The 68,941-nt window shown below is 55.6% G+C and overlaps 3 protein-coding genes across 3 annotated transcripts; 2 read left to right on the forward strand and 1 right to left on the reverse strand.

The window, feature by feature from the left end:
- Window positions 1-2,866: 2,866 nt before the first annotated feature.
- CHI3L1 (chitinase 3 like 1) lies at window positions 2,867-9,762 on the forward strand. Its single transcript, XM_021686587.1, has 10 exons — window positions 2,867-2,900; window positions 3,118-3,147; window positions 4,074-4,275; window positions 4,790-4,846; window positions 5,619-5,769; window positions 6,609-6,733; window positions 7,841-7,964; window positions 8,442-8,624; window positions 9,202-9,318; window positions 9,550-9,762. The coding sequence occupies exons 1-10, from the start codon at window positions 2,876-2,878 to the stop codon at window positions 9,688-9,690; spliced, it is 1,155 nt and encodes a 384-aa protein (XP_021542262.1). The 5' UTR covers window positions 2,867-2,875; the 3' UTR covers window positions 9,691-9,762.
- A 3,140-nt stretch (window positions 9,763-12,902) lies between these two features.
- Window positions 12,903-20,776, forward strand: MYBPH (myosin binding protein H). Its single transcript, XM_021686572.1, has 11 exons — window positions 12,903-12,968; window positions 13,202-13,417; window positions 13,501-13,635; window positions 14,392-14,559; window positions 16,982-17,070; window positions 17,441-17,636; window positions 17,819-17,958; window positions 18,527-18,686; window positions 19,960-20,096; window positions 20,228-20,420; window positions 20,700-20,776. Exons 2-11 carry the CDS (start codon window positions 13,213-13,215, stop codon window positions 20,774-20,776), a joined length of 1,500 nt encoding a protein of 499 aa, XP_021542247.1. The 5' UTR covers window positions 12,903-12,968; window positions 13,202-13,212.
- Window positions 20,777-22,410: 1,634 nt separating this feature from the next.
- ADORA1 (adenosine A1 receptor) lies at window positions 22,411-53,936 on the reverse strand. Its single transcript, XM_021686586.1, has 2 exons — window positions 53,509-53,936; window positions 22,411-23,791 (listed from the first exon to the last, which is right to left on the reverse strand). Exons 1-2 carry the CDS (start codon window positions 53,847-53,849, stop codon window positions 23,152-23,154), a joined length of 981 nt encoding a protein of 326 aa, XP_021542261.1. The 5' UTR covers window positions 53,850-53,936; the 3' UTR covers window positions 22,411-23,151.
- Window positions 53,937-68,941: the final 15,005 nt, after the last annotated feature.

The raw sequence follows: 68,941 nt of genomic DNA on the forward strand, positions 1-68,941 counted from the left end.
TGCATTTCTGCACATCCTAGGAGCAGAGGAACAGGCTGTCTTTGTTCCAGGCCACCTTTTTGATGATGTTTGTATAACAAACAGCCTTGGAAGATAGAAGCAGTGTCTTCCCATGGAGCAAAAGGCAGCTTCGTTGACTGTCCAGTGTAATAAAGATAATGTCTCCCTGCAGGTCCAAGGAGAGGCAGGCTTACTGTGCATTGTAAAAGATTTGGGTTTCTTAAACTCAGAGGTCCTCTGCTGTGGTGCAAGACGTTGAATGCACAGCATCCACCTGGGCTGCTCCAACGTCACCCTCCCTGGAACGTGGGGCCAAGGGAAGTGTGATGGGGGCCCGCAGCTGGTGTGTTAAATGAAGAAAATGCAGATTATGACCTGCTGAATGAAGAGGCACAAGCCATCCACATGGCGTCGGCCGGTGGCGCCTTCAGCATCAGAGCTCCCATTTGGGGGAAGTGAAAACCCTGGGGTCATTTTGACTGAAGGCATGGTTTCAATACAGTCACACAAGGGAAGTCAAGTCACAAGACTTTTTACTTACAAATCCCAGAAACGAGGATAAACGGCCATCATAGGGAGAAGGGCAGTCCTTTGTCCCAGGTCAGGAGCAGGCAGGAGATAGAGAACAAGCACCTATTACTTATAAGGTGGTTGGGGTGGAGGTCACTAACTTTCACGGGCTCAACTCTAAGTGGTTATTTTAAGAGGTATATCAGGACAAGCCAAGCAAGAACTTGTGGCAGGAATCCTAAGCTCGGGTCCTTACCTAAATGTCCAGACTCTTGAGTGTGAGCAGGGTCGTCATACTAGAAAATGTCCAGACAGCAATTCAAAATGGCTGCTTTCTCATCACTGAAAATGACACAAACATGAAATTCACACTTCTTGCTGTGCCATGAATAATAAGTCCTTTGTCTCTGACCTAGGATTCTCGTGTCTTCTGTCAGAATCCATGAAACTGTGGCTGTCTCATTAGTTTGCAAACAGCATAAAGCTTCAGGCCCTTCAGTTATTGATAGGCACGTCGATGGCATATGCAAAGACCCTATGGTGGGCAAGGGTAGAGCAAACATAAGGATACGAAAGAAGGCATGCATGGGGGGAGTGTAGGGAAGAGGAGGATATGAGATGAGCCTGGGAGGGGCTGAGTCATGGGACCCTCAGCCATTGCTGCTGAGGCAGGCCCAGGGGTATCTTGGTCATTTGTTGTGACAATGCCACTTTCCTATAGAACTTGTAGAATTAATAAACGGGTTTGGTGAGGGACATGGGACAACAAGGTTTGTGCCGATCTGAGCCTATAAGATCATTTTTAACAAAGGAAGAGTGAAAATTGGAAGTGTGTTCTTAACATACTTCACCCTGTAATGAAAATGTTTTTATTGCACACTACTTTGTAATACTTCTTTTAAAGATTAGAGGATGTCCACTTCTCAGCACACAATGAATGAGGAAAAGTTATCACTGACTGGCATTGCTGTCTACCCTGTGGAGTCCAAAAGGAGGCAGTTGCCTTAAAAGGGAGAAGCAGGGACCCTTTAGTACGTACAGAGTGACTCTTGGACCAAGCACTTTTTATCCACTCCTTGACCAATAAAGAGGGGTCGTTCCAGTTTTATAGGGAGAGAAGAGGGAGAAGGGGAGAGACCTCACTCACCAAGAGAGGGCTGTGAAACCGCGGTGGCTAATGTCAGATTATTACCTAATGTTAGAGTACAAATAAAAGGACTTTGTTAAGAAGCCCTCTGACCCACTCTGGCTCTTAGAATTTGGAACATTTCACTCGCCGCCTATTCATTAATTTGCAGCCTGCAAAGAATGGAGAGGTCTTGGATCTTTGGCCAAAGAAAGTATCCCCAAGCAGAGGGCAAAGCCAGCACAGCCTCCTTAAGAAGTTTTGTTCTTACCCTGACAGTGATAAGGAATCATTCAAGGACTTGGGGAGGGGGTGACATCGTGAGGTCTGGGTGTCAGAAGCATCACTGAAAGAGATTATGGAGGTTCTCGGTCTTCTAGGATTATCTGCTCCTGGGGGAAATCTGGGGCTGTGGGAATTGACTCCTTGATCCCTCACTGCAGCCCCAGGCTTGCAGCAGAACCCCCATCGCTCCCTGGAACTGGAATTTCAAAAAGGAAGCAAACCAGCATGGGCCTCAGAGCAGCCGGGGGTGGGGTGGGGGTGGGTTTCAATTCCTCCCCAGATTTCCCTTAAATTATCAGTACAGCAACTGCTCCCAGGCTGTCAGACCCTCACCTGACTCTCGGGCCAGGCTGTGGGAACCAGGCTTGGAGAGAGAAAGTCTGAGGGGGGAGCAGGTCAGGCAGGATGCTGTGAGCCTGGAAAGAAAGTAAATAACAGCCTTGTTTGGGGCGCTGCGGGCTTCAGAACTCAACTGCGCCCGGTTTCCACCTGGCCGAGGGCCTGGGCCGAGGGCTGGTGACGCCAGCCGAGAGGCTGCCAGAAAAGCCCAGAAACTGCAGGCAGAAAAGTGGGGTGTGTGTGGGGGGGGGTGCAGAAGGCAATGAGAAAGGTGGCTGGGAATGAGGCTGGGTCACTCACCCGGGAGCCACCAGATAGTCACCCCCGTGGGTGGCAGTTGCCTCCCAGAGACCTGGCCCAAATTTTCAAAACTCTCCAAGCTTTCTCAATCTTCCTCTGGTGGCCCACAGTGCTCCTCCCTGGCCCCTTCCCTGCTGGTAATTCCTTCCTTGACACAGCTCAGTTCCCATAAATGGGATGTTTGGGGGCTCGTGGGAGTAGAAGGGGATATAAAAAGGAAGCGTGAAGCCCAGGGAAGAGGCCCTGTCTAAGCGGCTAGACAGAGCTGAGGGCACAGGACGCGGCCACAGCCCGGCCTGCTCTGCTGCAGCGAGGATGGAGCTGAGGGTGGCTCAGACAGGTGTCCGGGCTGGTCAAGGCTGGCTTGGTTGTGGGTTTTCAGGCTGAGAGGCCCAGATGGCCCAGGAAGCCACTGCACCAAGGGGCTGGCCTCCTACCTGCTGGGGGAAGGGGGTGGGGGGGAGGGGAAACAGGGGCAGGACAACTGGTGTTAACCCCTTGATTCCCTGGGTGGGGGGATAACCTCGCATGGGGTCTGACTCCGGATTTCCCTTCAGGCTTCGTGGTCCTGGTGCTGCTCCAGAACTGTAAGTAACCCCTCTTTCAAGTCACGGGAGACGGGGGTGTGCTAAGGGTGACGTGGAGGAGATCTTGGCAGAGGCGAGCACTTTCCAGTTTCTTCTGTGATTCACATGGCTCAGAAATATTAACATATGTCAAACCAAGGCGATTTGCATATGGATGTTTATTATACTATCCTCTATTTTTCTGTGTATTTGAAATTATTCAAAATAAAAACCCTTCAAAGGTTCTGGTCTGCTGAAGGCCCGGACTTGTGGTCTGGTGGGCACCGCAGCTGGGCCCAGGGGCAGCATGGGCGGGTGATGCCCACTGTTCTTCCTCTGTAACTGGAAAAGGCTCACTCTGCAGGAGGAGGACTTGGAATGAGGAGGGGAAGGACTTTCTGGTCCACTATGATCGTGCCCCAGCTTGGGGGACGGGCTGAGGGGGGCTGGGGACTGCCCCTCTGGGTGGGTTACAAGTTAGGGACACTCCTGCAGGAAGGCAGAGAAGAAACAGAGCCTCCCAGATCGACGACCCCCTGCAGGTTCCACAAGGCTCCACTCTGAAGGCCAGGGTCTTCTGACACTGGCTGTTTTGGGCTCGGTCCCTCCTCTCCTTCCTAGCCACTGCCTCCAGGAAGCCTTCTTTACTTGCACCGAGTCCCATTTTACCTTTATTCACCAGCCCCCATGCTCACCACACACAGTGCCCTGTCCTTAGTCTGCAGGATATTCATCTACTGCATTTAATCTGTTCAAAGCCTTTTCAGAATAGGCCTTATTGTCATCAGAGGCAGAGAGAACTGAGCCAGCCCCTTGTGTTGAGAATGCTAACTTGGCTCACATCTGGGCCCCGGCCCCCAGTACTCCATCGGTGCTCAGTGCAGGGCTCAGCCAGAGGCCCCTTGGCTCTGTCCTGGTTCAGGCACCACCCCAGACTTCTTCTCCAGATTCTGCGTACAAACTGGTCTGCTACTACACCAGCTGGTCCCAGTACCGGGACAGTTTTGGGAGCTGCTACCCAGATGCCATCGACCCCTTCCTCTGCACCCACGTCATCTACAGCTTCGCCAACATAAGCAACAACGAGATAGACACCTGGGAGTGGAATGATGTCACCCTCTATAACACACTGAACATGCTCAAGAACAGGTTGGGCCCCAGGCTGCCAGGACAGGAGGCAGATGGAGGGCTAGACTGGCTGGTCCCAGGGCAGGGCGCCTCTGCTCGGGAGGCTGCGGGACGGCCCCTGGGGACCCTGGCTGGGGAAGTGGAGGGCCTGGGCTTTGGTGGGAGCAGATGATGAGGGTACATGCTAGGCCATGCCTGGTGGTGACAGAGGCAGGCTGTAGAACAAGGCCGGCTGAGCTCCCCTGGGGAAGGGGAGTCCTCTCCCCCACTGGGGGTGCCTCTCCAGGGACCGTGGAAAATACTCATGACCCTATTTTGCCATTTCCTGGCTTCCCCACTCAGGAGAAACAAAAATGGGCAGCATACCTCAGAGTAACTGCCGCAAAGTCTATGCCTCCCAGAACCCTGAATTTCAGGGTTGGAAGCACCTCCCACCCAATGCTGGCACCCTGCAGTAGCCTCCCACACATGGGGCCGGCCCATGTTACAACAGCTTCACTCCACCCCGGCCCTCCTGCCTCTCTGTGCCCCACAGGAACCCCAACCTGAAGACCCTCCTCTCTGTTGGAGGATGGAACTTTGGTTCTCACAGGTAGGGACGCACTCCCCAGAGGATGATGGAGTGAGGGGGGAGGCATAGGTCTCCCTTACCCACTGTAGAGGGCCACAGGGGCTGCAGACAGGTTAGGCACGGGGGACTAAACGGTTGTTGGGGGCCCACTCCGTGTACAGCGAAGAAACCAGAGCCCAGAGAGGGAGAGGGCCTTGCCAAGAGTCACACAGTACGTTGTCAGTGGATCTTCTGACCCCCGGCCGGTGTTCCATCTACTGCCTCTCAGACCTGAAACCACACGACTTCTGGGAGATACTGCCCCTAGGGCTGGAAGGAGAGAGATGGAAGGAATCGAAAACTGGGGAGGAGTGTAGAGAGCCTGGAGGGACTCCCTGGAGCGGGTAGGGTTGGAGCAGGGCTGAAAAGGGGGGCAAGACATGGCCCTAACAGCTCCCGCTTACTGAGTGATGGCTCAGCTTCAGGTCCCCGTCGAGCCACAATCACAGGGGATCCCCACCACAGCACCGTGAGACACGGCCATTATCCCCACTTCACTGACAAGGAAACTGAGATGTAGGTGATGACCTTTCCAAGGCGGCTTGGCTAGTAGGTGTTAGAGCGGGGCCTGGAACCTGGACTGGCCGCTCCAGAGCCTGTCTGAGATGCCTGGAGGTGGGTCCCGTCCCAGCCATGCCCTTCCAGAGCTCGGGGGTTCAGGCCCCCGCATCCCAGGCCTCAGAAACCCCTGGAGATGCCCGAGGCCACCAGCATGTCAGTGCTGAGCACTCCACTGGGGTGACTGGGGCCCTAGATTTTCCAAAATAGCCTCCAAGACCCGGAGTAGCAGGACTTTCATCAAGTCGGTGCTACCGTTTCTGCGAACCCACGGCTTCGACGGGCTCGACTTGGCCTGGCTCTACCCCGACCGGAGAGACAAGCGCTACTTCACCAGGCTGGTCAAGGTGCTGGCCGGTTGGGGAGAGCGGGGGCAAGGTGCGCTGGCACCAGGGGGCGGCCCCCTGAGGGCAGGCTGAGAGGGGTCTGAGGCCGCCTGGCCACAGGGTCCGGGGACCTGGACTGGGGAAAGACAAACTGGCTTGTGCCCTGAGATCTGACACAACAAGGAAGACATCTTGTGACCACGGTGGGAGGTGCGGTGGGGTCCTCAGAAGCAGAAGGTCACTAAGCAGAACGCCCACGTAGTGGGGGAGCATCATTACCCACTGTTAGCTCCCAAATCGATGCTGCCACTCCCCAGCATGCACTGCCTTGGGGACACTTGGCCACATCTGATGAGGGCAGCCCAAGTATCTCCAGGGCCCCAGGGGCAGAGTGATTATCCAAACAAATTGTCCACAGTACCCATATCATTTTAATTTTAAAGACCACTAAATGTAAATTTAAAGACCACTTCAATTTTTGTAGTCTCATGTACTGGCATGAACAAAACACAGACTGAAAAACAAACTTCTTCCAACCCAATCTGTGGGCCAACGAGGACCACTGTCTGTCCTCATGGTCCCTCTCGGACAGGGAGCAATGGAGCGTTGATGGGTGTGTGTGGGGTGTGGGGATGGGATGGGTCCAAACAGTGTTTTAGGAGAAGGGTGGGTGAGCCCCAGGTGGGACCACCAATGGGCCACTCTAGCATTCGCCCTGAAGCGCAGTCAGGCTGGGGTCCCAGCAGATGGGGAAGGTCAATACATGCTCGGAGACCTCGGCCTCTCTCACAAGGCTCCCTCGCACACAGCCCCTGGGGTTGTGCGGGCCCCTGTCACTCACCTGCCTCTCTCCCAACCAGAAAATGAAGGCTGAGTTTGCGAGGGAAGCCCAGGAGGGAAGAAGACAGCAACTGCTTCTCAGCGCAGCAGTGTCCGCAGGGAAGGTGACCATCGACAGTGGCTACGACATTGCCCAGATATCCCAGTGAGTCCCCAGCCCTGCCCGGCCCCAGCGCTCCGCGTGGAGTCAGAAGACTGGATTTCTAGTCCCCGTTCTTCCAAAAACTTGATGTGTGGCCTTGAGCAAGTCACTTCTGCTCTCCATGCCTCAGTCTCCCCATCTGTCAAAAGGGGCACCGTAATCCCTGTCCTTCCGTTTTCACGCGGGGTATTGTGCTAAGCAGTTGAGAGAGTTTCTATGAATGCATTTGTGGAAAAGGAGGTAGGAGACGATACACAAACCGGCCGGCCACTGCGGGGTGTCTTCACCAGAGCACTAGTCACCGCAGACACAGCTCAGTAGCAGTAACACTTTGCATTGCTAGATGCCTCGAGGTGTCTTCACACACACAGGGGACCCCAGCCCTGTCCACCCCTCCTCCTCACCCTGCCCCCTTCTGCACGTGAGGATGAGAAGTTCACAGCCCCGCGGGCTGATGTCAGTGGAATCTGAAGACATGGATCTTAGGAAACACAGGAGTAAAGAACAAAGGCTCTTCACTATGACTTTTCAGAATCTTCTTTATGATCTCAGGGAGGCATAGACTCTGTTTAAATTGATCATTTAGGAGGTGGGAACTAGGTCACTCTCAACCATTTGCCCCAAATATCCAAAGCTCATATTCATGCAATCCACATGTGGTCCCTCTCACCCGGGTTATGTGTGTGTATGTGTGTGTAAACCTTCCTCCCCACTCCAGTGGATCACAGGTTCAGGGCCATCCTTTGGCCCAGCTCTTTGCCCACCAGGCTGTCTGTTGATGCTACTCTTTAATCTGCTTTCACTAAGATGAACGTGGCAGGTGGCAGGCGTGGAGGGTGGAAGGCAAGACAGAGGCCAGCTCCCGATCGTGTGCTGGGGACATAATAAAAGAACTCCATTCTTGCCTTAAATGCACCTGTAGGGCTCTGAGCCCACTCCTGGGTGCGGCAGAGGGCAAGTGGCCAGGCAGCTTGGACAGTGGATCACAGGGCTCTACGGGGCCTGCCTCAGGGTTGCCTGCCTGCCCTGCTCCCACTGTGCTGGGGTGATGGATGCGAGGCCAAGAACCTTTCTAATTTCCTGCCTCGCCCTCTGACCTCTCTTTCCCAGACACCTGGACTTCATCAGCCTCATGAGCTATGACTTTCACGGAGCCTGGCGTCAGACCACAGGACATCACAGCCCCCTGTTCCGAGGCCAGGAGGATGCGAGTTCTGACAGATTCAACAACGCCGTGAGTGCCTGGAAGGAGGGTGGCTGGCGAGGCAGGGGGCCCCAGAGACCTGCCACCTGCCAGTGCTCACACACCAACGCTGTGCCCCTGGGGAATCCTGCAAGGGAGGGCTTATGGGACCCACACCACAGATGAGAAAACTGAAGCCCAAAGTCTGTGAGTGCTCCATGCCTGCAGAAGGGAGGAGGCAGGAGTCTGGTCTAGACCAGCCTTGCACTTGCGTGTAACCTGAGCTGATCACCGGATTGGTTGCCAACAGTCATAATCCCTTCCTTTACCTAAGACCATTCTTTGGAGAATGCAACTACAAAATGCATTTTAGATTGCGATTATCAGCTCCCAGGAGGAAGCGTGTCCCAGATGCCGGGTGCGCCTGGAACTCCACCTGTCAAGGCGGCAGTGGGAGTAGAGTCTTGCCCATCCTGCACCCCAGCACTGCTAACAGCTCCTCCCCTCCCCCCCCCCCCCCCCCCCCAGGACTATGCCGTGAGCTATATGTTGAGGCTGGGAGCCCCAGCTGATAAACTGGTGATGGGCATCCCTGCCTTTGGGAGGAGCTTCACTCTGGCCTCCTCCAAGACCGGTGTGGGAGCCCCGATCTCAGGGCCCGGATTACCAGGCCGGTTCACCAAGGAGGAAGGGGTCCTGGCCTACTATGAGGTATGAGCTAGGGAGAAGGTAAGATCCCCACACACCCAGAGGCCCTGAGGAAGGTGAGCCTCCCACCCCCCATTTCCTCTTTTGGGAATAAAAACCTGAGGAGGAGGAAGGGGGGAGGTCAGGCCTCCCGCTACTAAGTCTCCTTCGGGCACACCGGGTCTGCCCCACCAAGCTCCCAGACACCCCTCTGGCCCTAGTTGAGGTTTTCCTGCCAGCCCAGAGAAGAGCAATGGCCCAAAGGCGGGTTCTTTTTGGACCCTGCCCCTGCTACTTTGTATCGCCTTGGGCCAGTCCTTACGTCAACCCATCATTTCCCACATCCCTGTTTAAGATGCCGGAAGCAAACCAGAGTCCCCTTCATGCCCTCAGGCTACAGCACCCCCAGAACCCTGGGATGTTTGCATCTGGTTTACATACATCAGCATGAGGACTGCAGTCTGGGGGCTGGGGGCTGGGGGCAGATATCCTGAGCGGGATGAAGCAAGGGGCTGAAATAGATGTGGGGAGGGGCATCTCCCTGGTGACCTGCACCATCTCACCCAGCTCGCCATGCCACCCGGCCCTGTTCTCTGCTCAGATCTGTGACTTCCTCCACTTCGCCATGGTCCATAGACTCACTGGCCAGCAGGTCCCCTATGCCACCAAGGGCAACCAGTGGGTGGGGTACGACGACAAGGAGAGCGTCAAAAACAAGGTAGGTTCTCAAGGCCACGCCCCAGGATGAAGAGGGAGAGGGAGCCCGGCTCCAGGCAGCCAGATTCAGGTCCCCTGCACTGAGGGCGGTGCTGGGTCGTCGGGGCGGAGTGGTTCAGGTCTTGGGTGCCCGCTGTTCCCTTCCCTAGGCAGGGGCCCAGGCAGCACGTCCGCCCCGTGCACACTCCAGCCCGGGAACCCAGTTCTGCCCCCCCCGGCTCTTCCCTGCCAGGTGCAGTACCTGAAAAACAAGCAGCTGGCCGGCGCCATGGTGTGGGCTCTGGACTTGGATGACTTCCAGGGTGCCTTCTGCAGCGGGGGTGTGCGCTTCCCTTTCACCACTGCCATCAAGGAGGCGCTCGGTGCGGCTTAGCCCCTGTCCTGCACACGGTGGGGCGAGGGGCATCCCTGCTGGCCCGGAGCCTCATCGCCCACCTTGCTGAGTCCCCGCCTGAGCCTCAGTCTCCCTCCCTTGGACCCCACGCGGAGGGCCACAGGGGAGCCGTCTGAGCTCAGCTCCAGTGGACCAGCAGGTAGAGGTAGGGCCGTGGGCAGCTAAGTCCTGGGGGCCAGCACGGTGGAAGCCCCGGGGTTAGCACACCGCTGCTGATTTGTGAAAATGCTCAATGGCCCCAGCCCCACACAGGGAGATTTCTTGGACTCCCTTACCCCCAGGCCTCCTTGCTGAAGGGCACCATTTGGCCCGTGCAAGCAACACATCTCTCACGAAGCAGAGCCACACTAATTACCCCTTCTGCAAGCCCAGCTTGAAAGCTGCACTCAGGAACATGATCAGGTCTCCCCTCCCACTTCCCTTCCCTAATTCTGCAGCTGCTGCTCAATAAAGCGCCAGAGCTTCATGTGTGTTGGCACTTGCTTCGGTCTCTTTGGGCTCCCCTTGGTCGTGTCTTCTGGATTCCTCTTTCAGGCTCGGGGGCTTGGAGCTTGTAGAAGGTGCAGAGGTGAGGCTACCCTGGCCTCTGCTGGGCCCCGGGGAGTCCCAAAAGGAGGCCGGCCTCCTAAGATCCATCCGCTGTGGACTTAACTCAGGAGGGCTGATGGCCTTCCAGATAATAAAGTAGTCCAGACCTCTTGACATAGTTCCTTGTTGAAAGAAGACTTTTCTGTTTCCTGCAGGTTGGCAGGTACTAGGAAGGAAGCTACATTCCAAACCTTCATCTCCTCTGAGCCCCTGGGAGGGGGTAGGGAGCCAACCCAGGGCCAGGTTAGAGAACCCTGACCCTGGCCATTCAGGGCTAGAAAGAGACCCCGACGTCCTCCTGCACCCTCCCTCTGGCCCAGGCCTGGAGTTTCTGCAGGGTGCTTGAGACATGGCTGTCCAGCCTCTGAGACTCCCAGAGACGGGTAGGTGGCTCATGACCTTAAAAAGCCCCTTCCATTGCTGGGCGGAAATTTGTCAGATGTCCTAAGGCTGCCGCTCAGCCCTCTGTCTCCCTTGTCTCTCCTCTTGGGACACACTCGGCCCTCAACCCAAGCAGAGACAAGGCTGCTCTGCTCAGGCTGTGGCCGCGGACATGTGGTGGCAGGCAGGTGGGATGGGAATACAGGGGAGTTGGGTCAGAAGACCCGCTGGCGTTGCAGCCTTTATGAGGTAGAAATGCTCTCGTCAGGTTTCTGTGGAACTCCCAGGGCCCCAGGCATGCCTTGTATCTGGAGTCCAGAGGCACACTCCAAAATCAAAGAGAATTTGTGTGTGGATTCCCTCATGTTCCGATTATCCGTGCCTTGGTTTGTGACACTGGTTTGAGGTGTAGGGAAGGAAGTACTTATTGGCCACCCTGAAATCTGAACCAGCTGGAGCTGAGCAGATGCAACTGATCCCAAGGTCACAGCCCTGCTCAAGGCAAGGAAAGTGAGAGCTTGGCCAGGGCCTCGGGAGGGTACCTGGCATTTCATCACGGGCCAGTGGGGCCAGGAATTCCCCAGTCGCCGCCCCTTGCCCACCCCACAACACAAGCGTCTTCCAAACCCCCCAGGGCTGTGAGCCCTCCAGGGCAGCCAACCGCCCTCCTCCTCCCTGGAGCCACCCTTCCCCCAGCCTGGGACAAGCTCCGCAGGGCTGACTCAGGGTCCTGCAGAGTTAGTCACATTCACTTATAGCTGCGGAGTCAGAGGCCAGGGATGGGGATCGGGTCTCCGGGGCCCGCCTCCTGCCTGGCAGGACACTGAGTCACCTGGCAGAGGGCGCGGGCACCCAGGCAGGGCCGGACCCTGAGGCTCCCCAGGCCCTCCGCTACAACGAGGACAACGAGCAGTGAAAGGCAGCCACACTCCTGTGTATTTATTTTTAAATGTTGGGATATAGCATACATGCTAAAGAGTGCATAGAATGGATTTGTTTCATTTAAAGAATTACTAACTCATGAAAACCTGTATAACCCCCCCACCCCACACCGGAAGGGAAATGAAACCTCAGTAGTGCCCCCCGAGACCCCACCAGCACAGACACCCTGTCCCTCCACCTGGAGGCACCGCTCCTGACTTCCCCCTGCCTCCCCCTGGGGTCTCACCACCTACAGAAGCCCCTGGAAGAAGAGAGCGTGGGATTGTCTGCCTTTGAATTTAACATGAGTGGGATCCCACTGTTCTTGAGCCTTCCTCCCTTTGTTCACCATGAAACTGTTAGATCTGTTAGGTCGCCCCCGCGGCTGCAGTTGGCTCGTCCCGTCCCGTATTTTGGATTATAGGTGCACACGTGCTCCGCAGTGAGCTGTGGAGGGACAGGGGCCTTCCCCAGGTTTGGGCTATTACAAATAATACTGCTGTGCGAATTGGCATGCATGTCTCCTGGGCACGTGTGACAGTGTCTAGGGCTGTCACTGCTGGGTCGCAGACATGCCCATTTTCCCTTTTTACCAGATGCCGTCTCCCTTTTTCCAAAGGGATGTCTTCGACCGCCACTCCCACCGGCAATGACTGTCCCCGTGGCCTCCCCTCCTCCCTGACTCGTGGTATTTTCAGGCTTGTTAAATGATTGCCAGTCTGAACGTTTTATTGGGTGAATGAATCCGTGACTAGACGTTTGGTTGTACCTGCCTCGTAACCCTCCCTGCTTCAAAGAGTCTAGAAGTTTCAGAGTGCCGTCCTCCTCTGGGGTCTCTTCCAGCTCTGCCTCATGACTTTATCTCACTGCCAAGGGCTGGGGGATTGTCGCAGGGACTGGGGAGGCTGGGTCCTCTCCAGCAAAAGCAGTAACCAGGGACCTTAGGCCCCCTTCCTGGGGCCCCATTGCTGGAAGACCTTCCTCCCACCAGCCCCACCTTGGGCATCCCAATCCCCTTCCTCTCTGGAACCTTCAGCCCCACACAGCACATGTGAGAATGCCCAGGGAGCGTGAGGCCAAGGGGAGTGTGGGATCCGAGAAGCAAAGCTGGGAGTGCTCCCCAGGGAAGGCTGTTTCAGGCAGTCTGGGTCCCAGCACCTGGCTGAGAAGCCCTGGGTACAAGTGGCCCCGCAGAGGCCGAACACAAAGCGTGATCTGGGTTCCTGCTCCAGATGGAAGCTCTTGTTCCCGTTGGCCTGACTCCTGGCACCAGCTCTCGGCAATGCCCCATCTCACCCGTCTGTGCCCTCCTCCCCTCCGGGCACCAACTCCCTGGCTGCTGAGATCCAGCCGGAGTGACGGACGAGGTAGTGCGCTCCTCAAGGGACCCTGCAGTTCTTCCCCCTGAGCTATTCCTGGCCCAGGCATCTCCCTGCCCCCCAGTCCCCTGCCTGACCTGACCCCACAGCTGGGAATCATCCTTTGGCTGGGGGTGGGGCAGCCCCTGACTATATAAGCCTGGACCTAGGTGTCCCAGGCACCCTGGAGGCCCAGACCCTCTCCTGCTGACCCCTGCACACTCCGGCCTGACCACCCCCAGCCAGCCCCGCAATGACAGGGAAAGCCGCCTCGGAGGCCCCCGCCTGTGGTCCGGAGGAGACCGCCTCTGAGCCGGCCAAGGCGCCCACCACCGAGCCCTCTGGAGAAGTGGCAGCATTGGCGTCCACCGGGGAAGAGCGGGCTCCCACGCCACAGGAGCCTGCCCCCACAGCCCCTGCGGCCCCCGCAGCCACTAAACCTGCCCCTGCAAGTGAAGGTGACAAGAGGTGGGGCAGGGAGTGCGGGCGGGGGAGAGTTCTCCACCACAGACCTCTTCATCTCCCCCTACTTCTCCCCCAGATGTGCCCAGTGCCCCACTGCAGCTGGCCTTGGAGGATGTGAGCGACAGCTCGGTGACCGTGAGCTGGGAGCCACCGGAGAGGCTAGGGAGGCTGGGGCTCCAGGGCTATGTGCTGGAGCTCTGCAGAGAAGGAGGTGAGCTCTGGGCTAAGCCCTGCGTACCCCCAGGGGAGGTGGGCTTGGGAGTCGCAGCAACAAGCCCCCAGACCCTGCAGCTGGGCCAGTCTCGGGGGAGATACAGAAGAAGAAAGTGCAAGTGGTCCCCTCGACCCACTCACCTAACACTTCTTGCTCACCCCATGGACCTCTGAGGCAGGGGGATGTCCAAATAACCTCAGGAGACACCCCCCCACCCCATCCTCCAGCTCCAGGGAGCCTCTGAGTAACGGGGAGAGAGGGGTCGGGGCCGCTGGGGTGCTTGTCTGATAGGAAGTGAAGGAGATGCTGAGTCTCAGAGGAGCCTGCTTGGCGAGGGCAAGCAGGAGGGGGGACAGAGAAGCTGGGAGCAGGGGCACTTAAGAATAGGAGACAGTGAAGAGAAACAGGGGACCAGGGCAATGGCCCAATTCCTGTTGCCTCTGTCCTGTTCACCTCCATGGTGGCCAAGTTCAGCCTGGCCTCTGCCTTTGTCCTTACCTTGCTGCATGACTTGGCAGATGTGTCCAGCCCTCTCCGGGCTTTAGTGATACCTTCTCTGACCACCATTTCAGGGCTCTAACACCGGGTGTCTTTGATGCCATTTGACAAGAAGTTGGGGAAGGAGGGCAAGGGGAAAATAAGGCCCGGGGTGGGAGGTCCATTGCCCCAGATCCCCAGGGAGGAGGAAAGCCCCACTGAGAAGGATGCCCATGGCCGTGAAGCCGGGGCCTTGCATGCTGTCCATTTCCCCAGGCTCGGAGTGGGTGCCCGTGAACGCCCGGCCCCTGATGGTGACCCAGCTGACCATGCGGAACCTGGCTCTGGAGGACAAGTTCTTCCTGCGTGTGGCTGCAGTGAGCTCTGCGGGGGCTGGCCCACCAGCTGTGCTACAACAGCCTGTCCACATCCAGAAGATCATCGGTAAAGCCCATCCTTTTATCTCCTGCTCCCAGCCCTTCCCAGGCCCCTTATGTGATAGGTAGGGAAACTTGAGGCTGATGGGCAGAGGAAACAAGACAATCATCTTCCCCCATCCCACCCTCACATGCACAAGCCACATGCTATCACCATCTTGCCTTAAGAAAGTTCCAGGTTCCTCAGCAGCAAGCCTCTGGAGGTCAAAGAGGCCATTTCCCTGAGTGGCCCAGCCCCCAAGCATTGGGGGAGGGTGTCCCTGACTCCCAGAAATGAAAGCTCAAGCTCCCCAGGTCACCTGCCTCAGCGTCCCAATGCTAAAAGCCATTTTGTTCTTCCTCCTATCTAATCTGAATCCCTCCAGCGGCCAGGGAAGTTCATTTTCTGCCCATTTTCTGCTCGTGTCACATGGCCTGGGTTCCAGATCCTCCCAAAGGTTTTTGAACAGAAAGAAGTCTTTGCTTGCCTCTTATCCCACCACGTCCCTAGTGGGAGAAACAGACGAGAGCCTGCAGGCCTGTGAAGTTTTGTCCATCCCCAGAGGGCAGCGGTATGCTGGGGACCTTGGAGGCCAGCTGCTGTCCCTTTGTAAGACTTCTATTTGCAGGGTGCATTAGCCTCAAGCCTACCCTTGCTCCCTTGCCAGAGCCGATCGGGTTTCAGTCTGTTAATGGCAGTGAGTCATTTGATCTGATCTGAGGTCTCTGGGGACAGCCCAGGGCCTGGGGTGAAGAGAGACACAGGCCAGCAGGTGGCCTGAGGCTTTCTCTACCTTCCTTCTTATTCCCCTGCACCCACAGGAGGCCTCCAAAAAGAGTGGGCTTCAGAGCCACAGGAGAGGTCAAGTTTGGATTCAAGGAAATACTTCTCAACTGCAAGGCCCAAGAGATGTGGGAACCACGGGGCTAGGGAGATTAGAATCAAGGGCTATGACAGCTGGTCCATCGAAGCCAAGCAGGTCCCCAGGGGCCCCAGGACTCCCTCGCAGTCACTCAGCCTATTAGCAGCAATCCCAGAACCTGCCTCCCATACAGGACCATTCCTGTGCCACCAAGCGTCTGGGAGTCCGGGAGTCTTCTCTGGGACCCTCCCATCCTTTGAGTCTGGGGCAGACATGACCCCACCTGGCAGCCACAGTATGGACATGTCGACTCTAGCCTGGAGGCGCCAGGAAGCCCTCCTGGTTGGGAAGGTCCTGGACCTGCCCCAGGAGGTCAGACTCTGAGAGGGTACAGAGGCCAAGGCTCTCTACTCCAAGGCCCAACATTGAAGGAGCCAGCCAGACTCTGCACCCACGACTCCATTACAATTCCTCTGGCAGGAGAGAAGGGGATTTCCTGGAGAGAAAAGGGGGAGGAGGCCACGAACAAACAGGGACCAGCCAGGCCCTCCTCATGGGCAGGGCAGGGTGGGGACCTTGTCCAGAATCCTCAGCTGCTCAGCTGTCCCTTCTTAGCCACCTGGAGCTGCCAAACATTCCTGGCCCCCTGCAGCTGCCCCTAGATCGTTCCACTCCTTATGCTCCCAGAGCCAAGGGCCTGCACAGCTAATCCTCGGAGACACAGTGTTCCTTCTCACCATCTCCTTCCCTCCGGCCTGTGTGCCACCGACCAATTGCTGCCCCCTGTTTGCTGCCGAGGAGCCTCAGCTCCACCACTCCTGCCCCCGCCCGGGGCGGGGAGCGGGGGGATGGCAGGGGCTGCGGCAGCCTCCCTTAGAATGCACAGCAGCTTTGGTGGCCGCACCTGATTAGGTGATGGTCAGGAAGCTGGCTCCCCACCCCCCCTGGTAGCATGGGACTGAAGTGAGATTTCAGGAAGGACTTCCCAACTGTGAGACTGAAAGGTAGTGGGAGGGGTGACAGAAAGAAGGGGTATAGCTGCTCTGCCCTCATTTAAGAAGGGAAAGATCCTAAACCTCCCATATGGCCTCCGACAGAGAAATGGGCAAATGGGTCTCACAGGGGCTTCTCTGGGCTGCTGCGGAATGGAGGGTGCTGGATGAGGAGGAAGAAGGCATGGCCACCTTTCCTGGGAATGCAGGCCGACAGGTGCAGCACCTGCTCCCCACTAGGGGGAGCCAAGGAGCCCGCCAGGACCCATCTGGAGCCCTGGCGTGCCTGGGCTGCAGGGTAAATCCCAGCCTGGCAGGGTCAGGGCGCCCAGGGAGTGCCCGGGATGCTTACCAGTTCACACCATGGAGGCCCTGCCCTCCTGGAACCTCCCAGCTCTCAACTCCCCAAGGCCCTTGAGGGATTTGGGCCCCTGGATCTCCACTAGCCTTTCCCACAAGCGGGCAGCCCCAGAGCACAACTAGGAGCCCTCCTGCCCAGCCAGCAACCCTCACCGGTTGTTTCCTACGGCTACCACAGTAGCCTCCAATCAGCAACGCCATGCTGTGCTAAGCCTAGCCTCTCCCTTTGATGCAGAGGCCCCCAAGATCCGAGTCCCCCGCCACCTTCGTCAGACCTACATCCGCCAGGTGGGAGAGCCAGTCAACCTGCAAATCCCCTTCCAGGTAGGTATGGCCCCTGCCCTCGATAACAGCCTGGATGGAAATCAGGGCCCCTACTTGAGGTGCGCCGCAGGAACCCTGGAAATGTCAGGATCCTCATGAGGGTCGGCCCTCATGAGACCCACCAAGAGAGCTTCACCCTCCCTCTGTTGTACACATGACTCAGCTGTGATTCTCCAGCCTGTGGTCGGGATGGGTGGTCCCAGGGTTGGCTGGACACCTGGAGAAGGAGGCTGTGAGCAGCACCTGCGTCTCTCCTGGAAGGGCTGTTGGGGCCAGCTCCCCTGAGCACAGCTCCAGAGATCCCCGGAATTGAGTGGGTATGGGGGTGCTGGCATCTCCTGCACCTACCCTGAGAGCTCCTCCTTCGCAGGGGAGTCCCAAGCCTCAGGCCTCTTGGACCCATAATGGCCACGCCCTGGACAGCCAGCGGGTGAACGTGCGCACCGGGGACCAGGACTCCATCCTCTTCATCCGCTCGGCCCTGCGCTCCGACTCAGGCTGCTATGAGCTCACTGTGCGTCTGGAAGGCTTGGAGGCCAAGGCAGCCATCGACATCCTGGTGATTGGTACGGGGCCAGGGGAGGCGGGGCTGCCTTGCTGGGGACCCAGAGACCCCACCTCCTACCCCAGAGCTGACCGCTGACGGGATTAGGCCAGGGAGTGTGTGACGGGAGCCAGATCTTGGGTGTGGGGATTTTGCAGCAAGCCCAGCCTTCCTCCTCACCCCCCTCACACTCTGGCCCTGCAGAGAAACCTGGACCCCCCAGCAGCATCCGGCTACTGGACGTCTGGGGCTGCAACGCTGCTCTTGAGTGGACACCGCCCCAGGACACAGGCAACACAGAGCTCCTGGGCTACACAGTGCAGAAGGCAGACAAAAAGACAGGGGTGAGGCCCGCTGGAGCAGCGTGCGGCGGGGGGAAGGGGCCAAGGTGGCCAGGAAAGCCCGGCCCTCTAAGAGTCCAGGGAGCACGCTCTAGTCTAACTACCACTAACCTGATCCTCATGTGGCTTTTTAGCAAGATCCCTTTCCTCTCTGGGCCTCAGCTGCCTCCTGAAGACTGCAAGGGGGGCTCTCTGCGGCCCTTCAAGGTCTAGAGCAGTGCTTCTGGAAATGTAATGTGCCTATGAATCACCTGGGAATCTTGCTAAAATGCCAGTCTTAACTCGTTAGGTCTGGGGCTGGGGCTGAGATCCTGCACTTCCCAGAAGTTCCCAGGTGATTCTGAGTTTGCAGGTCCTCAGGCCACACTTTGAGCCGTAAGAATCTAGAATTCTCTGAGGACCCTAGCGAGGTCATCTGAGTCTCCAGGGACCCCGTCTCCCAAAGCTGGATGGTTCAGCTCCCTCGGGATAAGGCCTGGAATGAGCCCCTCTGAGGAAGGGGCCGCAGGGTGAGCCAGGAGGGCAAGGGCAAGGGTCAGAGGAGAGGATGACTGGGCCGGGGTCCCCGCAGCAATGGTTCACGGTCCTGGAGCGCTACCACCCGACCACGTGCACCATCTCTGACCTCATCGTGGGAAACACCTACTCCTTTCGGGTCTTCTCGGAGAACCAGTGTGGGCTCAGTGCCTCGGCCGCGACCACCAAGGAGCTAGCCCGCATCCAGAAGGCAGGTGGGTCTGGTCCTGGGGCCCTCCTTCCCTCCAACCCCCCGCCCAGCCAGGCTCGGCCTGTCCTGGGGCATCAGCACCCCTCCCTGTGGGCTCCTGGTGGGTGCTGCTCGCCAGAGCATCTGCTGCCCTCCCCACGCCCACTCCACAGCTACGCACACGCTCACGCGTTCACACGAGGGACTGTAAAGAAATGGATGTGGTTGATTGATTTTAACAAACACATCAGAGCAAACCCGTGCAAAGGAGATGCGCCCCTTGGGAGGCTGTGCGCTTATTCCGAAGTCGCTGGTGGCTGCCAGCATGGTAGCGATCCCGGGGGCTCATGCGCGGTGTCCCAGGGGCACTACTCTGAGAGGCAGCGTGCGTGGGTAGGTAGAGTCCGGTGAGTTGGCTCAAACACAAGCCTCCTGACCCTCATATAACAGCACACAGATGGACAGGAGAGATACGGGTATTTACTGTCTCCACACAGCCACGTGACATGCTTGCGTCAAATATGAAATGCCAAGCCCTTGCTCCCTGTCACCCTGTGATCTCCAGCAACGCCCCCCCCCCCCCCCGCCGCCCCAGCACGGAGTCTGTGTAGGCTTGGGAAGGCACACGCAAATTTTTAACACCAGCCTGTGCTGCACAGAACGAGGAAGACATTTTTGTTTAAAAAAGGAAAACCAGTCAGGTCTCCAAAGACAAACAGAAATGAAATGCGGATCTCTGGGTTGCAAGTCCCCAGCCTTGGCCAAGAGCAACTCATCTATCTAGTTTTCCCGCCCGTTGCCCTCTCTGTCCTCTCTCTGACCCACCCAGGCACGGTCCTGACATTCCTCTGCTTCTTTGAGATCTTCTGTCTCTAAGTTCCCACATATTGGCCATGCCTGGCTTCCCGAAGATCCCAGGAGCCTGGGGTCCTGCCACGGAGCTCCTTCATCCCACAGCAGCAATGAAATGGCTTGTCTCCTGCCCTCGTTGATGCTAAGATCCTCCTCCAGACCACCAGCTCTCTGCCCAGAGAACCATGGTCATGATGTGATTGTCTACCCTTTAAGCCCCAAACTCACTAAGTGATATTGGGCAAGTCACTCATCCATGAAGGGCCTTAGTTTCCCGTCTGTCAAATAGTAATAACAAACTCACTCTTGCAGAAGGATGCTAAGTAGATTAAATAAGACACCTAAGCGTAAGCTATAGTGATTATTTTAGGAAAATGGATGAATTCAGTTCTAACAGGTCTACTTTTGTAACCTTAAATTTGCACCCCTTTCTCTCCTGAACCCAGATATTGTTGCCAAACCTAAAGGGTTTGTGGAGCGAGACTTCTCAGAAGCCCCCTCATTTACCCAGCCCCTGGCTGACCACACCTCCACTCCTGGCTATAGCACTCAGCTCTTCTGCAGTGTCCGAGCATCGCCCAAGGTAAGGGGTGAAGCCCCCCTGTGCCCTGGGTGGGTGGGGGCAGTGGGGCTGGGGAATCTTCCCAGACAGCTCCTTCAAAGCCCATCCCAGCCCACAATCTCCTCAGCTCTCTTCTGACCATGTTCCCTTAGCCCAAGATCATCTGGATGAAAAACAAGATGAACATCCAGGGTGACCCCAAATACCGTGCCCTCTCTGAGCAAGGCATCTGCACCCTGGAGATCCGGAAGCCCAGCCCCTTTGATTCTGGGGTCTACACCTGCAAGGCTGTCAATGTGTTAGGGGAGGCATCCGTGGACTGCCGGCTGGAGATCAAAGGGAAAGGTACGAGGAACGTCCTTCTCCAGGGACCGTCCTTTAATAGAAACCACCTCTTCTCCTGCCCGACTAGATGAGGCTGGGTGCTGGAAATCAAGGCGAGACAGAGGGTTAGTAAAGACGAAGAGATCTGGCTAGTGGAAGGATTTTCCAAATGGGAGGACAGCCCAATGTTGGGAACGGAGGTAGTAGAGTCTGCCACCCAGACTGATTGATTACCTGGGGTGAGGGCCTGTAGCCTTGAGCCCCTCTCGTCCCACTATCCCCAACTCGGGTCCCCTGCAGACTCGCCCCTCCCCCACTCTGACTGTGGCATCTCTTCCAGCATCAGCCACACACTGAAGAGCGACAGGAGGCTGTGATGAGGAGAACGGTAAATGGCTGGACCCGCGGCCTCTGGGGGCAGAGGCCAGAGCAGGGGGTGGGGGTGGGGCGGGGACAGGGGAAGGTGGCATTCAGCTCTGGGGACAAATCTGCAGTCCCGGGCAATGTGCGCATAGGACAGGGGTCTAGTTCAGGGCATTCCCTTGGGCCTGTTTCCTTGTCAGCAAAGAGGGGACAACAACCTGTGTCCCACCTTCCCTCCCAGGTGGTTCTGAGGCTCCGGACATGGATCCCAGAGCTGCAGGGGCAGAGCTAAGTGCTGGGCATTGGGCCCTTGGGGTGGGAGGCCTGGGAAGAAAAGAGGGGCGTTGTGTCCCTCTGCCCTGTCTCACTTCTTCAGCAGGGCAGGTAGAGCCCAGCTCTGTCTAACCCCAGGGCTCATGAAGCGTGTTCTCTGCCAGGTGCTGCAGACCTGGAGAATCAGGGCCACCAGACTCAGAATCAAGCTCCACGAATGTCCCAGAGCCCTGTTCACATGGTGATGGCTGATGGCTCTCCTCCCTGGTACCTGCCTCGCCTCCCTCCCCTAGAGACTGGAGCCCAGGAGCCAGGGGTAGGCCTGGCAGGCCCCAGGCCAGGCTTCCTGGGCACGAAGGGGCCTGGGAGGTGCAAAGACTGGATGCCCCTGCAGAGAGGTGCACTCTGGGTGAGAACCGCTCAAATAAAGGTGTGTGGTGTGTTTTGGTGCGGGGGCCTCTGTGCCAGTGAGCGTCGTTGTGATGGGGGAGGCGCTGTGTCACAGCGAGGGGGCTGGAATGCGTCACCGCGAGGGGGTCTCCACGTGTGACATCAGGAGGAAGATGTCAGTGGGAGGGGACTCAGGATCTAAGGGGGGTTTCCAGACATGAGATTTTTAAGATCTTGCTTTCACATTCAGGGTATTCTATGCCAAGAGCATAACTATAGGAACAGACACACTCTTCTCTGGAACCCTCCTTGCTCTGAACGCCTCCATACCCCCCTCCCTGCTTCCCCCCCCCCGCCCCCCCCACTCTCTTCTGCTGAGGTTGTCTGCTGCCCTCAGATGGCGGTGAGGGTGGGGAGCCAGGGGCATGCTCTCCATCAAGGTTCACAGTCTTTATTAGTCAGGTGGCCCTCCCTAGGAGCCAGGGCACATCCTACCTCCGAGAAAGGAAAGGGCCTGGAATCACACACAGAACCCCGCACCCCCACCCCTCTGTACAAGGGCCCGCAGAGCCTGGCAGAGGGTGGAAACTTCCCTGGATGCTCTGAAGCTTACACTGTGCCACAGAGCCCCAAAGCCCCTGAAAACTAGTGCCAGGGATACTGGGGGCATTTAAATGCCAGCAAGACCTCCCTGCCCCACTCTCAGGGGTGTGGTCTCCCCTGCCCTCTTCCAGCCCGTCACAAGTCATCCCATGAGTACCCACAGTCAGCACTTTCCCTTGTCCACACCCCCCCCCCAGGCAGGCAGAATGCTCCCTCATGTTGGCATGTCTGGGGCTCTCCTCTCCATCTGGCCCAGAAACAGCAGAGATGGGTGTCACTTAGAGAGTCCAGGCCATCATCAGGGGCTAGTGGAGCTGGTAGCCCAGATGACAGGTAGTTATAGCCCAGGCTCCTCCTTGGGCCGCGCAGGGCCGGAGCAAGGGCTCAGTGCTGCCACCCGGTGGCTGTGTGCGGCCTGCCCTTCAACTCCACATGAGCTCCAGCGGGCTTGGAGCCCCCATTCTGGGTCCCAGGGCTGGTGGAGAATAAAGCAAAAGTTGGGAATGATTTCTGGACCCGCTCTTTCTGCCTCTTCCAAGTATAAACCTGGGCTCCCCGGGGCAGGGAGAGCAGGCACCCTGGCACCCGGCATGGCTAGCCGCTCAGGGTCCGGGGAGGCAGGGACTGAGGCTCCATGATTCCTGCCCCTCAGTGGCTCTGCCACCTTCTACAGAAAGGAGAGAAAGCAAGACCATGATGTGCAGTTTCTCTCCCTCCCTCCATCTTGGAGGGGACCCTCTCCTCTCCTTAGGCTTGGTCCCAGGGTTGCACATCCACCACAAGAGACAAGCAGGCTCCCCTGACTGCCATGGAGCCCAAGCTTGCCCTCCCAGCCCACATGGCCCCTTTGCAGCCTCAGTCTCCCCAGGTCCGTCCAGCCCAAAGCACTGGGTTGCCCGTAGGATGGTCACACAGCTGGGGAGGCTCAAGCCACTTTCCTCCTCTCCTCAGGTTACCTGGTTCCTTCCTCATGGACCGCCCTCCCAAACCTCCTCCAGGACCCGAGGTGCAGGTCACCCACACCCCACAGCCCAGCCAGGAAGGCTCAGGAGTGAGACCAGTGGGGACGTGGGACTGGGCTGAGATGCCCCCGATGTGGGCAGGCAGGATCGGAAGGTGGAGTCTAGTCGTGGGGCCCCTCTTCAGGGGGGTCCTCGTCAACGGGGGGTGTGGGCTGGCAGCGGAAATGGTCATTCCAAATCTTAAGGAAGGTGACCCGGAACTTCTGGATGCGGAAGGCATAGACGATGGGGTTCATGGCCGAGTTGCCATGGGTGAGGAAGATGGCGATATAGATGAGGATGCTGGGCTTCTGGCAGGAAGGGCAGAAGAGGGTGATGCAGTTAAGGATGTGCAGGGGCAGCCAGCTGAGGGCGAAGAGGAAGAGGATGAGGGCCAGCGACTTGGCAATCTTCAGCTCCTTCCCATAGTACTTCTGCGGGTCACCAGAGGAGGCCGACACCTTCTTGTTGAGCTGCTTGCGGATCAGGTAGAAGACCTCCAGGTAGATGAGGACCATGAGCAGCAGCGGGGGTAGCACCCAGACAAAGAAGTTGAAGTAGACCATGTACTCCATGCTGATAACCTTCTCAAACTCGCACTCAATCACGGGCTCGCCCTTGGTGCCGTTGGCTGCCCAGGCCCGTTCCACCTCCCCGAGCCTGTTCCAGCCGAACATGGGCGTCAGACCCACCACGAAGGAGAGAATCCAGCAGCCGGCGATGGCCACTGCCGCCCTCCGGGGAGTCACCACCGTCTTGTACCTGGGGGAGGGGAGAATAGAGTGTAAGTCCCCCCCCGCTAGGCTCCACCGGCCCTCAGGGGTCTCTAAGAGGAGGCCCCCTCCCCAGCCAGGGCCCAGCAAGTGGGGAGCTGCGGGTCTTTGGCTAGAGGTCCGAGTCTTCAGGATCTAAGATTTGGGCCACAGCTTTGCAACGCACTGGCTCATCTCGCCCGCAGAGGGTGGGAACCCTGGGTCATGTAAAAATCACGACGAACTAAAAATCAAGGTAAAAATCATAACAGAAAATAACAAAGGACCTCCCGGAGGAGTTTTAATAAAATCACCAAAGTAAAAACCATGTGTGCCCGGCACATCGCCATTGGTCACCTCATCGTTGCTGCGTGGCGGTCCTGGTAAGGTAGGAAAGCCTTGACAGATGAGGAAACTGAGTTCAAAGCGATCACATGGCAACACTTTCCTGTGCTACGCTGACCCAAAACAGCCAGATCATCAGTGAGCCGCTCTTCCCCTTAGGCCAGCTGACACAAGTGTCCAAAAAAGCCTTGCACACCTCCCTCCTTCCGGCTCTGCCCCATACCCCCCTACCAGTGGCCCCACCTCCCCTTCCAAGCTTACCTCCCCTTCCCCCTTCCAATCACCGCACAGTGCTTATCTCCTGAGGGCTTGTGCTCAAGCACCAGCTCTGCACCCCCAAGCTAACGGGGGAATCATTCTCAGGAAAGACAACTCATGTTCACGGAGCATTTGCTACAAGCGAGGCACTTGCGTGCATGCATGCATGGGGGTGCATTTGCTCAGCCAAGTGCCAAACATGCGTGCTTTCTGTGCCAGTAAGAAAGGATCTCTGCAGCTCACATTTTGGGTGAAGAGGCAGACAACACAATGTCCTGGGAGCTCCCCACTTTCCTTTAAACCAGTGCAGCCTGCAGCCAGCGCGTCCTCTGCCCACACGCCACCCTGGAGAGAGTGCCAGGGGCTGGGGCCCACCCGGCTTGGTGCTGGGGAGCCAGCTCAGTGCAGCTGGGCTCAGCTTGCCCAGTTTATTTTCCAGTGTGGCTTCTGAGATGGATGGAGTGCCCCCCTGAGCCTGTAAGCAGCTACTGATACCCATGGGGGTGAAGGCGGAGGCCTCCCTCCGACTTTGGTTTCTTCTGTCGTGTGCTGTAGGATCGGTGGCTTTCTTCTTCACAGTGATGATACTTATGGCCCCTCTCACCCTGGACACCGTTCCACGCACCACAGCCCACTGATCCAGGAAGGCTTTACGGGGAGGGGGAAGGGAATGACTCGGGCGGTGGGGGTGGGAGAAACCAGATCCCCCCATCCCATCAAGGAAGCAAGCACTAGAAGGGATCATGGAAGCTCTTTTCCAATCTCCTCATCGTTCCAATGGGAAAGGGAGGAACCTAGATGATTCCAACACGTCAGTGTGGTGTCCCCTCCCCTACTCTGTGATCACAGGGCCCTTGTTTCCCCAAAGCACCAAGGTGCCTTGAAGGCCCCCAGTTCACTTGTGCCTCCTTAAGTTTTCTTACACATAATCCTTGCTATCTGGCAACTGAAGCCCATTCCCGCCTCTTGGGTCCCCAGCAGGAGGGCCAGCCTGGTGCACACACTAGAAGTCAATCTGCAACCTACTAGATCAACTCCTTCTTAGTAAAATGAGACAGTGGACCCACTTCAGAGACTAAGGACCAGATGAGACAACATAAGTGAAATAGTCTGTAAACACTCCACCAATATTCCTGTGCCCGAGCCCCTCCCGTCCAAGCCCCTAGTAACACTCACGCTTGGAAAACCTCCCGTATCTCTAGATGCTCAGCCAACAGGGCCTAACAGCTCTGCAAATACCTGGCTCAGGGCTTGTTAGTGATGATCTCAAAGGGCTCCCCACACACCCTATGGTGAAAGAAGCTCTGGGTGAATCCACAGAGCAAGACCGAAGGAGCAGAGATCATTCTGCCGAGACAGAAGGCTGAGGGACACTGCCATGGCTGTCATGAGGTTGGGGTGGGGGGGCAGGTTTCCAGGGTGAGCCTCAGCAGGACCTAATCAGGCTGCAGCGGCAGGAGGAAGGATGGAGGCCAGGCACCTGCCCTTCCCTGCCCCCCCCCCCCGGGGTCACGGCCCGTCGCACGTATGATTTATATCATGTTTATCGTTTACAAAGCCCTTTACATTCATGTCTCAGGTCATCCCCGTAACCACCCTGTGACGCGGGACATAATGGGATTACCATTTCACAGATTAGGAAACCCAGGCCCAGAAATGGCCCAATAACTTACCCAGGTCTCCAGACTCCAAGACTAGCTCTCCTCCTGGGCACCAGGCTCACTGTGGGTCACTTAGATATGGGATGATTGGCAGATTGCGAATGTCCCCTTCCTAAGAGCTTTAGAATGGGAACATCTGGACCCTATTCAAGGAGGGTATGCCCAGAGATAGGGGGGTGGACAAGGTGACCTTGTGCTGCCGTCCAGCCTGGGGATTGGGGGTGGGGGGAGGCTGCCCAGGACCCACATCTGAGCAATGATGACCACTGAGAGAAGAGGTGGGTCCCGACACTGACCCAAGTGCGAGAAGGGGAGGAAGCAGCTTCTCACTAGGGAGGCGCCCACTCCCCTCCTCCCCTGGCCCTTCTTGCCTGGAGCCCCAGGGTTAAAGCTTTCCTGGGGCTCCTCCAGGGCCAGGTCCCAGCAGACCTGCAGCTTAGGGTATCAGTTCTCATCTGTTTTTCTTGCTATTTTCTCCATGGTGGGAAAGGGCTGGACCCAGGACCTTGGCTGAGGTGAGGCAGGCTCCCACAGGAAGGACTGCGCCCCAGGGCCAGGGAGAAACTCACCTCTCCCCACACGTGGGAAAGAGAAGCAGAAGCTGCAAGTCCTGGGGCACACATGGCGTAGGGCGTGTTGAATGTGCCTCCAAAGCTTGGGCTATCCCTCCCAAGTTGGGGTCTGCGGCCTCATCCCACCCCCGGGGCTGTGCTGGGGACTAGCCAGAGAGACGGCTGTCCTCAGGAGCATGCAGTGTCCCACAGACACAGGCGGGGGAGCAACAGAATGGACACACTGAAACACCAGTGGGGCCTTGTCCACAGGCAAGCAGGGCGGGCAGCTCCTTACAGAACCAGCCCCATCACCTCCAGCGTCTCCCTCACGGTGCTTAAAATCCCACCATGGGTGAGCCGTTCCTTTGGGTTAAGAATTGGCCCCTCTGTGTGTTATTTTTAAAAGCCAAGACAGTACTAATTCCAGAGTGTGAGTTAGTCTACCAGCCAGACCTTCCTGATGATGGTGATAACATGCAGACTGTGTACCTGGAGCGGTGGGAGGGAGAGGGAGGGCTTCAGGAAAGAGGTGGAAGGGGGTTCCCAGGCTGGCTGAGTGGGGAGATATCTCCCATCACAGATGCCACCAGAGTAAGTGTGGTTCAGAGGTGGACAAGGTGGGGTGGGGGGGGCTACCAATCCCACACCCAACAGGGCAGGGCAGAGGACACCTCTGCCACACCCCTGCACTCTGGCAGGGCTGCCACATAGAAGAGGGAGGTTCTGAAGGCTAAGGCGGGGGAGGGGCATTGAAAAATAACAGCTAACTGGGGCGTCTGGGTGGCTCAGTTGGTTGAGCGTCTGACTCTTGGTTTCGGCTCAGGTCATGATCTGAGGGTCGTGAGATCAAGCCCTGGGTCAGGCTCCGCACTCAGCGGGGGGTCTGCTTGAGATTCTCTCCCTCTCCCTCCGCCCCTCCCCTCCCACTCATGTGCACGCTCTCTCTCTCTTTCTCTCTCTCTCAAACAAATAAATAAATCTTTAAACAAAAAGAAAAATAACAGCTAACTGATCAGTAATAATGACAACAATAATGCTAATAAGTTAACATTTATTGATACTTCCTGTGGGCCCGGCACTGACTAAAGATAGCCCCATGAGTTAGGTATTATTATGATTATTATTTTCATTTTCTAATTACAGTAACTGAGACTCAGATTATGAGACCTGCCCAAGGTCCCTTAGCGAGAAAGACGTAGAGACAGAATTGCTAAGATTCAGATCTTTCCAAGTCCAAAGCCTGGCTGGACCCAGCGCTGGCACTCCCATGGGATGGGGTGAAGGGGGCTTGGAGGGTGGAGCCTCAGAGTGGCAGGGAGCCATGGTGAGTTCCTTGGACTGAGCAGTTCTGAGGATGCTATTAGACCTGCCTGGGAGCCCCCCGACTTCCCTCCAGGTCGGGCCTCTTCATAGACCTCAGGCTGGTCTGTTGATGAGCTGCCTAGCTGTTTAGTGGTGGGTGTTGGGGTGACGAAGCAAACAAGGTACCTCCCTTTGAGTCATTAAACAGATATTCCATGAACACCTTTAGGTGCCAGGTACCAAGTGGTAAAGGTAGGGTTCAGAAATATTGAGGAGAACAGGCTCTCGTGAAAGTAACCTTCTAGAGGCAGGGGAACAGGAAATAGATGTATAAACAAATAAACGGATCATTTCAGAGAGTGAAATCAATAGGACACCCGAGAGACTGAGTAGCTGGTGGGCAGAGGGGCCTCTCTGCGGAGGATGTGCTGAGCTGATCGCTAAATGATCACCAAGAGCCACCCAGGCAAAGATCAGGGTGGCGGGGGAGGCAGAGCTTTCCGCGCAGAAAATACAGCAGGTGAAGGTGCTGAGGCTGGAGGGCAAGGAGCAGAGAGCCGCTAGTGAGGCCGGTGAGGGCAAGGGTAGGGCGGGTCAGTCCCAGCTGTGGTCAGGGACAGCCACCTAGGGCTGGGAGGGCCACAGTCAAGGTTCTGGGGTACATTCTAAGTGCAGGGAAGCCATTGCAAGCAAAGGAGTAATATCCTCCAGTTTCTGTTTTTAAAAGCTAACTCGGACCGCCCTGTGGAGAACGTGTTGTAGCAGGGAAAGCAAGACAACCACAGGGAGGCTATTTTAGCTGGGGGGAAGTGGACGGCTTGAGGTGCACTTGGGAACGGATCCAACAGGATCTGCTGTTGAGTCTGGCTGTCCAGCTGACAGAAAGAATCAAGATGATGCTCAGGTTTTGATCCTGGCCACTGAGCGGAGAGAGAGATACCATTTCCTGAGTCTCCTGGATCCCTGTCTCCTCAAGGGGCCCCTCCCCTTAGCCTCAACCCCACCCCCTTTGCCGGTGAGGTCCACATCACACTGCTGGACCCTCGTATGTGTCCACCCAGGGGCCTTCACCCTTCCTGCTCATCTCCCCTCGAATGATCAGATCCCACCTCAGATGTCACCTCCTCAGAGAAGCTTCCCTGCCCAGCAGGAAAAAACAGCCCCCACCACTCTGTACCTCTTACCGGGTTTAACTTTCTTGACAGAGCTGACCACTTCCTGTCTCTCTCTCGTTCTCTCTCCATATATATGTATGCATTTATCATCCGTTTCTCTTCAGCAGAATATAAGGTCCATTTAGGACAGGGCCTTTATTTTGCAGATTCACCACTGCAACCCCAGTACCTAGAACAGTGCTCAATCACTGTCTGCCGAATAAATGAATACATACGTGTAACAACGGGCAGGTGAATCCAGACCTCCACTTATACAATCACTTATGATCTATTATCTATGTGATCAATAAAATTCAGTGATAAATAAACATGATTTATTCAATCATTTGTGATTGATTGAGGACCTACCCCGTGAGTACATCTCGAGAACCAGAAATAAAGAGGAACCGGTCGCTGCCCAGTTAGAGAAGGTCAGAGGAGAAAGGCGTAGCCGTCGCTCTGGAAGCAATCACAGTGCCCTGGATGATAAGAATCATTCCCTGGGTGTGTCTGTGCCGCGCTGGGAGCTGCGGGGAGCCCGCTGACAAACCGGCTAACTACTGGTGCCCTGCTTAGGTGCTGCACCATAGGCCGCTCGGACGAGGGCCTCTTAGGGGAGGTATGAGCCAGTGCCAGCCAGTCCCCAAAACACCCACGGCTGCCCAGGCCCCAGCGCTGCGGCCACACACTGAGAGACCAGCAGAAGCTCCGCTGGCCAGACCCAGCTTCCCCGGAGTCTTCCAGCCTGCGGTCCGGAGAAGCCGTGTCTCCATCTCAAGCTAAGTCCTAGTGGGAGCCATGAGCGTGCCCAGGCTCCTGGCTGGTCCTGTGCCTCATGAATAGGCCCCTTTCACAGATAAGATCACGTCCAGTCGGAGGCCCTGGCGGAGTGCCGAGGGGTGGCCTCTCCCTGCCCACAGCCTCGAAGAGGGGCTCTTTCCCGGACACCACTGGGGACTGACTTTCAGGCTGACTCTGGGAACGTGAACCAAAAGCCTCCAACGAACAGGAAAAGTGCAGAATGTCACCAGGCGATGAACAGACCCTGAGGCCTAGGCAGGAAAGAAGCATTTGACAGAGAAAAGAGAAGGGGAGGGCAGTGAGGCCCTACAGAACTCTCTTTGGTGGACAGAGAACTGCCACCCAGAAGAAGGCGCTCAGAGCAGCCGCTCTGTCACTGCTCGATCAAGACCGGAGCGTGCTGGTCTTGAAGCCGGCTCTCGTCAGCCTCCCTCCTACTAGCCCTGCCCTGCTCCGTCTCAGCAGGGGCTGAGCCCTGCGGGCTGCATCTCCGGAGCTCCCGTGTCAGCAGGGTCCACCCGGAGGCACTGGGGCACCGAGGGAGAAGAGGAAAGCCGGGATCTTTCCACCCCTCTCTGTGCCTCGGGCAGCTGTTACCTCTCCTTTCGGGCTTCCCCTCCCAGCCCGCAAGCCCACCTCAGTTCCAGCTCCTTCTTTGTCCCCCAGCCCAGGGCTAACTTCCCATTGTTGCTAATCTCTGGGTTCCCTCACAGTCCCCTTGACTTCTCAGATGCTTCACCACCTGCATAACCAATCCCTCCGCTGTAAGCACCTCAGTGACCCCTGAGCTCCAGGTTAGACCCCAGCCGCTCAGGAGTGAAGCCAGAGTGGAATGAACCGAGTGTAGTCATCACGAAGAACTCCCTGCCAGGAGCAGCAGAGAACTGACCAGACTCTTAACAAATCCGCGTGGACTCAGAAGGGAGAGAGAGAGAGAAGCCACATGGTCGGTCTGGAAAAGGCTAGACGTGTCTCTGTTGGAAGACAGGGGTGATGAAGTGTCCTGTCGACCGTTGAGGCCAGGGCAGGGTCGTCAGGCCTGGCTGGCCCTGTTCCCCAGTCACGTGGCCAGAGCACCGGGCCGAGGCCGGGAGCAGGGAGCGAGGAGCATGTTTCTGCACCCTGGCAGTTTGGAGAGTCAGGAACCGAATCTTCCGTCTCTCCTTCCCTTTTCCTCCGTGTCTGAGAAGGAGCAATGCTACAGAGCTCGGGTCCCCCCGTTCCTGCCTCCCTTTTTATCAAGGATCTGGGCCACTTGCAACTGGAAACCTGGTTCTCCAGACCAGGGAAGTAAGGCTTTCAGACTATTAAACTACTTCCTGCAGAGAAATTCTTCCTCCCCAAGGAGAACAGGAAACCAGATACAATCGAAGGCGCTGGGCACACTCCAGGGGCCAAACATTTAATAGTAATGCTGCCCAGGGGAGTCTGGATCGGGGGCCGGGCGGAGGGGCGCAGGATGTGGGTCCTAGTCACCCTCCCTCGAGTCTTGCTCCCCTCAGACCCTGTGGCATCAGCTACCACCCATATCAGTGTCACCCGTCCCCAAGAGGGAAACTGGTCTGACACCTCCAGGGTCAGCCTGAAGGCTACAGAGAGGAGGGGCAGACGCTTGCAGCTCCTTGAAAGAAAAGAGCTGGATAAATTGATTAGGTCATTAGTGTAAATGGGCCTTGGAAATCACTCCTGGTCACTTGTTGGCGACAAATAACTCCACAGCCTGGTGGGAAGACAATCAAGGGCACGTATGTGACTCCGGGACCAACAACCTCCCCTACCTTCCCTGCTCCAGATGCAGAGCCTCTTCCCTGGATCTGGCAGTGAGCAGAAAAAACCTAGCTTCTGTCCTCAAGGAATGTTCTATCCGACAGGGGGCTCAGCGCCTGCCCAAAGGGGGCAGCCAGTCTGACGAGACAGCAGCACATGTTGAAGCACACAAGGCCAAAGGCCCTGGGACCACCGCCCCAGACTCGCCGGCTGCACGGATGCCCAGCATTGCCCGCTCTGCCACAGGCCTGCGTGCCTTGTCACGGAGCTCTCTGCTCTCTGGTGTGTTCTCTCATCCTTACAAGGAGGGCTTTGGATTTGCTCAGAGCTCCAAAGAAGGCTTCCGGGGGGCGGGGGTGGGGGTGGATGTAGGGAGAGGGATCTCAGATTTAGGGGAGGCACATTTTCCAGCTATATCTGCCTGCCATCCCCAGGCCTTTCCCCCTCATCCAGGATGAATCAGGATGTCCCCGTACAGACAACGGAGACCCAGGGACTGCATCTGAAACAATGCCTTGTGTGATTTTCAGATGCAACCCCCCACCCCACAATGGGAAGCAGCTCTCTGACTCCCAAGGCCGGGTGGAGCCCCACATCCCAGTGACTGGGTGATCCTTGAGGAGGAGGGTGTCTGACCTGATCAGGAAACTGGGGAGACTGGACCCAGGCTTCCTGGCCATTTCCTGCCTGAGACTTGATTCTCTCCGGCTCTCAGGTAAGGAAGGCCAGGGTGGCAAAGAGACCAAGGCCATATGGCCGCACCTGCCATGGGGGACTTTCTGACTCATCCGGTGGGTGGGACGGAAAAACCCGTCCTGTCCGTGCGCGGATTTAATGACCTGAGAGCGGCTGGTGCAGGGAGGCCTCACTGGGACGACCATGGCGGGAAAGGGGCCAAATTCCTTTTCCAGTGAGGTGGAAAGGCCTGCCTCTGGGGAAAGGGAGCCGATCGGATCATTCCCACAGGCCCCCGTGGCCTCTGCAGACAGTGGCCACTTACAAGAGGCGGCCAAGGGTCCTCCAGTCTGGCTGGCCCGTCGGCAGGGCCAGGGCAGGAGGGTCCTGGGAATGTGCGCACTTCCCTGGGCCCAAGAGCACAGAGGGGCCCGTGCTGCCTGTTGAGGGGTGCCTGCCCGCACCGCAGCAACATCAGGACCCCCCAAAGAGGGAGAGCTCTCCCTTGGAGCGCCACCTCCAACCTGGTGTGGATCAAGAGACCCAGGTTCTGGTCTGGGCTCTGCTGGGAGTGAGCAGGTCAGGGGGAGACCCCTCCCCTTTGGGGCATCCTTGTCCTCATTGAGATGATGTGGGACTAAACCAGATGTCTCCCAAGCTCCGCAGGTCGTGTTCCCCTCTGCTGGAATGATCATCCTACAGGGAGAGCTGAGCTTGGCATTAACAGAAAGGAGAGGGGAGCCCTGAGGACTAAACTCCTCTCCCAGTTTGGGGAGGAGGGACCCAGGGGCTGGGGTTGAGGCACCCACAAGTCCCCAGAAGGGAGTCCCTCCCCTAAGGTTTCATGCTCTAGCTATGCGCCCCACAGAGAGGAAGACTGGCAGGAATGTAGGATGGAAAGAGAAAGAAGTATATGGCGGTGAGATGAGTGAGTAAGGGACTGACTGGCTGGCAGAAGTGTGCTGTAGAGTCAGATCGGCCTTCACGCTACAGCTCCACCAGTTAACAGCTCGTGGCCTTGAGCAAGTCACCATCCCTCGAGTCTCAGTTCTGTCCTCAGTACAAGGGCTCGAGAAGACGTGCTTGGCAGGCTCACTGTGACCACGGGGCTGGTGCACTTACTCGTCTGGGCCCTGGGTACCTAATAGCAACTGGTGCCCAGCCTTATCACCTCACCCCCCAGAGGACATCCCTGATTCTACCAGAAAATACAGTCAGCTCCGAAAGAGATACAAAACAGGTTGCAAGGACACAGATAAAAAAGAAAGTGACTTGTTTCGTTTTGGAAGCCTGGTCACGGGGCTTTTGTTTCTATTTTGCAGCTTGCTCTCCCACCTAACCCAACCTTGGTACAGAATTAGCCTGTGTTCCTGATCCGTCTGAGGTGGGGAAGGGGTGGGGTGTGGGAGATCGTTCAGCCCAGCACTAAACCCCACACAGGGCCCTAGAGAAGGCACACTCCCTGGCTGGGCCCAGCAAAGCTCTCCTGGGGGAAGTGGCCAGTGTGGGGGTTGGAGACACGGGCAGGCTGACTCGGGGAGCCCATGCCCTTTCTCCTTCCCACTTCTGAGTGTCTCCCGGCCTATCAGACACCTCGGGATACTCAGCATCTACCTGAAAGCCTATATCCGTCAAGGGACCGTAATGTAACCCCCAGCAGGGAGACCCCATGCAGACTCCAGGGCAGCCCAAAGGCAGTAGCCCAGCTGGGACCCAGGAGGCGGGCCTTCTGCGCAGGTGCCAGGCCTGGAGTCATGGGCAGTGCCCCTTCCGGGCCTTCCCAGGCCTAGGAGAAAGGGATGCTCACCCTGGCGACGCAACTGTTCTCACGGGGTGTGGGTTCTTTCTCTGTTTCTGCTGCCTGGGCCTTTGGGGCTTCCTAAAGTTACAGGCTCCCTTCTAGAAAAGATGTGACAGATGGCAGGATGTGGGAAGACAGAGAGGACAGGGGGAGCTCCCCACATCTTGGAAAGCCTCCGAAAGAGTCCACTCCCACCACCAGACCTCCACTCCAGAGCGTCTCCTTGTCTATCAGAAAGTCCTCCTTGGGTCTAACTTCAGGCCCTTCTGCTGCCTCACGACCCAAGGTGGTACTTAGCTCTTCGGACCTGGAAGAAGCTGCCTATTCTCCCAGGTCCTGGGCCTTCTCCCCACTGACACCCAGGTCAGTGGAGTTTAGAGCCCAAACGCACTAACCACAGTGGTAAGAATTCCAGCACTTTTCAGCAGCTGCTCCCGGGTGCCTCCTGCTGTTTTGTTTGCCTCGTGTCTCACTGCACGCATGAATATCACCCAGCCCCACATGGCTGAGTCCCAGGCCAGGCCCAGCCCAGGCTCCAGTCCTTCCAGGTCAGCAGCCGCCCAGACAGCAGGGCACGGGAACCCTGGTCCTGCGCCCCTCCGGCCCCCCTGCATCGGCTCTGGTGCCCCCCCCTATTCTGCCCCAGCCATGGAAATGAGCTGGGGGGCACTGGGAGGCTGATGCAGTGGAAGGCTTGCCCGGGGTGGGGGGGATGCAGGGAGGGCCTAGCTTCCGCCTCCCAGGATAGCAGGCGGCGGGAGGTAGGATGTTGGATCTCCTGGGTCACAGTTGGAGGCTGATGCCCTCCTCCTCCCCACGTGGGACGGTAAGTTGAACTCTGTTTTCCTCTCGCGCGTAAAACTGCAAGTACCCCGAGAGCAGGACGCAGGTGTGGTTCAGTGTTGTACTGTATTCCTAGCAGCTGCCACAGTACCTGGCACACAGTAGAAACCCAATAATATTTGGGCAAGGAAAACGGATCCATATAAGATGCTCAGTTAAAACCAGAGGTGCAGAAAAAGAGGGGGCAGGAGGAAGGAATAAGGAACAAATCCAATGAATAGAGAACAGTTACAAACATGGTAGATACTGATCTGATGATATCAATAATCACTTTAAATGCGGATCAAGTCAGAGGGAGGGTCAGAGGTCCTCCCGAGGCTCCCCGCTCCTCTCCACACCATCCCTCCGGGCAGGCAGAAGAGTCTGCACCCAGCGCACACAGATCGGGCACCTTCCAGAGGATCTACAGGATCCTCGGGTCCTGCCTCCATCACCCAGCCCTGGTACATTTGAGCCACTTAATGAGGTAGCTCTAGCAAGAGTCTAACCACACTTCCTCCTGTGGCAAGACCAGCCCTTCTCCTCACTGCCAGTCCTGGGTGGGGGTGGGGAAGAGCCTGTTCTCTCGCCCGTGCAGGGAGCTGGCCGGCACCCCTGTCATTTGCCCTGGGGGAACAGAGCGGCCTAAGCCCTTGGCAGGGTCCCAGTGCAGGGGTCTGGCGAGGCAGCTTCTCTGAGGGCTGATCAATAAACTCATTCTCAGTCACTCCCACTTCCGCAAAGCCCTCTAAATCATTCACATCTGCCACGACCCTGGATGGGGGAATCTCACGTTATGATGTGTGTGGGGGAGGAGGAAGCTTATTAAATCAAAGCCTTTTTTTTTTTCCCATCTACCATTCACGAAAACTTCAAAGTGCCGTGCTCAGAGCTGGGAAAAGAAAATGCAGAGAGCTGGCGGTAATGGGCCTTGGGGACTCAGCCAGGCAAGAACCAGGCAGGCCACGCACCACAGGCAGGCCACCCCACAGGGGGTGGGGGGGGTGGGGGGGGAGCTGGGGCCGCCGAGGTGGCTTCCTTGTTACCAACACCAACCATCCGGGCCGTTTGGAACGTCCTCCTTCAGGGCCCCCCAAATTTAAATCTTGCAGGGGCCTGACCGCCCACGCCTCTCCCTCCCCTGACCTCCACGCTGGTCCCCACTTCTCTGGCGGAGTCCCGCCACTGGGCCAGGGAGCAAGAAGCTCCGGGCAACACAGCATGCCAGGCACGTGACAGGCGTTAGAGATGCGGCAGAATCCGCGTCTCCGCATTTGTAAAATGGAGCAGAGATCTGCCCAGCCCAGCCCCCACTGTGTCCCTTGTCACCACCTGGCACGGAGTTTGGCACACGGTCTCGCCTCCCGTCCCTCCTCAGTCATCCCCGGAGACGGAGTGATCTGCCCAAGGTCACAGGGCCCGTGGCCGGAATTGGAATGGCAACTCAGACTGGCGGCCTCCAAGGGCGGTGTTTTGTGTTTCACACACTGACGTTCCCAGGAGGCTGTGAGGGGAGTGAGGACAGGGACCAGCGTCTCTCAGTTCTTAGTGTCCCATATTGCCTGAACTTCCCAAACTAGAATATGCGTGAGGGGCAGGACCCAATGGCACTCAGCACAATATCTGGCACAAAAGTAACCGTCCTCGTCCTTGTTTGGGGAGGAGGCCGACTGAGGAGCCCAGAGAAAGGAAAGGCATTGTCTTAGATCCTACAGGAAAGACGAACACAGACCCCTGCCAGGCCCATCGCAAATTCACTCGTGTGACCCGTTTCTCTTAATGGATGGCTACCTCCAGCGTGCACAGAGAGAAAAGGCCAGGAGCCAGCACGGAGGAGAAGGAGGGGAGAGAAGCTCCCCATCTCGGCAACACGATAATGACACAGCCCAGCACCACTCGCAAAGTGCTTCCCAGCCAGCAATCCAACTTGTTGCAAACATCGGCTTGCCACATAAACAAAGAGTGGATTGCTGCCATTTTGCCGATTGGAAAACTGAGGCCCAGGAAGGTTCCGTGAGTGCCCAAGGCTGCCACTTGGCTGGTTAGCATCTGAGCTGACACTGAACCCAGACTCCTCGGACTCTGGCCCAGCGCTCTTTGCAGGGTGCACTCTACCTGTGGGTGGCAGAGAAGGTCCTTCTGAGTCCCTCACAGCGCCCAGCCCAGGACCCAGCCCAGGGCCCACTGGGCTGCCCCTCTAGCCCAGCTCCACCACTCTCACCTCCGTGGACCGCGTGGGATCACTTCTGCTGCCATGATGCTGGCAACGCCTCGGGATTTAGCTTCCCTGCCCTTGTGATTGAGGCAGCCGTGCAAATGAGCACACGCAGGCCCTGGGGCTTGCGAGAAAGCAGGCAGGGCCTAGAAGAAACCGGGCAGCAGGCCAGGCCTGTGCCCACTGGCAGTCTCTGCCCCGGAAGCCTCAGCCACCTTAGCTCAGCATGTGCTGACTTACCTCTCACTATCCGCAGACTCTTGTGTTCTGTGTCCATCTCAGCCTAGAAGCTCCCTGAGGACAGTCGGGGCTCTGGTCCCCAGTCTGGACATCCCCGAGGACAGGGGCAGGGGGAGTGGGGTATTTCATCCATGGCATCCGCTTTGGTATCTGGCAGGCCCCAAGTTCCATTCTAAGCTTGGCTATTTATGAGCTGGGTAACCATTTTCAAGTGACTTTACCTCCCTGGTCCCCTATTTCTTTATGTGTAAAATGACGCTGATCTCAGCCTTGCAGAACTACAGAAAATTAAATATGCTGCCAAAGAAGGCACCCAGCGCTGCTCTGGACACTGAGGAGATACTCGACACGCAGGCACTCCCCCCACCCGCCCAGCCTTCATGTCCCCTTCCTGGGGGCCCTCCAGGCTCCTCCCCTGGGCTTGTGGAGGAGCCTGGAGCACCTGGAGCAGGAAGGGAGGTGCCCAAGGTGCTGGATCCAGAACAGTGCTGGGACACACCCTTACCTGTGTGGAGGGCTTCGGGCGCCTCCCAGCCCGGCACGCGGCCACTTCCCCAAGGGCCTCGGCATGCACGTAGAGGAACCCCTCAAGCCACACTGGTGGATGGTGTCAGCTGTCCACCCAACCACACCAGATTCAGAAGACACACACACACACACCATTATCCTTCCATCTTCCTCTCTCCCACCAAACGGCAGGAAAGGGGAAGAACGAGCCCCATGATCCTGCAGGGAGATGTTGGGTTTGCACGTTCCTTTCCATGTCTAACAATGGGCAGTCTCATGCGCTAGATACTACTACTTCCATTTTCGTTCGTAACAACTGAGGCTCAGAGAGTTTGGCTAAGGTCAGAATATGAAAGTAGCAGAGGCCAGACTAGGAGAGCAGTGTGGCCAGCCTGGCGGGGAAGCGGGTGGGGGCCATGAGTCCTCTCTACCAATGGAGATGCAGGTCCCATGGGGTGAGGGGAGGTGGCTTGTCCCAGTGGCAGACCAGACCCCGAGATCCGGCCTCCTGGTTCCAAGCCCCCAGCCTCCCTCTGTACTGGCCGGATGGGGAAATCACGTCTCCCCCAGCCTCCCCTGGTTTGGGCAAAGGCCCCCTGTTCTTGATACTCCTCACAGGTGTTTCGCTGGAACATTCTTTTTTTCTCCAAGTCTTGCCTGCAGACTGAGCTCAGGTGCAGGCCACGTTCCGACAGGAAGAGTGGGGCCCAGAGAAGGCCCTTCCTCGCCTAAGTGACTCCAGCAGTGGGAGCGGACACCCTCTCTTGTGCAGGTGGTCCCCCGGGGCTGGCCCCTCGCTGAGGAGTGAAAGCCCTGCGCCAGGCTAAACATGTAAGTCACTGTCAGTTCCCCACCAACCTCAAGGCCCGCCACCCCCCTCATGCTCCACAGGGAGCCTTGGCGGTGTGCAGCCTCCATTCTGCCGGCATGCCCCTGCCTGGGGAGCGTGTTGGAGCCAGGAGCTGTCGACAGCTCCAGCAGGTGGTAGACACCCGAAAGGGAAGACGCTTTGTCTTTCAACATCAGCTCCAAAGGCAAACTTGGCTCGCCTGCCAGGCGTGCGGCAGCACCCACTTCCTGGCCCTCCCCACCTCCTGGGGGCAGCTCCCTCTGGCTCTCGGGTCTCTGCTCCCCTCGCACACCTGCAGCCCTGCAGAAAACATCAGCTTCTTCTGCTACCTCCGTGCCAGGCCATCAGGCCCGCCCTCGGGCAGCACTTGGAACCACGGGCCAGAGAGCAGACTTGGGCTGGGGGTGGGGGTCACAGTAACTCCTCCGTCCCCCACATACATCCCAGCGCCAATGTAATTCCGGACAATAAAGCCATTCTCCCCTCCCATTCCTAGAACACTGCCTCACAGATAACTCTTTGCGGTAGGGATTGGAATTAGGCCCATTATATAGATGGGAAAACTGAGACCCAGAGAGGGAAGTGATTTACCCCAAATCACCCAGAATAAGTGTTAGAGTCAAGGCTCAAATACAGATCTTTTCATTCATCCATTCAGATGTTCATTCAGCCATGTGCCTGATAGCATGTTGTTCACCTTGCTGAGCCTCAGCTTCTCAGACACGGTGGCCATTGGGGCTATATCATACTACTAATGTCAAATACGGTTAGTGCCTCTTCATAAAACTGCATGGATTTGAATAAGAGAGTCCACTCCCTCTCCCTCCGCAGCCCCCTCCCACTTGCACTCTAAATAAATAAATAGAGTCCATACGAAGTATTTAGCCCAGGGCCTAGCACATATTAGGTGCTCAAGGACCACTTGTTACTATTACCATTCATTCACTGATTCATTGGGCCGGTCATCGGATATCAAAAATGGGCAGAAAGCACGCTGGGCACTACGGAGACAGAGATGAATAGGTTTGGACACCCTCCCCTCAACACACACACACACACACACACACGCAAACTACTCACAGGCAAGTGAGGGAGATTACCTGCATGCAATTTGACAAGGGCTGTGTTTAAAGCCCTTGAAGAAGAACTGTGGGAACATGAAGGCAGATCAAGCAAGGCTTCCTGGAAGAGGTCTCATCTGAGCTGGGTATTAAAGAATGAGTAGGAATTAGACAAGAGAAGAGAAGAAAATAGCTTCTGGGGTGTGTGTGTGTGTGTGTGTGTGTGTGTGTGTGTGTTTAAGATGTGGTCTTACATGTTAAATCTCCTTCTTTTATCCTTCTCCACTCCAAGGACACACAGGGTGAGAAGTGACTGGCCCGGAGGCAGGGAAAGTAAGTTTTGAGCACAGGTACAAGGAGGTGTGGGGCTGAGCATCCTGGCTGGGGGAGTGACCTTGGCTTTGTGTGCCTGGGTGCTGGCCAGGCCTGTTCAGGCCTCTTGCTGCATGGCAGCTGGGAAACCGTGTCCCACCTACCAGACTGTGGGTCTGTGTCCTGGAGGACGGGACCTGTGTTGTCAGAAAACACTTGTTGACTTGAACCCGTAAGCTGTGTTCTCATGTCAAGGAGGATTAATGGTGGGGGGTGGGGCATGAGGACTAGGGGTTGGGGGGGCCAAAAACAGGAAAGGGACTGGCTGGGCTGGGACTCTTGTCTGGGCCTCAGAGGGCGGGGGGGGGGGTCGGGGAGAGCAAGCAGGGTCAAATGAAAGGGGTTCCAGACCCTCCAGGATATTGTTTTTTATTTGTAAAGATAAAAATAAAAAGCTAGAACCCCTCCATACACACACACTCACACACATGCACACACCCAGGTGTGCCCGGGTGAAAGCATACGCACACCCCGCTAAGAGCCCGAAGTCACAGTGGCCTCCTGTCCCGATTACAGGTGATGGTGGCAGAGACATCGTGCCTTCATACCCCTTGCTGGCTCGCTGGCTCACTCCCAGACTGTCAGCCCCTGGGGCCTGACGCGGCCACTCTGAATGGTGTCTGTGTCTCTCCCCAGCCCTTGCTGGGCCACTGTCATCAAGGGAGCCCTCGGAGCCCAGGACGTAAACATAACCCCCATAACCCCTGGGGGTTATGTTTACTCTGCAGAGGACGAGCCAGCTTGGCAGGTGTGTCTGCGAGTCCCCAAACACACTGAATGTTCCCCCCCTCCAGAAAGCAGTTACGGGGCCACCGGTCCCCCAGGGGAGGCCTTACTTCAGCTCCCTCAGACACCAGCCCCTCAGGACGACAAGGAAGGCTCGGGAGGGGCTGCTCACACCCTCCCCTCATAGAAACAGGAGCATGCGGACCAGAGGGAGCCAAGCTGAGGGCCACAGACCAGGATTCTCCCTGCAACTTGCCGGGGAAGCTCACCCCTCTGCACTCCTGCCCCCGTCCCCCCCTCGGATCTCTTGGGAATGTTTTAATGAAATAACCTTTCACGCTCCAGTACCTGCCTCTGCCCTCTGTGGATGAATATGAAAGATCCGACTGACTTCTTCCCAAGCCGGCCACTCCATCTGCCCCACCGAGGCCTCCTTCGTCCCTGCGAGAATTCTCTCATTCCTTCCCGGGACAGACACTGATTTAGCCACCTACTAGGCGGCAGCCAGGCATGTGTTAGGTACTGGGATACAGTGAGCAAGACAGATGGAGAGAGCCACACCCTGCTCTCACGGGGCACACAACCCATTTGACACGGACCTGAGCCCATGGGACCCCAGCAGTCACGTCACATGGAGCAGTAAAGGGAAAACAAGTCAGGGTTATTGGACACCAGGAAGAGCCCCCACTCACTGAGTGCCTACTACATGCCAGTCCTTCAACACAGCTCATCTCTGGGCCTCCTAACAACCCTTGGAGGGAAGTATTAAGAAGCCTCTTTGGCACAAGAAGAAATGGAAGCTCAGAAAGGTTAAGTAAGCACTCCAAAGTGGCAGAACCATCGGTCTGGGGAGACTGCTCTTACCCTTCATTCCACTGATGTATCTCCATAAAGCAGGGCAAGAGAGATGCCTCCCTGAAAAGGGGATCGTTAAAAATATCTGGGATAGAGGGGCTTTTTTGCAAATAGACCTTCCCCTCTCGTGCCCACCAGAGGATCATCGCCTGGGGAGCTCCTGCTCCAGCTGGGTGGGTGTGCATCAGAGCTCCCGGGTCTGTTGGGATATAGGCAAAGAAAAGGCCTGAGAAGCAGCTCTCGCCTTGCTGTAGTCTGGGCCCCTCCTCGGGCGGCAGACGGGACAATCGGAACCCAGCGGCCTCTGAGATCAGGCTGCACACTGCCCACAGCGAGGTCTGGCCTTCGGTGCCTGTGCCAAGCCAGCCAGCTGCCCTGCAAAGCACGAGGCAAAAGGAGGAAACTGCTTCTTTGTGGAAGGACAGACAGGGCTTCTCCAGCAGCCCAGGGCGCCAGAGACCCCGATGCGGCTCCCCATCCCTCCCCCATCCCCCCGTCCACCTGCTCTGCCCATCAGGGCGGGGCCGGAGCCCACACTGGCTCACTGCCCGGTGACTGACCGACCTCTCTGATGCACCGCTGGGGGCCCCACCATGGCTCTGGGGGGGCCGTGTTGTAGGGTGGGGGAGGGACAGCCACCACGCAGGGGATGAGCACAATGCACAGTGCCGGGCCTGGTGGGCTGCAGCAATGCGGGTGGGAAAGGAGGCTCTGAGGCTCACAGAGAGTCTGGGGAGGGTGCCACCCAAGGGACATCCCAAGGGGATATCCCTCCAAGGGAGGATGGGCAGAGACTCGGGGGCCTTAGCTATCCCAGAAGCCACTGTGTCTCGTTCGGAATGGAGCCTGGCAAGAAGGAAGAACCCCCAGCCCTGCTGTCTCCTTCTGGAAGCTTTAGGGAGCCCAGAGCTACACATCCTTATTGGTGCAGTTCCAGCCTAAGAAGCCAACGGCCTCCTAAGAAGTGAGATGGGAAGACAGTAGATGGAGCGGCTGGAGGCACCCAGGAAGCTGGCTGGATATTTGAGCGGCCCCTTCCTCACAGCTGTGTGGGGGAAGAAAGGGCCCACCTGCCAGACTCCATGAAGGGATGAAAGCTGGGGAATGAGCAAGAGAGAGAAGACCACCAGAGGACCCACTAGCATATCACCTCCACTTGAGTATCTAGTAGGTTCTGAATCTCCTTCCAGTTTCTTCTTTCCCCACCTTCTCTCCAGAATCAGCACCACCATCTACCCAATGGCTTTAACCATAAACGTGGTGGTCACACTTGACCCCTTCTCCCGCTTTGCACACACAGTCCATTACTAGTTGGTTCTAACTCTAACACACCCTAACTCTTTCCAGTTCCTTCCATCTCCACTGCCTCCTGGGCTCCCTGCCCGCCCCCACCCCCGCCTTTAGCCATGACCTCCTACAGTCTTCTCTTGCCCGTCCAACCCATTCCCCACACAGCGGGCAGGGTGACCTTTTTATATTAATGTGCTGAATACACTGAGTTTTTTCCATGTGAAACCACCCTTGCACGCACGCAATAAACCCTATTTTGTTGTGATGTATTATCCTTTTTATCTATCACTGGATTTGATTTGCTAATATTTCGTTGATGAATTCTGACCTTTTAAAAATGTAATTTAGATTATGTCATTCCCTGCTTAAAGCACTCAGAGGCTTCTTCGTGCACTTAGAATAAAATCCAAACCCTTGACCGTGAACCACAAGGCCTACAAGGCCCTACCTAAGTCCTCGGGTGCCTGTGGGTCTCCTTGGACACTGACTCGGGGTTTGGAGACGCCAGAGCCAGCCACAGAGAAGAGCAGGATGGCTACCTTCCTTGAATTCTCCTCAAGTTATGATTGTAGCCACCTGCTCACTTATCTGTGTTCTGGCTCTCTCCCTCCACCAGTTCCTAAGCCCCAGGGACCAGGGCCCACTCCTTGACCATAACCATGATGAGACACCTAGTGCCTGGCCCAGAATCTGGCCCTTCTGGATGAATGCAGGAATGAACTCTCCACCTTCTCCCATGCCTGTGCCCATGCAGCTGAACAAGGCTGGTGATAAGCCCACAACCCCGCGGCCGGAGTCTCCCTTCAGACTCATCACCGTGAACCGTGAACTTCTGGCGGGCCCTTCATGCTGCCCCCAATTATACTCCACTTCCCGAGTCTAGTCCCTTCCCCACTTCCAGAGAATTATTTCACACTTGCTACTCTCCCTACCGCCTCCTCCCGCATCCTCCCTCCCAGCCGATGACCTTGCTTCTCACTTCCCGGAGAAAGGCGAAACACTCAGAAGAGAACTTCACCTCCCAGCATCCACACCCACACACTCTGACTTCCTGCCTGATGGATGACCTCCGAGCGCCTCTGAGCCAGCCCCTCTGTGTGGGTCCCAACCCTGCCGGCCGAACCAAAGCCATCACCCCCGAAATTCTCTCCTTAGATTCAACGTTAGTTTTGTACTCCCTGCTGGATGGTTAGTCATCGGTACACAAATGTACTAATGTCCCTCCAATCTTAGAAAACAACACAAAACAAAATGCCTTCTTCCCACTTCTCCTGACGGCTTCTGCCCCATTGCTTTTTTCCCTTCGTAACAAAATTCTTCAAAAGGGTAATCTATGCCAACTGCCTTCAATTCCTTCCTCTCCTCTCTTGAGCTTTCTCTAGTCAAGCTTTCTGTTCCCACCACTCCACTGACATTGCCCTTGCTACATCTGGTGGCAATTCTCAGTCCTCATCCCACTGGGTCCGTGGACAGCCATCTGCAACAGCCAATCCCTCGCTTCTCCTTGACATACTTTCCAAGCTCCCCTTCCTGGGCGCCAGACTCACCCGGGGCCCTGGGTTTTCCTCCTACATCTGTGCCTTCTCTTCCCTCCAACCTCTCAGTGTGCAGGCCTCAGGCCTCGTCTCTTCCCCATCTGTCCTTTCTTTCTGAAGATCTCATCAAGGCTCCTTAGGGATGTATACCCCATCGACATGCAATGGCTCTCATGTTTGTATCCCCAGCCCACATCTCTCTCCTAAACTCCATCTTTGCATATCCATCCAACAACCCGCTCAACATTGCAGAGCTATTCGACAGATAGCCCAAATGCAACGTGTCCAAATCTGAACTCCATTTCTCACAAAACCCATACCGCCCAGCAGCCTTTCCCACCTCAGATAATGCCAACTCCATCCAGCCAGTTGCTTAGGACTGAAAGTCTGGTCAGGCTTGACTCTTCTTTCTCTCACATCCCACATCCAATCCATAAGCAAATTCCTCGGCTCTTCAAAACACATCCAGAATTTTAACAAATCATCGTACATTCATGCAATGGAATTCTAGCAATGAGAAAAAAAACCACAAGCCATCCAACAAACAAAAAAAGTCCTACTGTTTCACTCAATAACAGGGATGAATCTCAGACATAATTTTAAGCTTCAGAAGCCAGACACAAAAGAGAACATATGACTTGATTCCCTTTATAGAAGTTCAAGAACAGGCAAAATCAATCCATGGGGATGAAGGTCAGAATAGTGGTGACCTTTCAGAGGGTATGGGAGGGACACAAGGGAACCTTCTGGAGTGCTGAAAAAGTTGCAAATACTGATCGGGGTGGTGGTTACATAGATATACCTACATGCAAAAATTTATTGAGCGATATGCTTAAGACTCAAGCATTTCAATATATATAAACAGTTTAGGTCAATAAAAAGTAAAATTTGAAAATGCACATCTAGAATTAACCACTTCTCACCACCAGCTCAACACCTGATTCTGATTCAGGCCACCTCCCTCTTCCCTCATGTGATTACTGCAATAACTAACTAGACCCCTGCTTACCCCTACGGTGCATTCTCAATACAGCAGCAGAGCGAGCCTTTAAAACCTAAGTCAAATCATGTGGCTTCTTTGCTCTAAACCCTGCAATGGCTCCCATTTCCCTCAGAATAAAAGCCAATGTCCTTCCAACAACCTCCAAGCCAGTAGGTCATTATCTTTCCAGTCCAATCCCCGACCATTCTCTAGCTTTCTCACTCCACCCCAGCGGCACAGACCTCCTTGCCAGTCCCCAAACCCTTCAGGTACATTCCTTCCCTAGGACCTTTGCTCTAAGTATTTCCTCTGTGTGAAATATTCTAATATCTGCCCGGCATAGTCCCTCACCTCTAAGGTTTTGTTCAAATGGCACCTTCTCAAGGGAGCCTCCGTGACCACCCCATTTAAAACTGCAACCCTTTCTCCCCACCCCCACCCTGGCATCCCCAGTCCCATTTAGCCTGTTCTTTTCCTTTTCCCACTGGCACATCCTACCTTCTAACACTCTGCGTATCAGGTATTGCGTTTATTACTCAGCAGCTGTCCTCCAACCCGCTAGAATGCAGACTCTAGGGGGATCTTTGTTTTGTTAATGAACGTATCTGTAACATGCCTGGCACTTATGAGGCGTTCAGTAAGTATTTGTTGAATGAATGAATCAATGAACGAACTAATAGATCTATCTATATCAGGGTCCTGTGTGAGAACAAGAAAGGGTAACCAGTTGCCCTCTCTCTCGAAGGACAGAGAAGTTCTGGAGGCAGGCGGCAGGAAGATAGTCCCGAAGGGCCTCTCCCACATGACGTGGGCTGCAGAGAGTGGGTGTGGAGTAGGGTCCAGCTACGCCACCCAAGCACTGTAAGGTGTCAGGGGCCAGTCTCCTGACACCCCCACTCCCACCACAGGCAGGTTGGGGGTTTGTCCTCGGCCACCTTGGTCTGCAGGAATCCACAATTTCAGCAGTGGCTGAGAGCCTCCAGATGGAGGGAGAGACCAAACCAGCCTGCTCATCTTTGTATCCGCAGGCGCAAGGCCTGCAAAGCTCCTGGGACACGGCAGGGGCTCAAAGTCAGTTTATGAAATAGATCTGTGTAAGTCACCAACTCCTTGACCTTCTACCTCTACTCCTGCTAGGGGTTAAACTCCCAGGGTGAGGAGCAATGCAGGAGAAGGTGCCTCAGCTCCTCTTCTTTGGGCTCAGGGAAGGCCCTTGCTGCTGGTTCCACCTCCCTGCCCACCGCCAAGCTGGAATTTCCAAGGGGGCATGAATGCCAAGGCCCACCCACCCACCAGCCTCCTCTTCCTCTCCCACCATGACCCACCAGCTTCCTCTTCGTTCTACAGCAGCTGGCAGCCTCCTCTGGGCTTGAGTTAAGGAGACTGAGGCTGAAGAGGTAATTCCCGTAGCCCAAGGAACCATCCGTCCTCCTTCCTCTCTGCTCTGTACCCACCCTGCCAAATAGGGCCAACTAGAAAGTGCCACACTCTGAGCCTCTCCCCGGGGGGTTGCTCTCCTCACTGAGGGGCAAAGAAACAGGATGTCCAGGCCTCAGGGACTAGAGACTAGGTAATGAGAAGGAGGCTGGGCCAGCCCGTCCTGCCCTGCCTAGTCCAGAAGGTCAAATGGACAGAGGAGTACCAGACCCACCTCTGGGGATCTGCAGTGTCCATGGAATTGGGCAGGAGGAGTGGGGAGAGGTGGAGTAAAGAGAGAGGGGAAATATTTAACCTCATCTAAAAATCCTGACAGATGGAAGCTGTGCTGTCTACCCGAAGGCACACCCAGGGCTCAGGGCTTGGCCCTGACCGCACAAACGATGCGAATTGTGGGTACTAGTGTGGTGTTAATCGTGCTAATACAAAATCAGTAACAATCCAAACAGCCAAAAATGTAAGAATGAATCAATAAAACATGAAATTCGTTTATTCAAGAAATGTGTCCAGCATGCCTACTCTGGGCCAGGCACGGGGGATACGTACACAGATGGGTCCTGGCCCTCTTGTTGTGTAGCAAACTTGGAAAAACCACCTGGACCATAAGCAACAGGGAAGACGGAGACGCAACCTGAGTACCTAACAGAGGAGACTGGCCTGGTCCAGGTGGAGAGGGGGTCAGAGATGTCCTCCCAGAGGAGGGGCTGTTTTAGCTGAGACCTAAAAGATGAACAAAAAGACAATCCAGTATTTTACCCTCATAAAATTCTTACAAAATCATTCTTATTGACGTAGGGAAATACTTATAATACAGTAAAGTAAACAATGTGGGAGATAGAGAGCCATACATGCTCTCCACCATGTAAAAATTATATTTATATCTATATATATTTAGAGATACAGACATATATATATATAGATAGATAGATACATGTGGAAAAAATGTCTGGAACACCAAAATGTTAACACTAGTTATCTGTAAGTGGTAGAATTGCTGGTGACTTTGTCATCTTTGTTCTTCCCTATATTTCTCAACATTTTCACCATGAGCATGGAGAGCTTTCGGGCTCAGAAATAAATATCAAATGTCAGGGCGTGGCCCCCAAGCTTCCACCCCATGACCCTTTGGTCGAGGGGTTCTCTAGAGGCATCGTGGTCATTCCCCCTGCTTCCAAAGCAGCATTAACACCTGGGCAGCTTGCTCCTAAAGCCCTCAGAGGCCTCCCGGGAGCTGTTCCAATGAAAGCTTGGGGAAGCTTTCTTTCATCCTTGAAACTCGTCCACATTTGTCTCAACTAAAATCTCTGTCCCCCCTGCACTCAGCAGGCTCTTTAGCATAAGCCATCTGAAGGCTAGCCCTCATTCAAGCAAAGACATTTCCCTTTCCATCTCAAAGTGACATCCTCTCTTCACTGTCTCCCTGGAAGACCACCACTGATTTGCTGACTTCCCCTGCGGAGGCTGCACGCTCTGTTCTGTTCCTTGAGGAGGCGCACTTGCCAAGGGCTCCTCCTGCCCCAAACCTTCTACATCAGAGGCTGGCGGTGGAGAGCCAGGATTGGGAGGAGGAAAGGGCTCCTAGCAGAATGACCTTGAACATGCTGGAGCCCTGGGCCCCTGTTGTTTCCCCTTCTGCAAGTGTGAGGAAGTCAAGCTTCAGGGCTCCTCTCCCCCCCCCACCCCGTGCCACTCTAGGCCTGTGACTCACCCAGCGGGGAGCTGGAGACAGACTACCACCCCTGGAAACAGATGGCACCATAGAGAACAATTGTCCTGGGACCCTGAGGCCACAGGGGGTCGCCTGTCATGGTACAAGCACTGGAGACACTTTGGTTGTCAAAAAAGACCCAGGCGGGTGCCTGGGTGGCTCAGTTGGTTAAGCGACTGCCTTCAGCTCAGGTCATGATCCCAGGGTCCTGGGATCGAGTCCCACATCGGGCTCCCTGCTCTGCGGGAAGCCTGCTTCTCCCTCTCCCACTCCCCCTGCTTGTGTTCCCTCTCTCGCTGTGTCTCTCTCTGTCAAATAAATAAAATCTTTAAAAAAAAAAAAAAAAAAAAGACCCAGGCTCACCAGGGTGGGAAGGGCTAACTTGATTCCTAACAGCAAACATGTCCTAATCTACCAGATTTCTCCCCTGCCCCCACAGGTTGGCCTCCAACCCTTCCTGCTGGGCGCCCCCGGGTCAGCAGCCCAGTCGGGCAGGCCTCCAGCTGTGGACAGAGGCAGGCCAGCCAGGGGCTCCGCCGTCCACTGGAGTGAAGGTGAGGACTGAGGGAGGCGCCCGGCACGGTCCAGCAGAGTGCAGAGGCCATTGGCAGAGATCAGAGGAGAAAAATCACCCCACTGACAGCCTTGAGGAACGCCCTCCATAAGTCCCCCAGCTTCGTGGGGCTGATTCAAGATACGTATGTTCTCTCTGGCTAAAGACATCTGTTAGACAGGCCTGGATTCAAATCCTGTCTCTGCTCCTGACAAGACGTCTGGGCAAATCACTGCAACTCCCTGGCCCTCAGACTTCAGTTTATCTACAGAAGTGTCCGCGGAATGAGGATAGCAATACCGTCTACTAGTGAGAGCCTAGGAACACTAAATGGGATGAAGTGTGTACAAACAAACACGTAGCATTGTGCCTGGCTCAGAACTCCTAGGAATTAGAAAACACAACCCAACACAACCTTTCCAGGGTCTCGACACCACATTAGCAGGAGTCATGATAAGGAAGAACCATAGAGTTAGAGCTGAAAGGAAGCTCAGAGGCCTCAGATCTAGTCCCTTTACCTAACAGATGAGGTGGGGGGTGGGGCTCAGAGAGGCTGAAGAATTTAGCTAAGGATGCACAGCTAGGTAGTAACGGAGCAAGGCTCAAACTCAAGGTTTTCTGACTCCCAGAGACCCACCACCCCTTTAGGCCACCCCAACCTCCCTGGCCATAGACAGCTCTTGCTCAGGGCTCCTTCCCACAGAGAGGGCTTTGGTGGGGGAGCCCCCCGTTGGCACCTAGCCCCATAACCAGCCCCCTGGAGTAGGCCACAGAGTGCCACTGGAAGAAACTCAGGGTGAGGGGTGGTGGATGAATGCTGGAGATTCCTAGAAGTAGGAGCTCGGGGGAATAAGATTTGGATTACCAGGCATGTGGAGGTGCTATGCAAATAAGATACAAAACACATGTAAATGGCCACAGGTTATTGATGAATCAACAATTTGAGCTCTTTCTTTTTCTTTTCTTTTCTTTTTTTTAAATTTTTTTGTGACTGGATCATATTATGTGATGTGAAGCCTTTTTTCTCTCTTGGCTTTCTGCCAAATGGAATGAAATAAAATTTGTGGTTGGCCAACCAAACCATGCTTTGCTTGTTGAGGGGCCCAAGCTCACTCCTGTCACCCGGCCGCCCCACAGATGTCTCACCAGCGCTCGGTCGGTAGTACTCCCCAGTGTCGACGGCATCTGCCTCCGCCTGGCTGGTCAGGGCAGCAAGCCAAGTGCAGGGGGACCTCTGGCTGAGAGATATTCCCCCAGGCCCAGCAGCCTGCTGACTCTAACTGCCCAGGGAGGATCATGCTGCCCTTCCTTCACGGGGACCAGGCAGTAATGGGCCAGGGCCTGGAGTGGCTCAGCCCATCAGCCCAGCCTCCAGGATCCTGGCTTTAGGAGCTAGACCCCAACGGTCTTTCTCTCCCTGAGGAGACTCCTGTCCACGGGGCAGGACCCCCCCAGGCACTGCTGGGGTGTGGCTCCAAAGGAACGGCCTGAGCTGTTGGGCAGCTGCGGTCGGATCCCTGAAGGAGAATGCAGGGGAGGTCTAGTTCCCAGAAAGAAGGTTAGAGGTTAGCCATCTGAAAGGCCTGACGGAGGCTCAACCCTGTGAGCTCTGAAAACTCACCCAATTCAATTCACATTTACTGAGTGTCTGCCTTGTGCCAGACACTGAGCTAAGCATTCTGGAGAATTTGCAGAAATGGACAACATGCAGTTGCTGCTCAGGTCACTGCCCTGAACACACTGACAATCCACCAAGGAGGAAGAGACATGTACAAATATAACTTAGCAGTATTCTGAAACCTCCCTGGAAATGCACTGTGTGTGTGCGTGCACGCATGTACGTGTGGGGAGTGGGGTATATGTGTTGCTGTAGAAGAGCATGAGTGTGCTTGGGGCGGGGCGCCAGGGCTTGCTTATTCACACCCACTTTGAGCCATATGTTAATAATGTTCATAAAGCTACACACATAAACATACCACTTCTGGCTTGCAGGTAATACCAAGTGCATTATACAGTACTAAGTGTTTTATACGTAGGAGTTTATATTCTTCCAGTCATTTTAGGAAGAAGATACTATTATTTCTTTTAAATGATGCTTACTCATTTTATTTTATTTTAAAGATTTTATTTATTGATTGATGAGCAAGCAAAAGCAAGAGAGAGGGAGAAACAGGCTCCCCACTGAGCAGGGAACCTGATGTGGGGCTCGATCCCAGGACCCTGGGATCATGACTTGAGCTGAAGGCAGATGCTTAACTGACTGAGCCACCCAGGTGCCCGAAGAAGGTACTATTATTAATGTTCCTTTTTACAGATGAGGAAATTGAAGCTTCAAGAGGTGAAGAGTGGCTTTCCCAAGGTCACACAGCTAGGAACTCATAGCAAGGATTCGAACCTACGCCTGTATTCTTAGGCTCTAGGCACCCCCCTACCTTGGCCCTCAGAAGACAGCTCCCCAACACCCCCGGCTCCTGGAGGCCAGAGCAAGGAGCAACCACAGCCACGCCCTGGAAGACAGAGCCTGCAGCCCTGCCGGCTCAGCCACCCCCATTCCCACAAGGCGAGTAGGGCATGTTCTGCAGGCCTGTGACCACTGCCACATCAGGATCAGGCCTTTGGTTCACCTTGGCACCCGCTCAGCGACAGAATTTCTCGAGCAGCCCTCCTACATCTGCATATCTGAGTGAGTTTCCTAATGTGGCAACACTTTGTTATAATGGTCTGCCTCAGGGGCCCAGGCCGCTCTAATGGGCTGAGACCAGCTTCCTCTGCATGGCCCAGCCACCCACTTGGGATGAACGGCAGCCGGAAGGCCCCTCTGCAGCTGCGCCTGCAGGGGGCTTCAGGGCCCCCTTCTCCGCCTCCCCCCATCCCCTGAGCGGCAGCCTTCGCCCACCTCCCCTGGGAAACGAGGTTGTGAGGGAGGTACGCAGGGCAGGGAAACTGGCATGTCGGCGCCGGGACAGGGGGAGTCAGGAAGGAAGGTGGGCAGTGGAATCTAGGCTGTGCTCCCAACCGGCTTCGGGAGACCCTCTGGGTCTCTCCGAAGTTTCTCCTTTACCAGTTCCTTCTCCACCTCCCTTAGAGGATCATGGAGAGGATAGGAAAAAAGTGGTGCATGAAGAAAAGCTTTGAAAAGGTAAATGTGCACAAATGCAATGCACACAGGAGAAACGTGGGCACCTAGGCCTGCCTGGGCAAGTTGCCAAGTGAGGCCAGAGGCCCCGTGTCCCAGATATGGAAGCTACTCTGGGGATGGCAGGTGCCAGGGATGGTCGGAGCTCCCCCGTAGAAAGGGAATCTACTGGTGACCAGACTCAAAGAGGGGGACAGCACGCCTCCCAAGAGTGTCCCCGCCAGGGCAGCATGGACTGGCAGTGGGCCCAGACATTCACTGGCACTTGGTGGCCCAGGCACTGCCTGGTGACGAGATTATGGCCTGGCAGGCCCCAGCGTAGACCAGACACTCGCCTGAGGACCACCACTATCAGGCCACCCACCCTGGTGCTGCCTGGACCCAGCATCAGCTCCTCTGCGGTGACTGGCAAAGCCACACACAGCTTAGCAACAGGACAGGGACTTTAAGAGCAGGCACCTTCATCTGTCCCCTCTCCTGCCTGCAACAGAGATCCCGTAAGTGGAAGTTGGGCAGAGGTCATCAGACCGCTTAGGTTCAGCGGGACAGCCGTGGAGGGTGGAGCTGGCTGCCGCAGACGCCAGAGAACACGAGAACTGAAGAGTGTGTTCAGGAAGCCTGCCCGGGGCTGGCTGGAGAAGCAGCTCTCCTGCCCCTGGGAGGTCACACTCCGGACACCCTCACCCCACTCTAGCCATCTGCTTGGCCCCTTCCACATCCCCGGATGGGAGCTCGGTTTATTCCCACCCCGCACTCACTGTGACCGTCTTGGTGGCCCCCTCCAAAGCCCCCACCCCAGGCTGGACAGGCAGCCTTGGCTTCCCTGGCCACGTCAGGAGAACAGCAGCGGCTTCAGCTCTAGGGTCCTGGGCACTGCCAGCTTCCCATTCGCCCAGCTACCCAGCCTCCCCCCCCCACCCCCGCTTCCACTGCGGCTCAGCCTGGCACTGTAGAGGCGACAGGAAGGCAGAGTGAGGACTGGGGCACAATGGCCCAGGGACTATCTGGCTTCCATGGGGTCTTCTGCTCTACCTTTTATCCTCTCTAGTTGGCCCTGGAGCCACCCAGCATGGGGCACAGGGTGGGGCGCAGCAGGTACCTTCAGCGGCTCTGGACTCACCGGAGGGGGATCTTGACGCGGAGGTAGCGGTCCACGGCAATTGCCAGCAGGGCCAGGATGGAGCTCTGGGTGAGGATGAGGACGGGGCAGGCGACCATGAGGCAGGTGTGGAAGTAGGTCCGCGGCCCGATGTTGATGAGGATGGCTAGTGGGATGACCAGAGCGCCCACAGCCACATCAGCCACGGCCAGCGAGACAATGAAGCAGAAGGTGGCATCCCGCAGCGCCTGGTTCACCTTCACTGCCCAGATCACCAGCACGTTCCCGGGCACAGAGACCAGGGCGATGAGCACCTCGATGCCAATGTAGGCAGCCTGGAAGGCCGAGATGGAGGGCGGCATGGCAGGCACGGGCCAGGCACATCAGCAGACGGGCACCAAGGGTCAGGAGGCGGGCACCTGTGGTCACGGAAGCCTGCGGTGGGGAGGCCTGCCTGGGAGGGGCAGGGGGAGCCCAGGCAGCTCGGAAACCCCCGCTGCCCTTTGGAGCGGTTCCCCACTTGGCACATCTAGTGCCTGCCCAGGCTGGCGGGGAACCCTGGCCCTTTCTCTGCCTAATCTTTGTCCCCTCCCCTTATCATTCCCAGAGGTTCCATTCAACAACTTAAAATAGCAGCGCTCACTCCTCCACTGGTTTATCAGGTGTGAGGCAGCTCCCGCGCGCGCGCGCACACCCCAGAGGGGTCCCCGTGCCTGGCTCTGCCCACCCATCCCACAGAAGAGGCTGTAGGGAGCTCACCATCCTGCCCGCTGGCCACCAGGGGGTCCCGGAGGCGGTGCCCAAAGTTCTGGGCACCTGGTGGCGCGCAGAGCTGCGGGGCGGCGCCGGCAGGGCTGGGCTCCCGGCACCGCGCACCGGCGGCTCATGGTCCCCGGCTCCCGCCGCCGCTCTCCCAGCCCGGCCTTTCAAGCGATCACATGGTGCGGCGGAGGCTCAGCCCCAGGCGCTTTTAAAGAGGTAGCGCCCCGGTGTCGCACCTGGGACTGGGCAGGCAGGCGTGGGGCTGGGGGACGGAGCCCAGCCGCAGATCCGGGCGCGGGCTCCCCTTTGCCCGGCCGGCGCGCACATGTGCCCGGCACCACCCGCCCCAGCCACTGCGGGCGCCCGCCTCTCAGCAGCGCCCGGTCCCGCTCCAGGGACCGTCCCAGGCCAGGAACTCTCGCCCGCTCCTTCCCCAAGGGGCATTCCGGTCGCCCCTCTCAGCCCTCTCCTGCATCCCCCATTGGGGAGCCACGGGGGCGAACCGAGGCACAGACTTACCCAAGGTCACCAGAGCTGGCAGGGCTCCTAGCCGCCTGAACGGTCGTGTCCAAGCGCCCTCCCAGCTCGACGCCTTCGGCAGCCGCCCGCTCCGGGGATGCCTGCACGATCCGGGGCCAGCCTGTCAGGTCCAGGGGGACGGTCGCTGGCTGGGATTCGACTTGGGCGCCGGCGCCTCCGTCGCCCCCGGCGGGGAGCTGAGTGACAACCCGGCTCGGCACACGGGGAGGGGGCGGGGGCGGGGGCGGCGGCGGCACCCGCGGGCCCCTCCCTCCTCGCCCTCCGTCTCCTCCCCCACCCCCTCCTCTAAACAAAGGAAATGATTCTGGGTGAGAAAAGCTGGGAAAATGTGAGCTTTTCCAGGGTCTGGTGTGTGAACCCAGCCTCGGGAGTGGACAGACGGGCAGCCTCCCTGTGTTCACTGGCTCCCCTCTCAATGCGTGATGCCTGGCCTCCGGGGACCCCTGCACCCGGCGTGCCTGGGCCTCTCACCTGCAGGGCTCCAGGGTGCCCCCCTAACCCCCCCAACAGTCAGCTAGAAGCCCGGGCACACGCTCCCACCCCTCACTGCTGAAACCCTGCTCTCCCATGAAACCAGCCCCTGCATATTCTCAGGAAGCCTTCTGGAGCACATTACTTCGCAGGCTCTATCCTGAGTCATTATATTCTCTTCTCCTCTATCTTTCAGAACTGCCTGTTCGTCTATTAGCAATGTCCATTTTACAAATTAGCACTGGGACTCAGGGAAGTGACCTACCTTCCTAAGATGATCTCAGCCACTGTCACCCCCCCCCCCTTGTGCCCCTTTTCTTTCCTCCTCCTCCCTCTTCGTTGCACAACACCTAAGCCAAAAGGTATCCAGTCCAATCCCCTCATGTTGCAGATAAAGAAGCAGACTCGGGGAAGGAGGGGACTTCCGCGAGATCACACAGCAAATCCTAAGGGGACCAGAGTCAGAAACCAGGCGCCTGACTCCTGACACAGTGCTCTCCACACTGTGCCCCATCCTGATCCCTCCCTTGGCTGTCTCCTGCTGCACTTACAGTTTAGGCGGCCCACTGGTACCCACCGAGGACCACCGGGGGGCAGACCCTCACCCAGAAGACTGTGCCTTGTAGAGACCCTGACCTGAGAAATCCTTGTTCGTGGATATTGGAAATGGGCCTGGGAGGGCAAAGAGAGTCAGTGCCAACCCACCGGGCCACACCCCAGTCCCTGCGGGCACTGCCCCCTTGTTGAATCTCCGGATATCAAGAAAAAGGTTCTGCCCAGAGGAGGGTGAGCACACGGCCTCTGTCAAGGGGGTCTGCGCTGAAGCGCAGTGGGGATGGACTGGGGCAGGAAGCCGAGCAGCTGGGAGGAAGGGGTCAGGGCAGGTTGAATCTTCCAGGGGGAGGAAGAAGAAACCCAGCTTGGGGAAAGATCACTTCCATTTCTGCCTTCAGGGGGAGCAAGGAATCTGTGCCTCAGGCAGCAAAATTGCAGTCCTCCCCTGGAGCCCAGCTGGAGAAACGAGGAAGTGTCCACTCTCATTTTGCCTCCTTTCCCTCGGCTTCCCCTGCAGACTTCCTCAACACTCCCAATGGCATCCCGACATTCTGCTTACTCCCCATGCCACGTGAACACGCCAACCTGCGCATCGGTCCCCCTGCCTTGAGCCCTCGCCTTGGCCCATGTTTTTTGGGGTTCAAGGATTCCTTTTGATTTTCACTCAGCCCCCTGATTTTCACTCATGGAGCTGACAGAAAAACCCCAGGAAGACCCAGGCAGGTCTGGCTTGGGGCAGGGGGCGGGGGAGAGGTGATTGCATCACCCTATCTAACCTTCCAGCATCTTCAGCTCTGGAGGGCACCTGAGCCCACCCCCAATTCTTCTTACTGTGGGTGGTTGACAGGTAGTGGATACGTGTGCATAATACCTGTAGATCATTTGTTTTTCTTCAGTTCTGGGTAAAATGAACCAAAACCCTCTTCCCTTCTTTCCTCTCTCTCTCCCTCCCTCCCCTCTTCCCTCAACCTCTGCCTGTTCCCAGGGCCAGTCCTCCTGGGGGATCAGACTGGCCTGTTTGAGAACAGAGCAGGCCCAGTCAGGGTCCATCCCAGAGAGTTGTTCTGGAAAAAAAACACACCACCTCCTCAGAGTCTTCTGGGCAGGAGGGAGTGGGGGTGTCCGTGGTAAACACAGTGCTCCTGGGCAGCAAAGCCATTTGGTGCCCTGAAAAGAGCACTTGATTAAGAGTCAGAAGAGCTGGAAGCGGACTTCTAGGCCTTACGCTGCCACTCACTGGATGGGTGGTCCAGGCAAATCACGTCTCCTCCCTTGGCTTCCGTTTACCCATCGGTCAACTTAGACAAATGACATCTTTCGTCCTCTCCTGCTCCAACAGCTGGGAAGTTCATTCTAAGGTGGGAAACATGGCCAAGATGGAGACCACGGGTGCTAGGCCTTTCCACCTAGAAACCTTGTGAGTCCTGGCTACCCCATCTAGGGCAGATTCCAGGACGAAGAGGGAGAGACTTTTGTGGCAGGAGAAAGGGGACGTCGGAGGTCTGTAGTGGGAAAAGGACAATGTGGGAACATATAGGCAGAACAGCTGAAACAAGATATCCAGAGTTTACATTGAGCCAAAAACTCTCCGGCTTTCGAAGTATGTCCAGGACCCCCGACCAGATGACGCTCCCCATGACCATCCATGCTTTCCCCTGCCTTAAACAGCTGTGTCTTGGTTTCCTCATCCATAAAATGGGCATAGTTGCGAGGGCGTAATGAGCTGAGTTATGGAGAAGGGCTAGCACAGATATTTTATCCACAAGGCAAGTAGGCAACCCCAGGCGAGTGGATTAGTGTCAGCAGGAAAAGAGTAGGGGAGTGCAAAATTCTGGAATCTGCTCTGTGCAGCCAGTCATGCTAAATCCCACAAGTACCAGATTTGGGGGCCCCTATAGGTACCCATTGAAAAGCTTCTATCTGGCATGTGGCTCTGGGGGTGAGATAATATCACAGTGAGTCTAAATTCCCCAAGGGGACTACCCTTTACCCCCTTGCCCCTTTACCTCCTGGTCCTACTTCTTTCCTTCTGGAGCCTCATCCTGGGCTTCTCCAGGCCCCTCACCCCTGCAGTCTCTGTGCTGAGGGCAGGGGTGTAGGGAGAAGGGGGGGGCTGAAGTGTAGCACCCCTGAGGGACAACCTTGCATGCCCTCCTTCCTAGAATTCTCAAAACTAGACAGAGAAGGGCCTGTCCAAGAAGGGAAGCCATTCCTGAGCACCGCTGCCTCAGGATACCAGCAGGGATGGGGGGTAGCAAGGCCAGTGAGGCCCCCAGAGAAGTCTGGGGAAGTGGATGAGGTTTTAAGATTTGTCTCTTACCCTTTCCAGCAGGTAGGAGCTTATTTTGGTCCCTGCGGTGTTTCTCAGCATTGTCCTGGGCAATATGTGTCCGAGGACAAGGGGGAGGAGGGCTGTGGGCAGGTTGGAGGGGAAGGATTTCTGGATGGCTGGGAAGCCCCTGGCCTCCCTCCCCACCCCCCCCCAGAAGCCCACCTCCGATGCCCTGCTGTGCCTTCCTCCAAGCTCCCTCCCTCTTCAGATTTGGAATCTAGGTCTCTCTGCCTCCTCACCCTTCTCCCCTCTCCCAGGCCAGAGGCTCCTGTGGGTGAGATGCTGAGGAAGGAGCTTCACCCCGGCCTGAGAATTCCCCTGCGTGCCTGCGTGCTCGTGAGGGCAGGGGAGGCATGGGCTAGGTCGGGGCTAGTTAGTCCAAGTTCTCCAGACAGCTCGGAAGTGTTCCTGAAGCAGGATGTCACTTTCATTTCTTTCTCAGCCTCACTGTTCCTTTGTTAATTCATTCATTCTTTTATTCTATTCAACAAACATTTATTGCTCCCCTTTCTTGTATCAGACAGTGAGCTGAGCACTGGGATTAGAGAGCTAAGAAAACCGAGTCTCCCCCATAGTTTCCAGAAAGAGCTCCGATCAGGTGGGGAGCATCGGCTTGAAGAATACACATCCTTCTTGTGAGGATCAGAATGTCTTTCTAACCTCGGTCTTCCCTTCCCTCCCACCAGTCTTGTTGAATTTCAGCGGGGATGAAAAAGAGCTAAAAATGCCGGGGCTGGAAGGGTGGCTGGCAGCCCTCTCACCAGTGGGGTGGGGTGGGCAGGTAGCACTGGGAGCTGAGGACCTTTCACAGCTTGGCAGAGGGCCTCAGGACCTCCGAGGCTGGGAAGGAGGGTCAGGTCTTGGATGCTCACAAAGCCACCCCTGCTTTAGCTAGAGCACCTCTGCTCTAACTGATCTCACATGTGGGTTCCTGGTGTGAGATTTTATTTGAATATAAGATTTTATGAGCTCTGTGGCTTTAAAAAACTTGAAAATCTGAAGTTCTACTCAACGTTTTGTTGTATAGATAAGGAAACCAAGACCCAGAGAGGAGGTAAATTTCGTCAAACTCACCCACGAAATGGGGAGGAGCCTGGTGACATCCAGAAATGAGCCACGCTCTGGGCCCTGGCCCCGTGGATCCCTCGGGGAACCCCTTGAACACCAGCCCTTTAAACCCCAGCTGGCGTTCACAGCTTCCCCAGCTCAGAGGGGAGGGAGGGAGGCTGCTAGCACACCCAGACAGAGCCAGCATCGAGTGGATGCACACTTCCACGATAATAAAAGCGTGCCAGGTACACAGCAATTGAATGTTCAGAAAGACATATGTTATGTCCCACATAGAGCATCCCATTTAATGTTCACCACGCATCTGGCAGGTAGCAAAGCCATTGTCAACTGAAGCCCAGAGAGGTTAAAGGGAAGCCAACTGGCGGAGCTGAGACTGATCCAGATGTGGTGTGTTTTACTCCTGGAAGGAGGGTCAGGGGGTTATTGGAATCACTGAACCCATTGGTCTGGAAGGGGTTCTTGGAGAAGAGAATCTCCAGCAACCTCATCCATTCATTGGCTTGCTCAACTAGTATTTATTAGGGACCTACGATGAAGATGGCACTGTTCCGAGGTGATCCAAGAGCTCAGAGTGTGGCACCCAGAGGACCAGGCTAGCGTCAAGCCTGCTTAGAATTAGCTAGAGCTCCAGGGGGTACGTTCCAGATGCCACAGAGAAGGCAGAGAGCTCACTGGGCTGGCCGGCCTGGGGGCCTTGGAGAAGGAGCAGGATGCTCTGTGTTTGTGGAGAAGTTCTGGTGGCATGGAGGAGGGGTTTCTGGGCAAGATCAGGGCCTGGGCTAGGGCACTGACCTCAGGCTGGGCAACAGGGTGACAGCTGGTGGCCTCCCAGGGAAGGCTGAGAAGACTCGCATGGGCCATGCACCCAGTTGAATCCAGAAGGCCTCAGCCCCAGTACCGGCTCACCCCTCTAGCACTGGGTGAACCCCAACCACTCACCGCGTCCCTCTGAGCCTCAGTCCTTTTTTCCATAAAAGAGGAATAATTACGTTACCTGCTTTATTTGTGCGAAAGTGCTTTTCAGGTTGTAAATCACTAGACAGATATTAGTGATGGGAAGCCTCTGAGCATTTTTGAGCAGGAGGCGGAAGGATCTGAAGGATGCTTTGGAAAGACCATTCTGTGACCCTGTGCAGAGTGGACTGCAGGAGGGGGAGGTAAAACAGGAAGACCTGTCTTGGCCAAAGAAGATTCAAAGGCAAACATAAGAGGAAGTTGTGGGAACCGAGAAAATGGACGAGAGAGACGTCACATGGGACTCCCAGCCTCCTGGGCCCGTCACGCAGAGCAGCCAGGGAGGATGGAGAGGCGATGACTTGGATTTCTAGCTGGGGCTCCTGGGGAATGCAGGCAACTGTGAGATGGACACAAAGCAGGAGAGGCAGCTTTCAGGGGCTGGGGGCAGGAGGACAGGTTGGGTGGGATCGGCCTAAGGGGACATCCAGGCGCAAGGGCCAGCAGGCTTGTGGAAATAGCCCAGGAGGCAGTCAGAGCTCCAGCTGGGTCATCTCAATCAAGGTGGCAGTCAAAGCTCTGGGGGAGAGGAGATCACTCGGAGGGAGCATGCAAGAAAAATTGGAACGAAGCCGGCTCTGCCCACGGCACTGGGAAGAACAGCCCGGGGTGGGGGGTTGGCAGGCTAGCAGGTGTTTCAGGAAGAAGGGTGCTGAGTGGTTCAAGCCTGGAGAGCAGCAGTGAAGGATCTGAGGGGGAAGTGGTAGGATTTGGTGACAAGAAGGGGGAGGAGCGGGGGTAGAAGCACCATCTCCAGAGTTAAACGCTGGAGCAGGTAGGGAAAGGGGGGGGGCACGGGTGCAGACAAGGCTTTGAAAGAGCTTGGCAGGGAAGAGAATAAAAGATGGACTGTTAGCTGCAGGAGAGTGGGGTCAAAAAGAGGTTGGTTTTAGGCGGGGAGATCTGAGCATGCTCATAGCCTGAGGGAGTGAAGCAGGGGCAAAGAAGAGATGAATCAGAGGGAAGAGAAACTGAGAACAGACCCCACTTGTCAAGGATCCTAAGCAGTTGATGACAGCTGGCTGGGCACGGAGCTCTGGATGCTCACAGACCTGGAGGTACTAGCTTCCACCATCTCCAAGCGCCTCTCCTCCCGCCCCCACTGAGTCTTAAGGGCAGGCCCCTGGGCCTCCTGGCCCAGCCTGTCTCTCCCCCACTCCCCCCCGCACCGCCCCCACCAGACACATGGCCAGCAGTTTGCCCTGCCACATTGCACACCGATTAAAGAATCAGCCTTCTCTAGGCACCAGCAACCCCTCATCTGGCAGCCCATGGCCTGGCCCCACCCCTGACCCCAGCCCACAGGGCGCCAGCCATGGATTTCTTGGCTTCTCTGGCCCTGATTGCAGCCAAAGAAGTACCTCTGTGCAGTCCACCTGGCACCCCAACACTGCCTGGAAGATTCCTGAGTCGGCTCCACCATGTAACAGACTCATTAGAGCTCCCTGCACAGCCCACCCCCTCCTGCCATTCTCCCCACCTTCCTGGCCTCCCCAGACACCATCTCAGGAATGCAAGGGCACGGAGCCCCTGCTTCCTCTCCTCACAGTGGGCAGAAGGGGAAATCAAGGCAGGGGAGCTCCTGTGGCTTCCGTTGTAGGTTAGGCAGGGTGGCATCCAGACTCCCTAATGCTTCCTATCCCTTCCCAACATCCAACAGTGCCTTGCCCCTCAAGAAAGAGAAGTATGCGCATTACCTTCTGTATGTTCGGAGAGGGAGAAGAGGGCCATGAGGGTTGGGGGAAAGAGGGAAGGAGGGGCAGAAGAAGAGTTTCTAGATTAAATTCAGAACACCCAGTTGCATTTTTTAAACAGCTTTATTGATGTGTAACTTACCTATCATAAAGTGCACCCACTTAAAGTGTACAACTCAATGATGTTTCAGCATAATTACAGAATTGTGCTGTCATCACCATCGTTTAATTTGAGAACATTTCCATCACCTTCCAAAAAAACCTTGCACCCATTAGCGGTCACTGCCTGACCCCTATCCTCTCTTACTCAGACCCAGGCAGTTACTAATCTGCTTGCTGTCTCCATGGGGTTTCCTGTTCTGGAGCCTCCATATGAACAGAACCATACAACGTGTGGTCCTTTGTGGCTGGCTTCTTTCACTTGGCATAATGTCTTCAGAGTTCACCTATATAGTACATGTGTCTTTCTGAGGACTGCGTAATAGTCCAGCGAGCGTCTGTACCACACTGTGTTGATCCACTCATCGGTTGATGGACATTTGGGTGGTGTCCACTTTGAGGCTATTATAAATAAGGCTGCTGTGAAATTCGTGTATGAGTTTTTGTGTGAACATGTGTTCTCACTTGTTTTGGGGAGATGCAGACAGAAGGAGGGGCCGGACCACATGCCTGGACCTTTGTCTCATCTATCCGAGGTATTGTCCTGCTGCCTGGTGCAGAACACAGAGGCTCGGACGGAGCCTGGGACCACAAAAGGCTGGTACTGAAACATGAGCTCAGGCCTCCCATTCCTGGTCCAGGTTCTTTGCAACACATCACGATGAGCCCCTCTCAGTCTGTGGTCCACCCAAGGGAACAAAACATCCGGAATTTGAAAAGCAGTATAACCAGTGTGAACAGTCACCTTGTCATGCTGAATTCCTCATCAGGTGCTTTGGGGACTGCGTCCAGGGGTGGGGGGGTTGCCGCCTGAAGCTGAGGCTTCTTGGAAGGAGCGAGGTGGAAAGCCAGCCACACACACAGGCTTCCACTGTGATGGTCTGATGGAAGACCCGCCCAGCAGGGATGGGAGCCAGGAGCCCAACTGCTAGGCAACGACTCCATCACACTGCAGCATCCAAACGGGGCCACATTCCTGGGAAAAGAACAGACAAGAGACCTTTGAAAAATCTCAGGCTTGGCCACAGCTTCTGGCTTCAGCCCATTCTCTCAGCTCCAGTCTTACCCTGATTTTAAGCAGAGCTCTAAATGCTAGTCAGGGATTACTCCGTTCACATTTGCCTTGCCCCTCTGCCCTGAGCCCAAGTCCCTGTCACCAGAGAGCCCTGGGGTGTGAAAGGTCTTTGCACTAAGTGCATTTTCCTAAAGTCAGGGGGAGAAGTGGGCTGTGGCCTGGGCTCCCTGCCTCCTCTACGGGCCCACCCTAAAGTCCCAAATTCCAGGCCAGAGGAATAAACAGGAGCTTGCTGGACGTGTCCACCTACCCCCAAGAGCCACCCACTCTATCTGGTCAGGGGCTTGGGAGGCACAGAGGAGCCCTCCAGTTGCCAAGCTTTTCCATTTTTACCACTGTCCGTGGCCCACAAGTTAGACAGTCTTCATCCAGGACTAAAAATGGGTTTCTAGTGCCTAGGAGAGTTCAAGAAACATTTACTGAATGCTGAATGAGCAGAATAACATAGTACAAGAGAACAAGAAGAAAGTCTAGCAATGGTTTATTGTCTAGAACTCATTTAACTCTGATAGCATTGCTGATGAGTAAGTATAATTATTTTCCCATTTCTCAGACCAGGAAACTGAGGCTAGGGTGGTGTGTGGATCTGCGGACCCATAGCAACCAGAGCCAGAAGAAGCCGCCCCGCTCAGGGCCGTTGCCTGGGCCTCGGGCTCCCCCTGCTGGCCGGACGGAAGTCTGGGCGTGGGGCGAGGAGCTGGCCAGGGCCGGCCCCCACTCCCGCAGCTCCCGCTCCCAACCCCAGCCCGCTCTGGGCGGGATTCCTGAGGCTGGGAGAAGGAGCCATATCTGGGCTCAGGGGTGGGGCGACTCGCAGGTGCACTGCGCCAGGCGTCAGGTGAGATGTTCCACCGGCAGAGTGCACCAGGCCAGAGGGAGACGAAGTCCCTGCACCACCCCCCAGCACCACCACCACCACCCCCCCCCCCCCCGCCGCCCCCCGGAGTCTTTGTCTTTTTCTTGCCCATAGGGAAAGCTGTAAGACCAAGGGGGGCTGGGGTCTAGGAATGCCAGCAAACCTGCCCACCCAGAGGGAATGGAGAGACTCCTATCTCCTGATGCTCAACCCAAAGTGCTGGGTTCCCTTTTTTCCAGGCCAAGTCTCCTAAACCAGCCCAAAGGGATGGGATTGCTCCTATTTGGAAAAAACTCCATAGAAAAGGATTTTCTAGCTTCCTTTACCTTCCACCCTACCTCATCTAACTGCTCTCAGTTCTGACAATGAAAAAGGCTCACTTAGGCCCATCCACCTCTTGCTCCTTCTGGAAAGGGGAACTGCTGGCTCTCAGCTGAGCAATTTGTTCATTCAGTCCTCCTCAAAGGTTATGAGTCTGGTCTCTTGTGTCAAGCAAATTTGACATCAGATCTTACTTCTGTCCCTTCAAAGTCAAAGTGTCTGACTTTGAGCACATTACTTAACCAAGAAGCCTGTTTTCTCACCTGTAAAAATGGAAGTTACAGTACTTTCACAGTGGGCTGTTGGAAGGGTACAGTGATAAATTACAAAATCAAAAGCCCTGTGCATACAGTAAGTGTTCTGTAAATGTTACTAATAATCATCACTATATTCACAGTTCTCTTACCTTTCCTACTCTTTCACTTAACTAAAGAGAAATGGGGTGAGGTGTGCCGTAGGCAGATGGGAGTTCTGGGCAGAAAAGCGTGGACTGTCCTGTCCTGTGTTCGTGACTTCCCAACCTGGTCACCTCCTCGTGCTTCTACCCCTTGTCGGTAAGGGGTGGGGTGGGGGGCGGGGCAACTGCTTTCCTCCCCCGCCCCGGCCCTGACCCAGCCAAAGGCCTGGCACAGCTGCTGGAATGGCCCAAATGCCTCGGGTTTAAGGCTAGGTAGAGGACAGCTGGGGATGGGGGAGGAGGGTAAAGGGGCAGAAAAGGAACACTCTCCTCCCTCACCATGTCCACTCATCCTGCTGCTCCCTAAGCCTTTCAGGTCAGCCTGGGACCTCTGACCTCCCTCCTTCCCGGGTGGGCGGGAGGAATTCTCCCCCTTTCCCTCCCTTATCCTCTGCCCTCTCATGCCTCCTCTGCATGGCCGAACCCACCCACCCCAGCCCACCCCCGTGCCCCTGCTCCCTCTCCCGCCCACGTGCCGCCCAGCTGTCCCCGGCCTGGAGCTGGGCACTCCGCCTGCCTGCACCACTCATGAATCGCCAGCATTCACACTCTGGCCCCAAAGCCTCCACCTGTTCCCCTCGGTCTGAGCAGCAAGGCTGTGTGGCCCCATCTGTTGTCCTCCATCCAGGATTCAGTGCAAGAGACTACACTTCAAAACCCTCAGCTTCCACCTGCTGGGATGGGGGTGGGGAGGACTGGCTGAGAGGCAAGGACTGAGTCAGGGGCATCCTCATCTCTTGGGAGAGCTTCCCCACCCTGGGCCCACCAGTACTGTCTGAAACAACCTACATACCAATGTGCGGGGGGGGAGGTGAGCAAAAAGCCCACTCTTCCCAAAAGGACATTTGCATATTTAGCGGCATACTCTTTATTATGTTCCATTTCTTCCCGGACAGCGCCTGAATCCAGGCTGGTCAGTGTACAATGCAAACAGAAAGACACAACGGTGGCGACATTCATTTAATTAATTTTTTTGTTATACAAGCAATATGTGAATACATTTTCCTTGATTAAAACAAAAATGAAACCACTGCAGTTCAGGCTCCGATTCCCTTTGATCGGTCCCCCAAATCCACACCTTTTCTCCTAAACAGAGAGGTGATCACTGTTACCAGCATGTCTGTATATATCCATAGAAAATATAAGGTACTATCATGTGGGTTTGGGTTTTGCTGTTATTTTTTTATATAAATTGTAACTACAAATATTCTGCAACTAAATTCACTAAAAAAAAAAGGCTTATCTACCTAAGCTGGTACGTACAGGTCTACAACAATATCCTTATTTTTTTAGATTTTATTTATTTATTGAGAGAGAGTGTGTGAGAGTGCACAAGGAGGGGGAGCGGCAGGCAGAGGGAGAAGCAGTCTCCCCACTGAGCAAGGAGCCAAATGTGGGACTCAATCCCAGGACCGTGGGATCATGACCTGAGCCGTATGCAGACGCTTACCCAACTGAGCCACCCAGGCGTCCCTACGACAATCTCTTTAAATGATACATAATATTCTGAGCATGGACATATCATGGTTTACTTAGCTATTTCCCTATCAATAGACATTCAGGTCATCTCTCTTTTTCTTCCATTACAAACATTGTGTCCCTGTCATAGGCTTGAGCCTTCTCTCATAGTCCTGCCTAATCCTATGTTCCTACCCCTTGTGGGCAAGAAGGTTTACCATTTACAGTTTTAAGGGTACAAAAATAGCAAAAGTGACCTTGGGAGCATTTTATAACCAATTTGTAGTAATTTTTTCCCCCAAATCCTGGGTTCTGTTAAGATGATTTCCATATCCACTTGGGGGCAAATTACTGTTCTAGGAGACAGCTGTGGTCAAGGAGGTAGAAGGAGACATGGGAGAGAGTGAAGAGAGGAGAAAGTGAAGAAAAGTGAACAGGGAGGAACAAGGAAAAGAATTTTGTAAAAGATCCTGTGTATTACGGCACTCTCTGCAACAGGGAAAAACTGGAACCGTCCAGCAGAAAGGAAACAGTTAAGTAAAACTTGGCGTATCTATTCTACGGAATATTATGCAGCCATTAAAATGATAATTATGAAGACTATGTAGGAGCATGGAAAATGCTTCTGATATTAAGTTAAAAAGTAGACTACAAAATTAAAACTGCATTATGATTACAACTCTGCAAAATGATGTGGGCATACAAAGATGGGAAGGGAATCTAAACAAATGAAAACAATCGGATTTGTTGTGGGGGCAGAATTGTGGGTACACTATTATTATCACTTATTTCCATCATCATTGCTATAATATTGTTTTGTGCAATATATGATTAATGCTAAATAGCAACAGGCAGAAGGAAGGGAAGGAAAATGAATAAAAGAAAAGAAGAGAGGGAGGGAGGAGAGCATGGACGGAGAGATGAGGCAGGGAGGCTGGAGTAAAAGCCCATGTTCTGGGGGCTGGACCATCTTTAGCAGCCATGTCAGCCACAGTGTCGACTCGGGCTCTTCCTCCAGGGTCTTTGGGCTGAAAGCAGTTTTCACTGCACACAGATGTACACCTCCCCCCTGCTGCCCTCCAGTATTTTTTAAAGCTTACCACGGAGTTAGGAATCCCAAGATCAGGATTCTAAGGGACTCGAGCTTAGCAGGTAGGGAGAGAGGGGGACATAGATATGTAAGTAATGACAATCAACAAATGCTCAACCAGAGATCTAATTCTGTGAAGCTGGAGGCTCTAGAGTCCCAGAAGTCCTCACGAGCTGGCTTTCAAAGGATGGCAGGAGATTGGCAGGTAAAGAAAAGGGGGTAGCATCCCAGGTGGAAGTCACATGTGCAAAGGCAAGGAAACCTAAACACACACACACACACACACACACACTGCACATACACTACCATTTAGCCTGGCTAACTATAGGGCTCAGGAGAAACAGAGGTATGTGATGAGACCTTGAATTATTCAAGGTCAAAGAGAAGCACTGCAGTATTTAATCAGAACAACAGCACACTCTAAGTTGTGCCTTGGACAGATGTCCCTTGAGAGGATGAGGAAAGTGGGCGGGAGTAAGCCTAAGTGGAGAGAAGGAACATCGGTTAGGAGGTGACTTTAAGAGTTCTGATGGGAGGGTGCCTGGATGGCTCAGTTGGTTAAGCGACTGCCTTCGGCTCAGGTCATGATCCTGGAGTCCCGGGATCGAGTCCCGCATCGGGCTACCTGCTCAGCAGGGAGTCTGCTTCTCCCTCTCCCGCTCCCCCCCCCCTTGTGCTCTTTCTCTCTCTTACTCTCTCTCTCAAATAAAAAAAAGAGCTCTGATGGGAAAGAGCAGGAGCCTCAACTGGGGCAGTTAATGGGACGGGGACAGAGGGATTAACTCAAGAAATTCTTATGTAGAAATGAAAGGACATTATTCATTTATGCAATGAACACCTTTTGAGAGTCTGCTATGGCATTGAGCATTCAGAGATGGAAGACAGTCTCTGTCCTCAGAGGGGAAGATGGACAGGGAGAGAGATGGTTCCAGATCGATGTGAAAAGTGATGCAGTAGAGGTAAGCCAGTGAGGGAGAGACCATGAGGGGCCAGGAGCGGATGGGATGTGGGAAGGGAGGGAGGTCCTTCGAGGTCCCCACCTCAGATGTTGGCTGGACAGTGGAGCCATCAACTGCGTCAGGAAGTGCAGGGCCAGGGGGTGTCTGCAGGCAGATGATGGCTGTGACTTGGACCTCTCACTCTTGCTTTGCTCCTACCCCATTGAGAAGAGCCAAATGTGGCTTAGGCTGCTTGTTGCCTTTCCAGTTGAACGAATCACATGGAAAGCATCTAGAATAGTTCCTGGCACAGAGTAAGTGCCCAACAAATGCTAACTTAAAGAAAACAAGCGAAAAGTGAGGAAACTGAAAACAAGATTCACGCTTAGCAGGCTAGGCTTTTTCCATGAGACCAGGGAAAGATTTTGCCCCCCTGGTCCCAAAAGGCAGTCCACCAGAGACTTCCGACGAAACCAGACCTCAACCTCCCAAGAAGAGGTTGTTAAAAAGAGTGTGGCTATAAACATGCAAAAACAGAGCTCACTACAAATAGCTAGGCAAACAAAGGCAAAGATGGCGGCAGAAGGGGCTCAGCAGTTTAGTCCCATTGAAAGGAGTTTGCATGGCATCATTTGTTTGAGGAGTATGGACCTTGCGCTTT

This window comes from Neomonachus schauinslandi, chromosome 6 (assembly GCF_002201575.2).
Source record: "Neomonachus schauinslandi chromosome 6, ASM220157v2, whole genome shotgun sequence".
In the NCBI taxonomy this organism is placed as follows: domain Eukaryota; kingdom Metazoa; phylum Chordata; class Mammalia; order Carnivora; family Phocidae; genus Neomonachus; species Neomonachus schauinslandi.

What these genes read in the sequence shown, in the direction of transcription:
- CHI3L1 (XM_021686587.1), top strand. Translation starts at nt 2,876, where the DNA reads ATGGAGCTGAGGGTGGCTCAGACAG. An exon ending in GACATTGCCCAGATATCCCA is followed by an intron (nt 6,734 to 7,840) that starts GTGAGTCCCCAG and finishes TCTCTTTCCCAG; the next exon opens with ACACCTGGACTTCATCAGCC. An exon ending in AGGAGAGCGTCAAAAACAAG is followed by an intron (nt 9,319 to 9,549) that starts GTAGGTTCTCAA and finishes CTTCCCTGCCAG; the next exon opens with GTGCAGTACCTGAAAAACAA.
- MYBPH (XM_021686572.1), top strand. Translation starts at nt 13,213, where the DNA reads ATGACAGGGAAAGCCGCCTCGGAGGCCCCCGCCTGTGGTCCGGAGGAG. An exon ending in ACCTGCCCCTGCAAGTGAAG is followed by an intron (nt 13,418 to 13,500) that starts GTGACAAGAGGT and finishes CTTCTCCCCCAG; the next exon opens with ATGTGCCCAGTGCCCCACTG. An exon ending in ACCTGCAAATCCCCTTCCAG is followed by an intron (nt 17,071 to 17,440) that starts GTAGGTATGGCC and finishes CCTCCTTCGCAG; the next exon opens with GGGAGTCCCAAGCCTCAGGC.
- ADORA1 (XM_021686586.1), bottom strand. Translation starts at nt 53,849, where the DNA reads ATGCCGCCCTCCATCTCGGCCTTCCAGGCTGCCTACATTGGCATCGAG. An exon ending in CGCGTCAAGATCCCCCTCCG is followed by an intron (nt 23,792 to 53,508) that starts GTGAGTCCAGAG and finishes CCCCTCCCCCAG; the next exon opens with GTACAAGACGGTGGTGACTC.